Here is a 72089-nt window from a genome sequence, read left to right as displayed (position 1 = left end):
ATTCATAGTGTGTAGTTTCATAGTGTAGCTAGTCATTCACCATGGGAATGATTCAATAGTGTGTAGCTAGTCATTCACCTTGGGAATGATTCAATAGTGTGTGGTTTCATTGTGTAGCTAGTCATTCACCGTAGGAATGTTTCATAGTGTAGCTAGTCATTCACCGTAGGAATGTTTCATAGTGTAGCTAGTCATTCACCGTAGGAATGTTTCATAGTGTAGCTAGTCATTCACCGTAGGAATGTTTCATAGTGTGTAGTTTCATAGTGTAGCTAGTCATTCACCATGGGAATTATTCATAGTGTGTAGTTTCATAGTGTAGCAAGTCATTCACCATGGGAATGATTCAATAGTGTGTAGCTAGTCGTTCACCATGGGAATGATTCAATAGTGTGTGGTTTCATAGTGAAGCTAGTCATTCACCGTAGGAATGTTTCATAGTGTAGCTAGTCATTCACCATGGGAATGATTCATAGTGTGTAGTTTCATAGTGTAGCTAGTCATTCACCTTGGGAATGATTCAATAGTGTGTAGTTTCATAGTGTAGCTAGTCATTCACCTTGGGAATGATTCAATAGTGTGTAGCTAGTCATTCACCATGGGAATGTTTCAATAGTGTGTGGTTTCATAGTGTAGCTAGTCATTCACCATGGGAATGATTCAATAGTGTGTGGTTATATATTACACAGTATCTGGCCTGAGTTAACCTGTATATATTACACAGTATCTGGCCTGAGTTAACCTGTATATATTACACAGTATCTGGCCTGAGTTAACCTGTATATATTACACAGTATCTGGCCTGAGTTAACCTGTATATATTACACAGTATCTGGCCTGAGTTAACCTGTATATATTACACAGGGGAGTGAATGTGGTGCCTTTTCTGGAGTTCATTGGTTTACCAGAGAAGATCGTTGGTCTGCTGAATCACTCTTCTGGCGGCTATGCCCTTACTGCCTACGCCATGTACAAGGTAATACTACTCCCTGTCTACTCCATGTACAAGGTAATACTACTCCCTGTCTACTCCATGTACAAGGTAATACTACTCCCTGTCTACTCCATGTACAAGGTAATACTACTCCCTGTCAACTCCATGTACAAGGTAATACTCCCTGTCAACTCCATGTACAAGGTAATACTCCCTGTCTACTCCATGTACAAGGTAATACTCCCTGCCTACTCCATGTACAAGGTAAGAATACTCCCTGCCTACTCCATGTACAAGGTAATACTCCCTGTCTACTCCATGTACAAGGTTAGAATACTCCCTGCCATGTACAAGGTAAGAATACTCCCTGCCTACTCCATGTACAAGGTAAGAATACTCCCTGTCATGTACAAGGTTAGAATACTCCCTGTCATGTACAAGGTTAGAATACTCCCTGTCTACTCCATGTACAAGGTAAGAATACTCCCTGTCTACTCCATGTACAAGGTAATACTCCCTGTCTACTCCATGTACAAGGTAATACTCCCTGTCTACTCCATGTACAAGGTTAGAATACTCCCTGCCATGTACAAGGTAAGAATACTCCCTGCCTACTCCATGTACAAGGTAAGAATACTCCCTGTCATGTACAAGGTTAGAATACTCCCTGTCTACTCCATGTACAAGGTAAGAATACTCCCTGCCTACTCCATGTACAAGGTAATACTCCCCGTCTACTCCATGTACAAGGTAATACTCCCTGTCTACTCCATGTACAAGGTAATACTCCCTGCCTACTCCATGTACAAGGTAAGAATACTCCCTGTCTACTCCATGTACAAGGTAATACTCCCTGCCTACTCCATGTACAAGGTAATACTCCCTGCCTACTCCATGTACAAGGTAATACTCCCTGCCTACTCCATGTACAAGGTAAGAATACTCCCTGCCTACTCCATGTACAAGGTTAGAATACTCCCTGTCTACTCCATGTACAAGGTTAGAATACTCCCTGCCTACTCCATGTACAAGGTAATACTCCCTGTCTACTCCATGTACAAGGTTCGAATACTCCCTGCCTACTCCATGTACAAGGTTAGAATACTCCCTGTCTACTCCATGTACAAGGTTAGAATACTCCCTGTCTACTCCATGTACAAGGTTAGAATACTCCCTGTCTACTCCATGTACAAGGTAAGAATACTCCCTGTCTACTCCATGTACAAGGTAATACTCCCTGCCTACTCCATGTACAAGGTAATACTCCCTGCCTACTCCATGTACAAGGTAATACTCCCTGCCTACTCCATGTACAAGGTAAGAATACTCCCTGCCTACTCCATGTACAAGGTTAGAATACTCCCTGTCTACTCCATGTACAAGGTTAGAATACTCCCTGCCTACTCCATGTACAAGGTAATACTCCCTGTCTACTCCATGTACAAGGTTAGAATACTCCCTGCCTACTCCATGTACAAGGTTAGAATACTCCCTGTCTACTCCATGTACAAGGTTAGAATACTCCCTGTCTACTCCATGTACAAGGTTAGAATACTCCCTGTCTACTCCATGTACAAGGTTAGAATACTCCCTGTCTACTCCATGTACAAGGTAAGAATACTCCCTGCCTACTCCATGTACAAGGTTAGAATACTCCCTGCCTACTCCATGTACAAGGTTAGAATACTCCCTGTCTACTCCATGTACAAGGTTAGAATACTCCCTGCCTACTCCATGTACAAGGTTAGAATACTCCGTCTACTCCATGTACAAGGTAAGAATACTCCGTCTACTCCATGTACAAGGTAAGAATACTCCCTGCCTACTCCATGTACAAGGTTAGAATACTCCCTGCCTACTCCATGTACAAGGTAAGAATACTCCCTGCCTACTCCATGTACAAGGTAAGAATACTCCCTGCCTACTCCATGTACAAGGTTAGAATACTCCCTGCCTACTCCATGTACAAGGTTAGAATACTCCCTGCCTAATCCATGTACAAGGTTAGAATACTCCCTGCCTACTCCATGTACAAGGTTAGAATACTCCCTGTCTACTCCATGTACAAGGTTAGAATACTCCCTGTCTACTCCATGTACAAGGTAAGAATACTCCCTGTCTACTCCATGTACAAGGTTAGAATACTCCCTGTCTACTCAATGTACAAGGTTAGAATACTCCCTGTCTACTCCATGTACAAGGTTAGAATACTCCCTGTCTACTCCATGTACAAGGTTAGAATACTCCCTGTCTACTCCATGTACAAGGTAAGAATACTCCCTGTCTACTCCATGTACAAGGTAAGAATACTCCCTGCCTACTCCATGTACAAGGTAAGAATACTCCCTGCCTACTCCATATACAAGGTTAGAATACTCCCTGTCTACTCCATGTACAAGGTTAGAATACTCCGTCTACTCCATGTACAAGGTAAGAATACTCCCTGCCTACTCCATGTACAAGGTAAGAATACTCCCTGCCTACTCCATGTACAAGGTTAGAATACTCCGTCTACTCCATGTACAAGGTTAGAATACTCCGTCTACTCCATGTACAAGGTTAGAATACTCCCTGTCTACTCCATGTACAAGGTAAGAATACTCCCTGCCTACTCCATGTACAAGGTTAGAATACTCCCTGCCTACTCCATGTACAAGGTTAGAATACTCCCTGCCTACTCCATGTACAAGGTTAGAATACTCCCTGCCTACTCCATGTACAAGGTTAGAATACTCCCTGCCTACTCCATGTACAAGGTTAGAATACTCCCTGCCTACTCCATGTACAAGGTTAGAATACTCCCTGCCTACTCCATGTACAAGGTTAGAATACTCCCTGCCTACTCCATGTACAAGGTTAGAATACTCCCTGTCTACTCCATGTACAAGGTTAGAATACTCCCTGTCTACTCCATGTACAAGGTTAGAATACTCCCTGCCTACTCCATGTACAAGGTTAGAATACTCCCTGCCTACTCCATGTACAAGGTTAGAATACTCCCTGCCTACTCCATGTACAAGGTTAGAATACTCCCTGTCTACTCCATGTACAAGGTTAGAATACTCCCTGTCTACTCCATGTACAAGGTTAGAATACTCCCTGTCTACTCCATGTACAAGGTTAGAATACTCCCTGCCTACTCCATGTACAAGGTTAGAATACTCCCTGTCTACTCCATGTACAAGGTTAGAATACTCCCTGTCCCTGTCCATGTCAGGACTACCTGACATGATGACTCCTTGCTGTCCCCAGTCTACCTGGCCATGCTGCTGCTCCAGTTTCAACTTCCACCTGACTGTGCTGCTGCTCCAGTTTCAACTGTTCTGCCTTATTATTATTCGACCATGCTGGTCATTTATGAACATTGAACATCTTGACCATGTTCTGTTATAATCTCCACCCGGCACAGCCAGAAGAGGACTGGCCACCCCACATAGCCTGGTTCCTCTCTAGGTTTCTTCCTAGGTATTGGCCTTTCTAGGGAGTTTTTCCTAGCCACCGTGCTTCTCCACCTGCATTGCTTGCTGTTTGGGGTTTTAGGCTGGGTTTCTGTACAGCACTTTGAGATATCAGCTGATGTACGAAGGGCTATATAAATAAATTTGATTTGATTTGATTTGTCTACTCCATGTACAAGGTTAGAATACTCCCTGCCTACTCCATGTACAAGGTTAGAATAATATATAATTATATCATTGCATATAATTTGTGTACATTTTATATAATTTGTGTAAATTTGAAGACAAATGATAGGAAACCTGCCCTGTACACGTCACTTTAGGTCAAATCAAATTGATTTGTCAAGCCCTTCGTACATCAGCTGATATCTCAAAGTGCTGTACAGAAACCCAGCCTAAAACCCCAAACAGCAAGCAATGCAGGTGTAGAAGCACGGTGGCTAGGAAAAACTCCCTAGAAAGGCCAAAACCTAGGAAGAAACCTAGAGGAACCAGGCTATGTGGGGTGGCCAGTCCTCTTCTGGCTGTGCCGGGTGGAGATTATAAACCTAGAGAGGAACCAGGCTATGTGGGGTGGCCAGTCCTCTTCTGGCTGTGCCGGGTGGAGATTATAAACCTAGAGAGGAACCAGGCTATGAGGGGTGGCCAGTCCTCTTCTGGCTGTGCCGGGTGGAGATTATAAACCTAGAGAGGAACCAGGCTATGAGGGGTGGCCAGACCTCTTCTGGCTGTGCCGGGTGGAGATTATAACAGAACATGGCCATGTTGTTCAAATGTTCATAAATGACCAGCATGGTCAAATAAAAATGAGAGTGAGAATACTCACTGACTATGACTTGTACAGGGTAAGAATACTCACTGACTATGACTTGGACAGGGTAAGAATACTCACTATGACTTGTACAGGGTAAGAATACTCACTATGACTTGTACAAGGTAGGAATACTCACTATGACTTGTACAAGGTAAGAATACTCACTATGACTTGTACAGGGTAAGAATACTCACTATGACTTGTACAGGGTAAGAATACTCACTATGACTTGTACAGGGTAAGAATACTCACTATGACTTGTACAGGATAAGAATACTCACTGACTATGACTTGTACAGGGTAAGAATACTCACTGACTATGACTTGTACAGGGTAAGAATACTCACTGACTATGACTTGTACAGGGTAAGAATACTCACTATGACTTGTACAGGGTAAGAATACTCACTATGACTTGTACAGGGTAAGAATACTCACTATGACTTGTACAGGGTAAGAATACTCACTATGACTTGTACAAGGATATGTGCATACGACGCCCTGTTCAGGGTAAGCAGAAATACTCAGATTGCAACATCAGCTTCAATTCACTTGTTCTACTGAACTTAGTGGCTTTCTTTATCCTGATTTCCTTCAGATTGCAACACCCGCCAGATACACGGTGACTCTGGGTGGGACGTCCTTCTCAGTGCAGTACCTCCGTAAACACGGCTACTTCTCCACCCCTCCGCCCGTCAAAGACTACCTGCAGGACCGGATGGAAGAGACCAGGGAGAAACTCACAGAGAAAATGGAGGAAACTAAGGAACTGTTCTCTGAAAAAATGGAGGAAACCAAAGAACTACTCTCGGGGAAAATGGAAGATACGAAAGAACGATTGTCTGGTATTTCTGAAAAGATGGAGGAGACGAAAGAACGTTTCTCTGGAAAGATGGAGGAGACGAAAGAACGTTTCTCTGGAAAGATGGAGGAGACGAAAGAACGTTTCTCTGGAAAGATGGAGGAGACGAAAGAACGTTTCTCTGGAAAGATGGGGGAGACGAAAGAACGTTTCTCTGGGAAGATGGAGGAGACGAAAGAACGTTTCTCTGGAAAGATGGGGGAGACGAAAGACATGTTCTCTGATAAACTACAGGAAGCCAAAGACGAAGTGTCTTACCGAAAGAAGCTCGATTAGTCTTGTTTACAAGTGGTTGTGAATAAACACATGTTTGGTGTCTTCAATGTGGTTGGGGTCAAAGACAGAATTAAGGCACATATTATGAACCTATTGTTGAGAGACGAATGAGTCCAGACATTACTGTTCTTCTGCAATTTCTGACTGCCCCAGCTAGTACCATTATACCTGCTATAAGGAGGAGGCTGGTGGGATTTCTCAGTTGTATTAGAATACACTGAGGAGCATTATGAATTCTGGGTATGAAAAATACAATTCCTGTTTAATTCATCAAAGCCTCATGGAGACTGTAACTGCTCGTCTTTCAGCGTTTTAAATCACGTTTTCTAATGTCTTTTTATCCAATACCCAAAGTTTAATATATTGTATTATGTTTGTGTTCCTACTACCTAATGTCTGATCAACTGAAAGTTGTGCATTTAATAGGAAGTGTGATTACAGAAGTCGTTTGATTGATTCCTTAAAGGGATACTTCTGGATGTTGGCAATGCAGCCCTTTATCTACTTCCACAGTCTGATGAACTCATGGACAAAATCCAGAAGTATCCCTTTAAGTTGCTCTGTGGATATTACAGAATTATTCAGCTAAAATGCAATAAAATGAAAACCACAGTCTGAACAGAAGGGTGTTGGGTACTGTAGTACCAGTTATTGGACTGTACTGTTAATGTCATGTCTGGTATGATCACAATTTGCAATAAAGCAGAATATTGAGCTTCTAAACATCGTTCCGTTTCCTGTCTTCATTCCATGTTCTGAGTACTGTACTTAACTATGGAACGGTTCACTCCCAAAATCATGTAGGGAATTGAAAGCCCAACAACTGATTACCAGCAGCATTGATAAAGGCTGAAGCTGTCGCTTTCAAGGAGAGAGACACTAATTCGGACGCTTATTAGAAGTCCTGCTACGACCTCCCAACGAGCTGTCAAACAGTCGAGACGTCAATACCGGACAAAGATTGAATTATACCATGCTGGCTCTGACGCTCGTCGGATGTGGCAGGGCTTACAAACTATCACAGATTACAGAGGGAAACAGAGCCACGGGCCTACCAGAAGAGCTAAATTCGCATCGAGGAAAGCCATACTGAACCATACATGAGAGCACCAGCTGTTCCGGACGACTGTATGATCTTGCTCACCATAGGCAATGTGAGTAAGACTTTTGAACAGGTTAACATTCACAAGGCCACGCTAACATCTGGCAAGTGTCAATGCTGTTCATTTACTATAACTCAGCATTCAACACCATAGTGGCCAAGCTCATAACTAAGCTCAGGACCCTGGGACTGAACACAGGAATAGAACAGGGGGAAGCAGGAATAGAACAGGAGAAAGCAGGAATAGAACAGGGGGAAGCAGGAATAGAACAGGAGAAAGCAGGAATAGAACAGGAGAAAGCAGGAATAGAACAGGGGAAAGCAGGAATAGAACAGGAGAAAGCAGGAATAGAACAGGATAATGCAGGGATAGAACAGGAAAGGCAGGAATAGAACAGGAGAAAGCAGGAATAGAACAGGAAAAGCAGGAATAGAACAGGAGAAAGCAGGAATAGAACAGGAGAAAGCAGGAATAGAACAGAGGAATGCAGGAATAGAACAGGAGAAGGCAGGAATAGAACAGGAAAAGCAGGAATAGAACAGAGGAATGCAGGAATAGAACAGAGGAATGCAGGAATAGAACAGGAGAAGGCAGGAATAGAACAGGGGAAAGCAGGAATTAGAACAGGAGAAGAAGCAGGAATAGAACAGAGGAATGCAGGAATAGAACAGAGAAAGCAGGAATAGAACAGAGGAATGCAGGAATAGAACAGGAGAAGGCAGGAATAGAACAGGAGAAGGCAGGAATAGAACAGGGGGGAAGCAGAAATAGAACAGGAGAAAGCAGGAATAGAACAGGAGAAAGCAGGAATAGAACAGAGGAATGCAGGAATAGAACAGAGGAAAGCAGGAATAGAACAGAGGAAAGCAGGAATAGAACAGGAGAAAGCAGGAATAGAACAGGGGAAAGCAGGAATAGAACAGGGGAAAGCAGGAATAGAACAGGAGAAAGCAGGAATAGAACAGGGGAAAGCAGGAATAGAACAGGGGGAAGCAGGAATAGAACAGGAGAAAGCAGGAATAGAACAGGGGGAAGCAGGAATAGAACAGGAGAAAGCAGTAGGGTCCTGGGTACTAAAGCAGTAGGGTCCTGGTATTAAAGCAGTAGGGTCCTGTTATTAAAGCAGTAGGGGTCCTGGTACTAAAGCAGTAGGGTCCTGGTACTAAAGCAGTAGGGTCCTGGTATTAAAGCAGTAGGGTCCTGGTACTAAAGCAGTAGGGTCCTGGTATTAAAGCAGTAGGGTCTGGTATTAAAGCAGTAGGGTCCTGGTACTAAAAGCGTAGGGTCCTGGTATTAAATGCAGTAGGTCCTGGTACTAAGCAGTAGGGTCCTGGTATTAAAGCAGTAGGGTCCTGGGTACTAAAGCAGTAGGGTCCTGGTACTAAAGCAGTAGGGTCCTGGTATTAAAGCAGTAGGGTCCTGGGTACTAAAGCAGTAGGGTCCTGGTACTAAAGCAGTAGGGTCCTGGTATTAAAGCAGTAGGGTCCTGGTACTAAAGCAGTAGCAGTGGTAGGTAGTGGTAAATGAGGACTGTTATAGAGTAAACTAGTAAATTTGGAGGACTGCTATAGAGTAGACTAGTAAATTAGGAGGACTGCTATAGAGTAGACTAGTAAATTAGGAGGACTGCTATAGAGTAAACTAGTAAATTAGGAGGACTGCTATAGAGTAGACTAGTAAATGAGGACTGCTATAGAGTAGACTAGTAAATGAGGACTGCTATAGAGTAGACTAGTAAATGGGGAGGACTGCTATAGAGTAGACTAGTAAATGAGGACTGCTATAGAGTAGACTAGTAAATGAGGACTGCTATAGAGTAGACTAGTAAATGAGGACTGCTATAGAGTAGACTAGTAAATGAGGAGGACTGCTATAGAGTAGACTAGTAAATGAGGACTGCTATAGAGTAGACTAGTAAATGAGGAGGACTGCTATAGAGTAGACTAGTAAATGAGGACTGCTATAGAGTAGACTAGTAAATGAGGACTGCTATAGAGTAGACTAGTAAATGAGGACTGCTATAGAGTAGACTAGTAAATGAGGACTGCTATAGAGTAGACTAGTAAATGAGGACTGCTATAGAGTAGACTAGTAAATGGGGAGGACTGCTATAGAGTAAACTAGTAAATGAGGACTGCTATAGAGTAGACTAGTAAATGAGGACTGCTATAGAGTAGACTAGTAAATGAGGACTTGCTATAGAGTAGACTAGTAAATGAGGACTGCTATAGAGTAGACTAGTAAATGAGGACTGCTATAGAGTAAACTAGTAAATGAGGACTGCTATAGAGTAGACTAGTAAATGAGGACTTGCTATAGAGTAGACTAGTAAATGAGGACTTGCTATAGAGTAGACTAGTAAATGAGGACTTGCTATAGAGTAGACTAGTAAATGAGGACTTGCTATAGAGTAGACTAGTAAATGAGGACTGCTATAGAGTAGACTAGTAAATGAGGACTTGCTATAGAGTAGACTAGTAAATGAGGACTGCTATAGAGTAAACTAGTAAATGAGGACTTGCTATAGAGTAAACTAGTAAATGAGGACTTGCTATAGAGTAGACTAGTAAATGAGGACTTGCTATAGAGTAGACTAGTAAATGAGGACTTGCTATAGAGTAGACTAGTAAATGAGGACTTGCTATAGAGTAGACTAGTAAATGAGGACTTGCTATAGAGTAACTAGTAAATGAGGACTGCTATAGAGTAGACTAGTAAATGAGGACTTGCTATAGAGTAGACTAGTAAATGAGGACTGCTATAGAGTAAACTAGTAAATGAGGACTTGCTATAGAGTAGACTAGTAAATGAGGACTTGCTATAGAGTAGACTAGTAAATGAGGACTTGCTATAGAGTAGACTAGTAAATGAGGACTTGCTATAGAGTAGACTAGTAAATGAGGACTTGCTATAGAGTAGACTAGTAAATGAGGACTTGCTATAGAGTAGACTAGTAAATGAGGACTGCTATAGAGTAGACTAGTAAATGAGGACTTGCTATAGAGTAGACTAGTAAATGAGGACTTGCTATAGAGTAAACTAGTAAATGAGGACTTGCTATAGAGTAGACTAGTAAATGAGGACTGCTATAGAGTAAACTAGTAAATGAGGACTGCTATAGAGTAGACTAGTAAATGAGGACTTGCTATAGAGTAGACTAGTAAATGAGGACTGCTATAGAGTAGACTAGTAAATGAGGACTGCTATAGAGTAGACTAGTAAATGAGGACTGCTATAGAGTAGACTAGTAAATGAGGACTGCTATAGAGTAGACTAGTAAATGAGGACTGCTATAGAGTAGACTAGTAAATGAGGACTTGCTATAGAGTAGACTAGTAAATGAGGACTGCTATAGAGTAGACTAGTAAATGAGGACTGCTATAGAGTAGACTAGTAAATGAGGACTTGCTATAGAGTAGACTAGTAAATGAGGACTTGCTATAGAGTAGACTAGTAAATGAGGACTTGCTATAGAGTAGACTAGTAAATGAGGACTGCTATAGAGTAGACTAGTAAATGAGGACTTGCTATAGAGTAGACTAGTAAATGAGGACTTGCTATAGAGTAGACTAGTAAATGAGGACTGCTATAGAGTAGACTAGTAAATGAGGACTGCTATAGAGTAGACTAGTAAATGAGGACTGCTATAGAGTAGACTAGTAAATGAGGACTTGCTATAGAGTAGACTAGTAAATGAGGACTGCTATAGAGTAGACTAGTAAATGAGGACTGCTATAGAGTAGACTAGTAAATGAGGACTGCTATAGAGTAGACTAGTAAATGAGGACTGCTATAGAGTAGACTAGTAAATGAGGACTGCTATAGAGTAGACTAGTAAATGAGGACTGCTATAGAGTAGACTAGTAAATGAGGACTGCTATAGAGTAGACTAGTAAATGAGGACTTGCTATAGAGTAGACTAGTAAATGAGGACTGCTATAGAGTAGACTAGTAAATGAGGACTGCTATAGAGTAGACTAGTAAATGAGGACTGCTATAGAGTAGACTAGTAAATGAGGACTTGCTATAGAGTAGACTAGTAAATGAGGACTGCTATAGAGTAGACTAGTAAATGAGGACTGCTATAGAGTAGACTAGTAAATGAGGACTGCTATAGAGTAGACTAGTAAATGAGGACTGCTATAGAGTAGACTAGTAAATGAGGACTGCTATAGAGTAGACTAGTAAATGAGGACTGCTATAGAGTAGACTAGTAAATGAGGACTGCTATAGAGTAGACTAGTAAATGAGGACTGCTATAGAGTAGACTAGTAAATGAGGACTGCTATAGAGTAGACTAGTAAATGAGGACTGCTATAGAGTAGACTAGTAAATGAGGACTTGCTATAGAGTAGACTAGTAAATGAGGACTGCTATAGAGTAGACTAGTAAATGAGGACTGCTATAGAGTAGACTAGTAAATGAGGACTGCTATAGAGTAGACTAGTAAATGAGGACTGCTATAGAGTAGACTAGTAAATGAGGACTGCTATAGAGTAGACTAGTAAATGAGGACTGCTATAGAGTAGACTAGTAAATGAGGACTGCTATAGAGTAGACTAGTAAATGAGGACTGCTATAGAGTAGACTAGTAAATGAGGACTGCTATAGAGTAGACTAGTAAATGAGGACTGCTATAGAGTAGACTAGTAAATGAGGACTTGCTATAGAGTAGACTAGTAAATGAGGACTGCTATAGAGTAGACTAGTAAATGAGGACTGCTATAGAGTAGACTAGTAAATGAGGACTGCTATAGAGTAGACTAGTAAATGAGGACTGCTATAGAGTAGACTAGTAAATGAGGACTTGCTATAGAGTAGACTAGTAAATGAGGACTGCTATAGAGTAGACTAGTAAATGAGGACTGCTATAGAGTAGACTAGTAAATGAGGACTGCTATAGAGTAGACTAGTAAATGAGGACTGCTATAGAGTAGACTAGTAAATGAGGACTGCTATAGAGTAGACTAGTAAATGAGGACTGCTATAGAGTAGACTAGTAAATGAGGACTGCTATAGAGTAGACTAGTAAATGAGGACTGCTATAGAGTAGACTAGTAAATGAGGACTGCTATAGAGTAGACTAGTAAATGAGGACTGCTATAGAGTAGACTAGTAAATGAGGACTGCTATAGAGTAGACTAGTAAATGAGGACTGCTATAGAGTAGACTAGTAAATGAGGACTGCTATAGAGTAGACTAGTAAATGAGGACTGCTATAGAGTAGACTAGTAAATGAGGACTGCTATAGAGTAGACTAGTAAATGAGGACTGCTATAGAGTAGACTAGTAAATGAGGACTGCTATAGAGTAGACTAGTAAATGAGGACTGCTATAGAGTAGACTAGTAAATGAGGACTGCTATAGAGTAGACTAGTAAATGAGGACTGCTATAGAGTAGACTAGTAAATGAGGACTGCTATAGAGTAGACTAGTAAATGAGGACTGCTATAGAGTAGACTAGTAAATGAGGACTGCTATAGAGTAGACTAGTAAATGAGGACTGCTATAGAGTAGACTAGTAAATGAGGACTGCTATAGAGTAGACTAGTAAATGAGGACTGCTATAGAGTAGACTAGTAAATGAGGACTGCTATAGAGTAGACTAGTAAATGAGGACTGCTATAGAGTAGACTAGTAAATGAGGACTGCTATAGAGTAGACTAGTAAATGAGGACTGCTATAGAGTAGACTAGTAAATGAGGACTGCTATAGAGTAGACTAGTAAATGAGGACTGCTATAGAGTAGACTAGTAAATGAGGACTGCTATAGAGTAGACTAGTAAATGAGGACTGCTATAGAGTAGACTAGTAAATGAGGACTGCTATAGAGTAGACTAGTAAATGAGGACTGCTATAGAGTAGACTAGTAAATGAGGACTGCTATAGAGTAGACTAGTAAATGAGGACTGCTATAGAGTAGACTAGTAAATGAGGACTGCTATAGAGTAGACTAGTAAATGAGGACTGCTATAGAGTAGACTAGTAAATGAGGACTGCTATAGAGTAGACTAGTAAATGAGGACTGCTATAGAGTAGACTAGTAAATGAGGACTGCTATAGAGTAGACTAGTAAATGAGGACTGCTATAGAGTAGACTAGTAAATGAGGACTGCTATAGAGTAGACTAGTAAATGAGGACTGCTATAGAGTAGACTAGTAAATGAGGACTGCTATAGAGTAGACTAGTAAATGAGGACTGCTATAGAGTAGACTAGTAAATGAGGACTGCTATAGAGTAGACTAGTAAATGAGGACTGCTATAGAGTAGACTAGTAAATGAGGACTGCTATAGAGTAGACTAGTAAATGAGGACTGCTATAGAGTAGACTAGTAAATGAGGACTGCTATAGAGTAGACTAGTAAATGAGGACTGCTATAGAGTAGACTAGTAAATGAGGACTGCTATAGAGTAGACTAGTAAATGAGGACTGCTATAGAGTAGACTAGTAAATGAGGACTGCTATAGAGTAGACTAGTAAATGAGGACTGCTATAGAGTAGACTAGTAAATGAGGACTGCTATAGAGTAGACTAGTAAATGAGGACTGCTATAGAGTAGACTAGTAAATGAGGACTGCTATAGAGTAGACTAGTAAATGAGGACTGCTATAGAGTAGACTAGTAAATGAGGACTGCTATAGAGTAGACTAGTAAATGAGGACTGCTATAGAGTAGACTAGTAAATGAGGACTGCTATAGAGTAGACTAGTAAATGAGGACTGCTATAGAGTAGACTAGTAAATGAGGACTGCTATAGAGTAGACTAGTAAATGAGGACTGCTATAGAGTAGACTAGTAAATGAGGACTGCTATAGAGTAGACTAGTAAATGAGGACTGCTATAGAGTAGACTAGTAAATGAGGACTGCTATAGAGTAGACTAGTAAATGAGGACTGCTATAGAGTAGACTAGTAAATGAGGACTGCTATAGAGTAGACTAGTAAATGAGGACTGCTATAGAGTAGACTAGTAAATGAGGACTGCTATAGAGTAGACTAGTAAATGAGGACTGCTATAGAGTAGACTAGTAAATGAGGACTGCTATAGAGTAGACTAGTAAATGAGGACTGCTATAGAGTAGACTAGTAAATGAGGACTGCTATAGAGTAGACTAGTAAATGAGGACTGCTATAGAGTAGACTAGTAAATGAGGACTGCTATAGAGTAGACTAGTAAATGAGGACTGCTATAGAGTAGACTAGTAAATGAGGACTGCTATAGAGTAGACTAGTAAATGAGGACTGCTATAGAGTAGACTAGTAAATGAGGACTGCTATAGAGTAGACTAGTAAATGAGGACTGCTATAGAGTAGACTAGTAAATGAGGACTGCTATAGAGTAGACTAGTAAATGAGGACTGCTATAGAGTAGACTAGTAAATGAGGACTGCTATAGAGTAGACTAGTAAATGAGGACTGCTATAGAGTAGACTAGTAAATGAGGACTGCTATAGAGTAGACTAGTAAATGAGGACTGCTATAGAGTAGACTAGTAAATGAGGACTGCTATAGAGTAGACTAGTAAATGAGGACTGCTATAGAGTAGACTAGTAAATGAGGACTGCTATAGAGTAGACTAGTAAATGAGGACTGCTATAGAGTAGACTAGTAAATGAGGACTGCTATAGAGTAGACTAGTAAATGAGGACTGCTATAGAGTAGACTAGTAAATGAGGACTGCTATAGAGTAGACTAGTAAATGAGGACTGCTATAGAGTAGACTAGTAAATGAGGACTGCTATAGAGTAGACTAGTAAATGAGGACTGCTATAGAGTAGACTAGTAAATGAGGACTGCTATAGAGTAGACTAGTAAATGAGGACTGCTATAGAGTAGACTAGTAAATGAGGACTGCTATAGAGTAGACTAGTAAATGAGGACTGCTATAGAGTAGACTAGTAAATGAGGACTGCTATAGAGTAGACTAGTAAATGAGGACTGCTATAGAGTAGACTAGTAAATGAGGACTGCTATAGAGTAGACTAGTAAATGAGGACTGCTATAGAGTAGACTAGTAAATGAGGACTGCTATAGAGTAGACTAGTAAATGAGGACTGCTATAGAGTAACTAGTAAATGAGGACTGCTATAGAGTAGACTAGTAAATGAGGACTGCTATAGAGTAGACTAGTAAATGAGGACTGCTATAGAGTAGACTAGTAAATGAGGACTGCTATAGAGTAGACTAGTAAATGAGGACTGCTATAGAGTAGACTAGTAAATGAGGACTGCTATAGAGTAGACTAGTAAATGAGGACTGCTATAGAGTAGACTAGTAAATGAGGACTGCTATAGAGTAGACTAGTAAATGAGGACTGCTATAGAGTAGACTAGTAAATGAGGACTGCTATAGAGTAGACTAGTAAATGAGGACTGCTATAGAGTAGACTAGTAAATGAGGACTGCTATAGAGTAGACTAGTAAATGAGGACTGCTATAGAGTAGACTAGTAAATGAGGACTGCTATAGAGTAGACTAGTAAATGAGGACTGCTATAGAGTAGACTAGTAAATGAGGACTGCTATAGAGTAGACTAGTAAATGAGGACTGCTATAGAGTAGACTAGTAAATGAGGACTGCTATAGAGTAGACTAGTAAATGAGGACTGCTATAGAGTAGACTAGTAAATGAGGACTGCTATAGAGTAGACTAGTAAATGAGGACTGCTATAGAGTAGACTAGTAAATGAGGACTGCTATAGAGTAGACTAGTAAATGAGGACTGCTATAGAGTAGACTAGTAAATGAGGACTGCTATAGAGTAGACTAGTAAATGAGGACTGCTATAGAGTAGACTAGTAAATGAGGACTGCTATAGAGTAGACTAGTAAATGAGGACTGCTATAGAGTAGACTAGTAAATGAGGACTGCTATAGAGTAGACTAGTAAATGAGGACTGCTATAGAGTAGACTAGTAAATGAGGACTGCTATAGAGTAGACTAGTAAATGAGGACTGCTATAGAGTAGACTAGTAAATGAGGACTGCTATAGAGTAGACTAGTAAATGAGGACTGCTATAGAGTAGACTAGTAAATGAGGACTGCTATAGAGTAGACTAGTAAATGAGGACTGCTATAGAGTAGACTAGTAAATGAGGACTGCTATAGAGTAGACTAGTAAATGAGGACTGCTATAGAGTAGACTAGTAAATGAGGACTGCTATAGAGTAGACTAGTAAATGAGGACTGCTATAGAGTAGACTAGTAAATGAGGACTGCTATAGAGTAGACTAGTAAATGAGGACTGCTATAGAGTAGACTAGTAAATGAGGACTGCTATAGAGTAGACTAGTAAATGAGGACTGCTATAGAGTAGACTAGTAAATGAGGACTGCTATAGAGTAGACTAGTAAATGAGGACTGCTATAGAGTAGACTAGTAAATGAGGACTGCTATAGAGTAGACTAGTAAATGAGGACTGCTATAGAGTAAACTAGTAAATGAGGACTGCTATAGAGTAGACTAGTAAATGAGGACTGCTATAGAGTAGACTAGTAAATGAGGACTGCTATAGAGTAGACTAGTAAATGAGGACTGCTATAGAGTAGACTAGTAAATGAGGACTGCTATAGAGTAGACTAGTAAATGAGGACTGCTATAGAGTAGACTAGTAAATGAGGACTGCTATAGAGTAAACTAGTAAATGAGGACTGCTATAGAGTAGACTAGTAAATGAGGACTGCTATAGAGTAGACTAGTAAATGAGGACTGCTATAGAGTAGACTAGTAAATGAGGACTGCTATAGAGTAGACTAGTAAATGAGGACTGCTATAGAGTAGACTAGTAAATGAGGACTGCTATAGAGTAGACTAGTAAATGAGGACTGCTATAGAGTAACTAGTAAATGAGGACTGCTATAGAGTAGACTAGTAAATGAGGACTGCTATAGAGTAGACTAGTAAATGAGGACTGCTATAGAGTAGACTAGTAAATGAGGACTGCTATAGAGTAGACTAGTAAATGAGGACTGCTATAGAGTAGACTAGTAAATGAGGACTGCTATAGAGTAGACTAGTAAATGAGGACTGCTATAGAGTAGACTAGTAAATGAGGACTGCTATAGAGTAGACTAGTAAATGAGGACTGCTATAGAGTAAACTAGTAAATGAGGACTGCTATAGAGTAAACTAGTAAATGAGGACCTGCTATAGAGTAGACTAGTAAATGAGGACTGCTATAGAGTAGACTAGTAAATGAGGACTGCTATAGAGTAAACTAGTAAATGAGGACTGCTATAGAGTAGACTTAGTAAATGAGGACTGCTATAGAGTAGACTAGTAAATGAGGACTGCTATAGAGTAAACTAGTAAATGAGGACTGCTATAGAGTAACTAGTAAATGAGGACTGCTATAGAGTAGACTAGTAAATGAGGACTGCTATAGAGTAGACTAGTAAATGAGGGACTGCTATAGAGTAACTAGTAAATGAGGACTGCTATAGAGTAAACTAGTAAATGAGGACTGCTATAGAGTACGACTAGTAAGGATGCTATAGAGTAGACTAGTAAATGAGGACTGCTATAGAGTAGACTAGTAAATGAGGACTGCTATAGAGTAAACTAGTAATGAGGACTGCTATAGAGTCGACTAGTAAATGAGGACTGCTATAGAGTAGACTAGTAAATGAGGACTGCTATAGAGTAGACTAGTAAATGAGGACTGCTATAGGAGTAGACTAGTAAATGAGGACTGCTATAGAGTAAGACTAGTAAATGAGGACTGCTATAGAGTAGACTAGTAAATGAGGACTGCTATAGAGTAGACTAGTAATGAGACTTGCTATAGAGTAGACTAGTAAATGAGGACTGCCTATAGCGGTCGACTAGTAACTGGGACTGCTATAGAGGTATAATAGTAAATGAGGACTGCTATTATAAGTAGACTAGTAAATGAGGACTGCTATCAGTAGAACTAGTAATGAGGAGCTGGCTATAGAGTTAGACTAGTAAATGAGACTTGCTATAGAGTACGACTAGTAATGAGGACTTGCTATAGAGTAGATCTAGTTAAATGAGGCCTGCTATAGAGGTAAACTAGTAAATGAGGACTGCTATAGAGTCGACTAGTACAATGAGGACTGCTATAGAGTAACTAGTAAATGAGGACTGCTATAGAGTAAACTAGTAAATGGAGGAATTTGGCTATAGAGTAACTAGTAAATTGAAGGACTGCTATAGAGTAGACTAGTAAATGAGGACACCCCTGCTAAGAGTAGACTAGTTTAAATGAGACTGCTATAGAGTAACTAGTAAATGAGGACTGCTATAGAGTACACTAGTAAATGAGGACCTGCTCTCGAGTAAGAATAGTAAATGAGGACTGCTATAGAGTTAGACTAGTAAATGAGGACTGCTATAGAGTAGACTAGTAAATGAGGACTGCTATAGAGTAGACTAGTAAATGAGGACTGCTATAGAGTAAGACTAGTAAATGAGGACTGCTATAGACGTAAACTAGTAAATGAGGACTGCATATAGAGTAAACTAGTAAATGAGGACTTGCTATAGAGTAGACTAGAGTAAATGAGGACTGCTATAGAGTAGACTAGTAAATGAGGACTGCTATAGAGTAAACTAGTAAATGAGGACTTGCTATAGAGTAAACTAGTAAATGAGGACGGCTATAGAGTAGACTAGTAAATGAGGACTGCTATAGAGTAGACTAGTAAATGAGGACTGCTATAGAGTAAACTAGTAAATGAGGACTGCTATAGAGTAGACTAGTAAATGAGGACTGCTATAGAGTAGACTAGTAAATGAGGACTTGCTATAGAGTAGACTAGTAAATGAGGACTGCTATAGAGTAGACTAGTAAATGAGGACTGCTATAGAGTAGACTAGTAAATGAGGACTGCTATAGAGTAAACTAGTAAATGAGGACTGCTATAGAGTAAACTAGTAAATGAGGACTGCTATAGAGTAGACTAGTAAATGAGGACTGCTATAGAGTAGACTAGTAAATGAGGACTGCTATAGAGTAACTAGTAAATGAGGACTGCTATAGAGTAGACTAGTAAATGAGGACTGCTATAGAGTAGACTAGTAAATGAGGACTGCTATAGAGTAAACTTAGTAAATGAGGACTGCTATAGAGTAAACTAGTAATGAGGACTGCTATAGAGTAGACTAGTAAATGAGGACTGCTATAGAGTAGACTAGTAAATGAGGACTGCTATAGAGGTAAACTAGTAAATGAGGACTGCTATAGAGTAAACTAGTAAATGAGGACTGCTATAGAGTAGACTAGTAAATGAGGACTGCTATAGAGTAGACTAGTAAATGAGGACTGCTATAGAGTAGACTAGTAAATGAGGACTGCTATAGAGTAGACTAGTAAATGAGGACTGCTATAGAGTAGACTAGTCAATGAGGACTGCTATAGAGTAGACTAGTAAATGAGGGACTGCTATAGAGTACACTAGTAAATGAGGACTTGCTATAGAAGTAGACTAGTAAATGAGGCCTGCTATAGAGTAAACTAGTAAATGAGGACTGCTATAGAGTAGACTAGTAAATGAGGACTGCTATAGAGTAAACTAGTAAATGAGGACTGCTATAGAGTAGACTAGTAAATGAGGACTGCTATAGAGTAGACTAGTAAATGAGGACTGCTATAGAGTAAACTAGTAAATGAGGACTGCTATAGAGTAGACTAGTAAATGAGGACTGCTATAGAGTAGACTAGTAAATGAGGACTGCTATAGAGTAAACTAGTAAATGAGGACTGCTATAGAGTAAACTAGTAAATGAGGACTGCTATAGAGTAGACTAGTAAATGAGGACTGCTATAGAGTAGACTAGTAAATGAGGACTGCTATAGAGTAAACTAGTAAATGAGGACTGCTATAGAGTAAACTAGTAAATGAGGACTGCTATAGAGTAGACTAGTAAATGAGGACTGCTATAGAGTAGACTAGTAAATGAGACTGCTATAGAGTAGACTAGTAAATGAGGACTGCTATAGAGTAGACTAGTAAATGAGGACTGCTATAGAGTAGACTAGTAAATGAGGACTGCTATAGAGTAGACTAGTAAATGAGGACTGCTATAGAGTAGACTAGTAAATGAGGACTGCTATAGAGTAGACTAGTAAATGAGGACTGCTATAGAGTACACTAGTAAATGAGGACTGCTATAGAGTAGACTAGTAAATGAGGACTGCTATAGAGTAAACTAGTAAATGAGGACTGCTATAGAGTAACTAGTAAATGAGGACTGCTATAGAGTAGACTAGTAAATGAGGACTTGCTATAGAGTAGACTAGTAAATGAGGACTTGCTATAGAGTAGACTAGTAAATGAGGACTGCTATAGAGTAAACTAGTAAATGAGGACTGCTATAGAGTAAACTAGTAAATGAGGACTGCTATAGAGTAAACTAGTAAATGAGGACTGCTATAGAGTAGACTAGTAAATGAGGACTGCTATAGAGTAGACTAGTAAATGAGGACTGCTATAGAGTAGACTAGTAAATGAGGACTGCTATAGAGTAGACTAGTAAATGAGGACTGCTATAGAGTAGACTAGTAAATGAGGACTGCTATAGAGTAAACTAGTAAATGAGGACTGCTATAGAGTAGACTAGTAAATGAGGACTGCTATAGAGTAAACTAGTAAATGAGGACTTGCTATAGAGTAGACTAGTAAATGAGGACTGCTATAGAGTAAACTAGTAAATGGAGGACTGCTATAGAGTAAACTAGTAAAGGAGGACTGCTATAGAGTAAACTAGTAAAGGAGGACTGCTATAGAGTAAACTAGTAAAGGAGGACTGCTATAGAGTAACTAGTAAATGAGGACTGCTATAGAGTAGACTAGTAAATGAGGACTGCTATAGAGTAGACTAGTAAATGAGGACTTGCTATAGAGTAGACTAGTAAATGAGGACTGCTATAGAGTAAACTAGTAAATGAGGACTGCTATAGAGTAGACTAGTAAATGAGGACTGCTATAGAGTAAACTAGTAAATGAGGACTGCTATAGAGTAAACTAGTAAATGAGGACTGCTATAGAGTAGACTAGTAAATGAGGACTGCTATAGAGTAGACTAGTAAATGAGGACTGCTATAGAGTAGACTAGTAAATGAGGACTGCTATAGAGTAGACTAGTAAATGAGGACTGCTATAGAGTAGACTAGTAAATGAGGACTGCTATAGAGTACACTAGTAAATGAGGACTTGCTATAGAGTAGACTAGTAAATGAGGACTGCTATAGAGTAAACTAGTAAATGAGGACTGCTATAGAGTAGACTAGTAAATGAGGACTGCTATAGAGTAAACTAGTAAATGAGGACTGCTATAGAGTAGACTAGTAAATGAGGACTGCTATAGAGTAAACTATCCCATAATGACAAAGTTAAAACAGTCTTTTAGAAATGTTTGCACATTTTTCGGAGGAGAAGGGCCTTGGTCATGGAGGTGACCACGAACCCAATGGTTACTCTGACAGAGCTCCAGAGTTCCTCTGTTGTGATGGGAGAACTTTCCTACTGACAACCATCTCTGCAGCACTCCACCAATCAAGGCAGGCGGAAGCAACTCCTCAGTAAAAGGCACATGACAGCCCACTTGGAGTTTGCCAAAAGGCACCTAAAGGACTCTCACAGCATGAGAAACAAGATTCTCTGGTCTGATGAAACCAAGATTGACCTCTTTGGCCTGAATGCCAAGCGTCACGTCTGGAGGAAACCTGGCACCATCCCTACTGTGGCAGCATCATGCTGTTGGGATGTTTTTCAGTGGCAGGGACTGAGAAACTAGTGAGGATCGAGGCACAGATGAACGGAGCAAAGTACCTTGATGAAAACCTGCTCCAGATCGCTCAGGACCTCAGACTGGGGTGAAGGTCCACCTTCCAACAGGACAACAACCCTAAGCACACAGCCAAGACAACACAGGAGTGGCTTCAGGACAAGTTTCTGAATGTCCTTGAGTGGCCCAGCCAGAACCCGGAATTGAACCCAATCTAAACATCTCTGGAGAGACCTGGAAATAGCTGTGCAGTGACGCTCCCCATCCAACCTGACAGAGCTTGAGGATCTGCAGAGAAGAATGGGAGAAACTCCCCAAATACAGATGTGCCAAGCTTATAGCATCATACCCAAGAAGACTGGAGGCTGTTATCGCTGCCAAAGGTGCTTTAACAAAGTACTGAGTAAAGGGTCTGAATACTTATGTAAATGTGATATTACATTTTTTGGGCAACATTTTCTAAAAACTTGTTTTTGTTTATGGGGTATTGTGCTGTAATTATGGGGTATTGGGATGTCATTATGGGGTATTGTGATGTCATTATGGAGTATTGTGATGTCATTATGGAGTATTGTGATGTCATTATGGAGTATTGTGATGTCATTATGGAGTATTGTGATGTCATTATGGGGTATTGTGATGTCATTATGGGGTATTGTGACGTCATTATGGAGTATTGTGATGGCATTATGGAGTATTGCGATGTCATTATGGAGTATTGTGATGTCATTATGGAGTATTGTGATGTCATTATGGAGTATTGTGATGTCATTATGGAGTATTGTGATGCCATTATGGGGTATTGTGATGTCATTATGGGGTATTGTGTGTTGATTGATGAGGGTGTACTCTATATAGAGGAGACTGATGGAGGGCTATGTGTTGAGCTACAGAGACACCTCTATATAGAGGAGACTGATGGAGGGCTATGTGTTGAGCTACAGAGACACCTCTATATAGAGGAGACTGATGGAGGGCTATGTGTTGAGCTACAGAGACACCTCTATATAGAGGAGACTGATGGAGGGCTATGTGTTGAGCTACAGAGACACCTCTATATAGAGGAGACTGATGGAGGGCTATGTGTTGAGCTACAGAGACACCTCTATATAGAGGAGACTGATGGAGGGCTATGTGTTGAGCTACAGAGACACCTCTATATAGAGGAGACTGATGGAGGGCTATGTGTTGAGCTACAGAGACACCTCTATATAGAGGAGACTGATGGAGGGCTATGTGTTGAGCTACAGAGACACCTCTATATAGAGGAGACTGATGGAGGGCTATGTGTTGAGCTACAGAGACACCTCTATATAGAGGAGACTGATGGAGGGCTATGTGTTGAGCTACAGAGACACCTCTATACAGAGGAGACTGATGGAGGGCTATGTGTTGAGCTACAGAGAAACTAGCTAGTTGTTCGGTGTGTCTCCCAGGTGGCTTGTGGCCAACAACACTTTTTATGGATATCTTTAAGAAATGGCTTTCTTCTTGCCACTCTTCCATAAAGGCCAGATTTGCGCTATATGACTGATTGTTGTCCTATGGACAGAGTCTCCCACCTCAGCTGTAGATCTCTGCAGTTCACCCAGAGTGATCATGGGCCTCTTGGCTGCATCTCTGATCAGTCTTCTCCTTGTATGAGCTGAAAGTTTAGAGGGACGGCCAGGTCTTGGTAGATTTGCAGTGGTCTGATACTCCTTCCTATTTCAATTTTATCGCTTGCACAGTGCTCCTTGGGATGTTTAAAGCTTGGGAAATCTTTTTGTATCCAAATCCGGCTTTAAACTTCTTCACAACAGTATCTCGGACCTGCCTGGTGTGTTCCTTGTTCTTCATGATGCTCTCTGCGCTTTTAACGGACCTCTGAGACTATCACAGTGCAGGTGCATTTATACGGAGACTTGATTACACACAGGTGGATTGTATTTATCATCATTAGTCATTTAGGTCAACATTGGATCATTCAGAGATCCTCACTGAACTTCTGGAGAGAGTTTGCTGCACTGAAAGTAAAGGGGCTGAATAATTTTGCGCACCCAATTTTTCAGTTTTTGATTTGTTAAAAAAGTTTGAAATATCCAAAAAAATGTCGTTCCACTTCATGATTGTGTCCCACTTGTTGTTGATTCTTCACAAAAAAATACAGTTTTATATCTTTATGTTTGAAGCCTGAAATGTGGCAAAAGGTCGCAAAGTTCAAGGGGGCCGAATAGTTTCGCAAGGCACTGTACATATGGGATGAGTATGTAAACAAAGTGGCATAGTTAAAGTGGCTAGTGATACATGTATTACATAAAGATGCAGTAGATGATATAGAGTACAATATATACGTATACATATGAGATGAATAATGTAGCGTATGTAAACATTATATTAGGTAGCATTGTTTAAAGTGGCTAGTGATATATTTTACATCATTTCCCAACAATTCCCATTATTAAAGTGGCTGGAGTTGAGTCAGTGTGTTGGCAGCAGCCACTCAATGTTAGTGGTGGCTGTTTAACAGTCTGATGGCCTTGAGATAGAAGCTGTTTTTCAGTCTCTCGGTCCCAGCTTTGATGCACCTGTACTGACCTCGCCTTCTGGATGATAGCGGGGTGAACAGGCAGTGGCTCGGGTGGTTGTTGTCCTTGATGATCTTTATGGCCTTCCTGTAACATCGGGTGGTGTAGGTGTCCTGGAGTGCAGGTAGTTTGCCCCCGGTGATGCGTTGTGCAGACCTCACTACCCTCTGGAGAGCCTTACGGTTGTGGGCGGAGCAGTTGCCGTACCAGGTGGTGATACAGCCCGCCAGGATGCTCTCGATTGTGCATCTGTAGAAGTTTGTGAGTGCTTTTGGTGACAAGCCGAATTTCTTCAGCCTCCTGAGGTTGAAGAGGCACTGCTGCGCCTTCTTCATGATGCTGTCTGTGTGGGTGGACCAATTCAGTTTGTCTGTGATGTGTATGCCGAGGAACTTAAATCTTACTACCCTCTCCACTACTGTTCCATCGATGTGGATAGGGGGGTGTTCCCTCTGCTGTTTCCTGAAGTCCACAAACATCTCCTTAGTTTTGTTGACGTTGAGTGTGAGGTTATTTTCCTGACACCACACTCTGAGGGCCCTCACCTCCTCCCTGTAGGCCGTCTCGTCGTTGTTGGTAATCAAGCCTACCACTACCACTGTGTCGTCCGCAAACTTGATGATTGAGTTGGAGGCGTGCGTAGCCACGCAGTCGTGGGTGAACAGGGAGAGGGCTCAGAACGCACCCTTGTGTGGCTCCAGTGTTGAGGATCAGCGGGGTGGAGATGTTGTTGCCTACCCTCACCACCTGGGGGCGGCCCGTCAGGAAGTCCAGTACCCAGTTGCACAGGGCGGGGTCGAGACCCAGGGTCTCGAGCTTGATGACGAGCTTGGAGGGTACTATGGTGTTAAATGCCGAGCTGTAGTCGATGAACAGCATTCTCACATAGGTATTCCTCTTGTCCAGGTGGGTTAGGGCAGTGTGCAGTGTGGTTGAGATTGCATCGTCTGTGGACCTATTTGGGCGGTAAGCAAATTGGAGTGGGTCTAGGGTGTCAGGTAGGGTGGAGGTGATATGGTCCTTGACTAGTCTCTCAAAGCACTTGATGACGGAAGTGAGTGCTACGGGGCGGTAGTCGTTTAGCTCAGTTACCTTAGCTTTCTTGGGAACAGGAACAATGGCCCTCTTGAAGCATGTGGGAACAGCAGACTGGGATAGGGATTGATTGAATATGTCCGTAAACACACCAGCCAGCTGGTCTGCGCATGCTCTGAGGGCGCGGCTGGGGATGCCGTCTGGGCCTGCAGCCTTGCGAGGGTTAACACGTTTAAATGTTTTACTCACCTCGGCTGCAGTGAAGGAGAGGCCGCATGTTTTGGTTGCAGGCCGTGTCAGTGGCACTGTATTGTCCTCAAAGTGGGCAAAAAAGTTATTTAGTCTGCCTGGGAGCGAGACATCCTGGTCCGTGACGGGGCTGGTTTTCTTTTTGTAATCCGTGATTGACTGTAGACCCTGGCACATACCTCTTGTGTCTGAGCCGTTGAATTGAGATTCTACTTTGTCTCTATACTGACGCTTAGCTTGTTTGATTGCCTTGCGGAGGGAATAGTTACACTGTTTGTATTCGGTCATGTTTCCGGTCACCTTGCCCTGATTAAAAGCAGTGGTTCGCACTTTCAGTTCCACGCGAATGCTGCCATCAATCCACGGTTTCTGGTTTGGGAATGTTTTAATCGTTGCTATGGGAACGACATCTTCAACGCACGTTCTAATGAACTCGCACACCGAATCAGCGTATTCATCAATGTTGTTGTCTGACGCAATACGAAACATATCCCAGTCCACGTGATGGAAGCAGTCTTGGAGTGTGGAATCAGATTGGTCGGACCAGCGTTGGACAGACCTCAGCGTGGGAGCTTCTTGTTTTAGTTTCTGTCTGTAGGCAGGGATCAACAAAATGGAGTCGTGGTCAGCTTTTCCGAAAGGAGGGCGGGGCAGGGCCTTATATGCGTCGCGGAAGTTAGAATAGCAATGATCCAAGGTTTTGCCAGCCCTGGTTGCGCAATCGATATGCTGATACAATTTAGGGAGTCTTGTTTTCAGATTAGCCTTGTTAAAATCCCCAGCTACAATGAATGCAGCCTCAGGATGTATGGATTCCAGTTTGCAAAGAGTCAAATAAAGTTAGTTCAGAGCCATCGATGTGTCTGCTTGGGGGGGAATATATACGACTGTGATTATAATCGAAGAGAATTCCCTTGGTAGATAATGCGGTCGACATTTGATTGTGAGGAATTCTAAATCAGGTGAACAGAAGGACTTGAGTTCCTGTATGTTGTTGTGACCACACCACGTCTCGTTAGCCATAAGGCATACGCCCCCGCCCCTCTTCTTACCAGAAAGATGTTTGTTTCTGTCGGCGCGATATGTGATCTACTGCACAAGGCTGACTGTAGGTCTGTCTTCTCTCTAATGGGCGTCCAGACCAGTGGGCTAGCTAGTTGTTCTAGTCATCCAGTCTCAAGCAGCTAAACTGATGATGTCAGAGAAAAGAAAAGTACTACTGAAGTAGACTATGACACGTCCCAAATGGCACCTTATTCCCATAGAGCTCTGGTCAAATGGCACCTTATTCCCATAGGGCTCTGATCAAATGGCACCTTATTCCCATAGAGCTCTGGTCAAATGGCACCTTATTCCCATAGAAATCTGATCAAATGGCACCTTATTCCCATAGAGCTCTGATCAAAGGGCACCTTATTCCCATAGGGCTCTGGTCAAATGGCACCTTATTCCCATAGAAATCTGATCAAATGGCACCTTATTCCCATAGAGCTCTGTTCAAATGGCACCTTATTCCCATAGAAATCTGATCAAATGGCACCTTATTCCCATAGGGCTCTGGTCAAATGGCACCTTATTCCCATAGAAATCTGATCAAATGGCACCTTATTCCCATAGAAATCGGATCAAATGGCACCTTATTCCCATAGAGCTCTGGTCAAATGGCACCTTATTCCCATAGAAATCTGATTAAATGGCACCTTATTCCCATAGAGCTCTGGTCAAATGGCACCTTATTCCCATAGAGCTCTGATCAAAGGGCACCTTATTCCCATAGAGCTCTACTCAAAGGGCACCTTATTCCCATAGAGCTCTGATCAAATGGTACCTTATTCCCATAGAGCTCTGGTCAAATGGCACCTTATTCCCATAGAGCTCTGGTCAAATGGCACCTTATTCCCATAGAAATCTGGTCAAATGGCACCTTATTCCCACAGGGCTCTGGTCAAATGGCACCTTATTCCCATAGGGCTCTGGTCAAATGGCACCTTATTCCCATAGGGCTCTGGTCAAAAAGCACCTTATTCCCATAGAGCTCTGGTCAAATGGCACCTTATTCCCATAGGGCTCTGGTCAAATGGCACCTTATTCCCACAGGGCTCTGGTCAAATGGCACCTTATTCCCATAGGGCTCTGGTCAAATGGCACCTTATTCCCATAGGGCTCTGGTCAAATGGCACCTTATTCCCATAGGGCTCTGGTCAAATGGCACCTTATTCCCATAGGGCTCTGGTCAAATGGCACCTTATTCCCATAGAGCTCTGGTCAAATGGCACCTTATTCCCATAGGGCTCTGGTCAAATGGCACCTTATTCCCATAGAAATCTGATCAAATGGCACCTTATTCCCATAGGGCTCTGGTCAAATGGCACCTTATTCCCATAGAAATCTGATCAAATGGCACCTTATTCCCATAGAAATCTGATCAAATGGCACCTTATTCCCATAGAGCTCTGATCAAAGGGCACCTTATTCCCATAGGGCTCTGGTCAAATGGCACCTTATTCCCATAGAAATCTGATCAAATGGCACCTTATTCCCATAGAGCTCTGTTCAAATGGCACCTTATTCCCATAGAAATCTGATCAAATGGCACCTTATTCCCATAGGGCTCTGGTCAAATGGCACCTTATTCCCATAGGGCTCTGGTCAAATGGCACCTTATTCCCATAGAAATCTGATCAAATGGCACCTTATTCCCATAGAAATCGGATCAAATGGCACCTTATTCCCATAGAGCTCTGGTCAAATGGCACCTTATTCCCATAGAAATCTGATCAAATGGCACCTTATTCCCATAGAGCTCTGATCAAAGGGCACCTTATTCCCATAGGGCTCTGGTCAAATGGCACCTTATTCCCATAGAAATCTGATCAAATGGCACCTTATTCCCATAGAGCTCTGTTCAAATGGCACCTTATTCCCATAGAAATCTGATCAAATGGCACCTTATTCCCATAGGGCTCTGGTCAAATGGCACCTTATTCCCATAGGGCTCTGGTCAAATGGCACCTTATTCCCATAGAAATCTGATCAAATGGCACCTTATTCCCATAGAAATCGGATCAAATGGCACCTTATTCCCATAGAGCTCTGGTCAAATGGCACCTTATTCCCATAGAAATCTGATTAAATGGCACCTTATTCCCATAGAGCTCTGGTCAAATGGCACCTTATTCCCATAGAGCTCTGATCAAAGGGCACCTTATTCCCATAGAGCTCTGGTCAAATGGCACCTTATTCCCATAGGGCTCTGGTCAAATGGCACCTTATTCCCACAGGGCTCTGGTCAAATGGCACCTTATTCCCATAGGGCTCTGGTCAAATGGCACCTTATTCCCATAGGGCTCTGGTCAAATGGCACCTTATTCCCATAGGGCTCTGGTCAAATGGCACCTTATTCCCATAGAGCTCTGGTCAAATGGCACCTTATTCCCATAGGGCTCTGGTCAAATGGCACCTTATTCCCATAGAAATCTGATCAAATGGCACCTTATTCCCATAGGGCTCTGGTCAAATGGCACCTTATTCCCATAGGGCTCTGGTCAAATGGCACCTGGTCAGTGTTGTGGATTAGTTACTAAATCTTTCAGGGGCCTGGTCAGTGTTGTGGATTAGTGAGAAGGTTTTAGGGTCTTACTCGGCTGGGTTCTACAGGGTAGCTGGTGTACTGTGTGTTAGTGGGACTGATAGATACTAGGCTGGGTTCTACAGGGTAGCTGGTGTACTGTGTGGTAGTAGGACTGATAGATACTAGGCTGGGTTCTACAGGGTAGTCGGTGTACTGTGTGGTAGTGGGACTGATAGATACTAGGCTGTTGGTCCTCCAATAGAAAGAGGCCTGGCCCTACCATTTGCTCCTACCTTACCTTTGGAGCCAGAGTTCAATCAATCAATCCACTCCTGACAGGACAACAACACACATCATCACATCACGTGTTTCTCTCTTTACGCTTCAACAAGTAGACAATGCAACTTTATAGAACGCTTATTATTTTTATTGTTAGTTACATAGACACGTCAGTTCCTCTCCTCTGTTTCCACGGTAACCTTGGCACTAAGATTTGGATGTTTGAGTCGTTCCTTCTCCAGCTTGGTTGTGTTCAGACCCTGGTCGGTATAAAACCACCCAGTCCAGCTTGGTTGTGTACAGACCCTGGTCGGTATAAAACCACCCAGTCCAGCTTGGTTGTGTACAGACCCTGGTCGGTATAAAACCACCCAGTCCAGCTCGGGGTCAGTACAGACCCTGGTCTGTATAAAACCACCCAGTCCAGCTTGGTTGTGTACAGACCCTGGTCGGTATAAAACCACCCAGTCCATCTCGGGGTCAGTACAGACCCTAGTCTATATAAAACCACCCAGTCCAGCTCGGGGTCAGTACAGACCCTGGTCTGTATAAAACCACCCAGTCCAGCTCGGGGTCAGTACAGACCCTGGTCTGTATAAAACCACCCAGTCCAGCTCGGGGTCAGTACAGACCCTGGTCTGTATAAAACCACCCAGTCCAGCTCGGGGTCAGTACAGACCCTGGTCTGTATAAAACCACCCAGTCCAGCTCGGGGTCAGTACAGACCCTGGTCTGTATAAAACCACCCAGTCCAGCTCGGGGTCAGTACAGACCCTGGTCTATATAAAACCACCCAGTCCAGCTCGGGGTCAGTACAGACCCTGGTCTGTATAAAACCACCCAGTCCAGCTCGGGGTCAGTACAGACCCTGGTCTGTATAAAACCACCCAGTCCAGCTCGGGGTCAGTACAGACCCTGGTCTGTATAAAACCACCCAGTCCAGCTCGGGGTCAGTACAGACCCTGGTCTGTATAAAACCACCCAGTCCAGCTCGGGGTCAGTACAGACCCTGGTCTGTATAAAACCACCCAGTCCAGCTCGGGGTCAGTACAGACCCTGGTCTTAATAAAACCACACAGTCCATCTCGGGGTCAGTACAGACCCTAGTCTGTATAAAACCACCCAGTCCAGCTCGGGGTCAGTACAGACCCTGGTCTGTATAAAACCACCCAGTCCAGCTCGGGGTCAGTACAGACCCTGGTCTGTATAAAACCACCCAGTCCAGCTCGGGGTCAGTACAGACCCTGGTCTGTATAAAACCACCCAGTCCAGCTCGGGGTCAGTACAGACCCTGGTCTGTATAAAACCACCCAGTCCAGCTCGGGGTCAGTACAGACCCTGGTCTATATAAAACCACCCAGTCCAGCTCGGGGTCAGTACAGACCCTGGTCTGTATAAAACCACCCAGTCCAGCTCGGGGTCAGTACAGACCCTGGTCTGTATAAAACCACCCAGTCCAGCTCGGGGTCAGTACAGACCCTGGTCTGTATAAAACCACCCAGTCCAGCTCGGGGTCGGTACGGACTTTCAATTAATGAAAAAAGAAATGTATTTATGCTTGGTTCCTCTCTGTGTTGTGTTTATTTGTAGCAGGTTGATAATGTTGTGTGTATTTGTAGCAGGACGATAATGTTGTGTTTAGTTGTAGCAGGACGATAATGTTGTGTGTATTTGTAGCAGGACGATAATGTTGTGTTTAGTTGTAGCAGGACGATAATGTTGTGTTTATTTGTAGCAGGTCGATAATGTTGTGTTTAGTTGTAGCAGGTCGATAATGTTGTGTGTATTTGTAGCAGGTTGATAATGTTGTGTTTAGTTGTAGCAGGGCGATAATGTTGTGTTTAGCAGTAGCAGGTCGACAATGTTGTGTTTAGTTGTAGCAGGTCGATAATGTTGTGTGTATTTGTAGCAGGTTGATAATGTTGTGTTTAGTTGTAGCAGGGCGATAATGTTGTGTTTAGCAGTAGCAGGTCGACAATGTTGTGTTTAGTTGTAGCAGGTCGATAATGTTGTGTGTATTTGTAGCAGGTTGATAATGTTGTGTTTAGTTGTAGCAGGTCGACAATGTTGTGTTTAGTTGTAGCAGGTCGATAATGTTGTGTGTATTTGTAGCAGGTTGATAATGTTGTGTTTAGCAGTAGCAGGTCGACAATGTTGTGTTTAGTTGTAGCAGGTCGACAATGTTGTGTTTAGCAGTAGCAGGTCGACAATGTTGTGTTTAGCAGTAGCAGGTCGATAATGTTGTGTTTAGTTCTAGCAGGTCGATAATGTTGTGTTTAGTTGTAGCAGGTCGATAATGTTGTGTTTAGCAGTAGCATGTCGATAATGTTGTGTTTATTTGTAGCAGGCCGATAATGTTGTGTTTAGCAGTAGCAGGTTGATAATGTTGTGTGTATTTGTAGCAGGCCGATAATGTTGTGTTTAGCAGTAGCAGGTTGATAATGTTGTGTTTAGTTGTAGCAGGCCGATAATGTTGTGTTTAGTTGTAGCAGGTTGATAATGTTGTGTTTAGTTGTAGCAGGTTGATAATGTTGTGTGTATTTGTAGCAGGGCGATAATGTTGTGTTTAGTTCTAGCAGGTCGATAATGTTGTGTTTAGTTGTAGCAGGTTGATAATGTTGTGTTTAGTTCTAGCAGGTCGATAATGTTGTGTTTAGTTGTAGCAGGGCGATAATGTTGTGTTTAGTTCTAGCAGGTCGATAATGTTGTGTTTAGTTGTAGCAGGTCGATAATGTTGTGTTTAGTTCTAGCAGGTCGATAATGTTGTGTTTAGTTCTAGCAGGTCGATAATGTTGTGTTTAGTTCTAGCAGGTCGATAATGTTGTGTGTATTTGTAGCAGGGCGATAATGTTGTGTTTAGTTGTGCATCCTGGGAGTGTCGGTCCATATAGAGATTGGCCACACCTCTTTACAGGGGGGAGGAGTCTAAGACAGCTTAGTCCCTCATCCATCTCACCTCAGCTCCTCCCCTTTCCTGGCCTTGGCAGGTATTGTGCTTTCTGATTGGCCCTGCTGGCTGGTCCCACCCCCGGTCCAGGTCCCGAGTGGGTTACTGCTGTGCGGGTGGTGAAAAAAGTGACCAATCACCTCGCAATATGCCGGAGGCGAGCGTTCCATGCGTCCGTGGCTGCTGCTATTGGCTATGCTGATACCAGAGTTACTGCTGGGTGGTCTCGGCCCTCCCCCCCCTCCACTGTGCATGTCTATCACTTCACTGTGGAAGATGGTTCTATTGGGGGGGGCCCTGACCGACTCCCTGTTTAACTCCAACTGCTGCTCTGGGTCCCTCAGCTGTAAGGTGCAGGGGCCCTGGTAGGGCGGGGGCTCCTCTCCGTCAGACAGGGAGATGGTGGGGGGAAGGTGGATGTCGTGGGTCAGGTAGGGGTAGGTGGGCTGGAAGCGACTGAAATGATCCCGGGACATAAAGGAGGGGGCTGTGAACCTCTCCCTGGCCTGGGGCACATACACCACCTAGACACAGAGATAGATAGAGGGTTAGATAGTTACACCACCTAGACACAGAGATAGATAGAGGGTTAGATAGTTACACCACCTAGACACAGAGATAGATAGAGGGTTAGATAGTTACACCACCTAGACACAGACAGATACACCACCTAGTCCTAGACACAGACAGACAGATACACCACCTAGTCCTAGACACAGACAGATACACCACCTAGTCCTAGACACAGACAGACAGACCACCTAGTCCTAGACACAGACAGACAGACCACCTAGTCCTAGACACAGACAGATACACCACCTAGTCCTAGACCCATTACTAAACAGATTGGATCCATTACTAAACAGATTGGATCTATTACTAAACAGATTGGATCTAGTGGGATCCATTACTAAACAGATTGGATCCAGTTGGGTCCATTACTAAACAGATTGGATCCAGTTGGGTCCATTACTAAACAGATTGGATCTATTACTAAACAGATTGGATCTAGTGGGATCCATTACTAAACAGATTGGATCCAGTTGGGTCCATTACTAAACAGATTGGATCCAGTTGGGTCCATTACTAAACAGATTGGATCCAGTGGGGTCCATTACTAAACAGATTGGATCCAGTGGGGTCCATTACTAAACAGATTGGATCCATTACTAAACAGATTGGATCCATTACTAAACAGATTGGATCCATTACTAAACAGATTGGATCCAATACTAAACAGATTGGATCCAGTGGGATCCATTACTAAACAGATTGGATCTAGTGGGATCCATTACTAAACAGATTGGATCTAGTGGGGTCCTTTACTAAATAGATTGTATCTAGTGGGGTCCATTAATAAACAGATTGGATCTTGTAGGGTCCATTACTAAACAGATTGTATCTAGTGGGGTCCATTAATAAACAGATTGGATCTAGTGGGGTCCATTAATAAACAGATTGGATCTAGTGGGGTCCATTACTAAACAGATTGGATCTAGTGGGGTCCATTACTAAACAGATTGGATCTAGTGGGGTCCATTACTAAACAGATTGGATCCATTACTAAACAGATTGGATCCAGTGGTCTCCCCATCACATCAGACAGACTGATGTCAGTGACTGCCAAGTAGACCTGTCTCTCTCCTCCGCTGCGCGCACACGCGCACACGCACACACACACACACGCACACACCCTTGGTTTTTACCTCGGAGGCACCTTGTCGAGAGCCGCTGTCCGGCGGCCAGAGACACACATCCTGATGACAGAAAGAGACAGTCTGAACATTTGACCTGTGGAGGAAACCGATAACCTAACGGCCATATTGGTCTGCTTCACTCAGCAATATATGGTATAACAAGAACCAGCTCCAATCTGGTGAACTGGGTCTGCTTCACTCAGCAATATATGGTATAACAAGAACCAGCTCCAATCTGGTGAACTGGGTCTGCTTCACTCAGCAATATATGGTATAACAAGAACCAGCTCCAATCTGGTGAACTGGGTCAGCTGTCTAGACAGGTGTCTGGTACAGGGTCAGCTGTCTAGACAGGTGTCTGGTGAACAGGGTCAGCTGTCTAGACAGGTGTCTGGTACAGGGCCAGCTGTCTAGACAGGTGTCTGGTACAGGGCCAGCTGTCTAGACAGGTGTCTGGTACAGGGCCAGCTGTCTAGACAGGTGTCTGGTACAGGGCCAGCTGTCTAGACAGGTGTCTGGTGAACAGGGCCAGCTGTCTAGACAGGTGTCTGGTACAGGGCCAGCTGTCTAGACAGGTGTCAGGTGAGTACACATGAAGAGGAAAGAGGTGTCTGGAGGACTGGGTATATACACATGCAAACACAGGCATACACACACACGCACGCACGTACGTACACACACAAATCACAGGAGGTTGGTGGCACCTTAATTGGGGAGGACAGGCTGGTTGTAATGACTGGAGCAGAATGGGTGGGATGGTATCAGGCACATCACTGTTTCCATGGTTTCCAGGGGTTTGATGCCATTCCATTTCCTCTGTTCCGTTATTAAGAGCCGTCCTCCCCTCAGCAACCTCCACTGACACACACACACTGTACTGACCTGCTGTAGTTGTTGTGCTTGCCTCCGGGCCTGGCTCTGTCTGGTCGTAAAGGAGCAGACACACACACACACGGTACTGACCTGCTGTAGTTGTTGTGCTTGCCTCCGGGCCTGGCTCTGTCTGGTCGTAAAGGAGCAGACAGACACACACACTGTACTGACCTGCTGTAGGTGTTGTGCTTGCCTCCGGGCCTGGCTCTGTCTGGTCGTAAAGGAGCAGACAGACACACACACTGTACTGACCTGCTGTAGGTGTTGTGCTTGCCTCCGGGCTTGGCTCTGTCTGGTCGTAAAGGAGCAGGCAGACAGCTTGTAGTGGTTCAACAGACAGCCAATCACCAGCAGCATTACAGTCATCAGGACCAGGATGATGAGGATCTGAGCAGACTCCAGGACAGCTGGAGGACAGAGAGGAGAGACACGGAGAGAAAGACAACAGGTTGGAGGATCTGAGCAGACTCCAGGACAGCTGGAGGACAGAGAGGAGAGACACGGAGAGAAAGACAACAGGTTGGAGGATCTGAGCAGACTCCAGGACAGCTGGAGGACAGAGAGGAGAGACACGGAGAGAAAGACAACAGGTTGGAGGATCTGAGCAGACTCCAGGACAGCTGGAGGACAGAGAGGAGAGACACGGAGAGAAAGACAACAGGTTGGAGGATCTGAGCAGACTCCAGGACAGCTGGAGGACAGAGAGGAGAGACACGGAGAGAAAGACAACAGGTTGGAGGATCTGAGCAGACTCCAGGACAGCTGGAGGACAGAGAGGAGAGACACGGAGAGAAAGAGGGGGAGGCAGGTAGTCTAGTGGTTAGAGGGGGGAGGCAGGTAGTCTAGTGGTTAGAGGGGGGAGGCAGGTAGTCTAGTGGTTAGAGGGGGGAGGCAGGTAGTCTAGTGGTTAGAGGGGGGAGGCAGGTAGTCTAGTGGTTAGAGGGGGGAGGCAGGTAGTCTAGTGGTTAGAGGGGGGAGGCAGGTAGTCTAGTGGTTAGAGGGGGAAGCAGGTAGCCTAGTGGTTAGAGGGGGAGACAGGTAGCCTAGTGGTTAGAGGGGGAGACAGGTAGCCTAGTGGTTAGAGGGGGAGGCAGGTAGTCTAGTGGTTAGAGGGGGGAGGCAGGTAGTCTAGTGGTTAGAGGAGGGGTGGCAGGTAGTCTAGTGGTTAGAGGAGGGGGTGGCAGGTAGCCTAGTGGTTAGAGGGGGAGGCAGGTAGTCTAGTGGTTAGAGGGGGAGGCAGGTACAGTGCCTTGCGAAAGTATTCGGCCCCCTTGAACTTTGCGACCTTTTGCCACATTTCAGGCATCAAACATAAAGATATAAAACTGTATTTTTTTTGTGAAGAATCAACAACAAGTGGGACACAATCATGAAGTGGAACGACATTTATTGGATATTTCAAACTTTTTTAACAAATCAAAAACTGAAAAATTGGGCGTGCAAAATTATTCAGCCCCTTTACTTTCAGTGCAGCAAACTCTCTCCAGAAGTTCAGTGAGGATCTCTGAATGATCCAATGTTGACCTAAATGACTAATGATGATAAATACAATCCACCTGTGTGTAATCAAGTCTCCGTATAAATGCACCTGCACTGTGATAGTCTCAGAGGTCCGTTAAAAGCGCAGAGAGCATCATGAAGAACAAGGAACACACCAGGCAGGTCCGAGATACTGTTGTGAAGAAGTTTAAAGCCGGATTTGGATACAAAAAGATTTCCCAAGCTTTAAAACATCCCAAGGAGCACTGTGCAAGCGATAATATTGAAATGGAAGGAGTATCAGACCACTGCAAATATACCAAGACCTGGCCGTCCCTCTAAACTTTCAGCTCATACAAGGAGAAGACTGATCAGAGATGCAGCCAAGAGGCCCATAATCACTCTGGATGAACTGCAGAGATCTACAGCTGAGGTGGGAGACTCTGTCCATAGGACAACAATCAGTCGTATATTGCACAAATCTGGCCTTTATGGAAGAGTGGCAAGAAGAAAGCCATTTCTTAAAGATATCCATAAAAAGTGTTGTTTAAAGTTTGCCACAAGCCACCTGGGAGACACACCAAACATGTGGAAGAAGGTGCTCTGGTCAGATGAAACCAAAATTGAACTTTTTGGCAACAATGCAAAACGTTATGTTTGGCGTAAAAGCAACACAGCTCATCACCCTGAACACACCATCCCCACTATCAAACATGGTGGTGGCAGCATCATGGTTTGGGCCTGCTTTTCTTCAGCAGGGACAGGGAAGATGGTTAAAATTGATGGGAAGATGGATGGAGCCAAATACAGGACCATTCTGGAAGAAAACCTGATGGAGTCTGCAAAAGACCTGAGACTGGGACGGAGATTTGTCTTCCAACAAGACAATGATCCAAAACATAAAGCAAAATCTACAATGGAATGGTTAAAAAATAAACATATCCAGGTGTTAGAATGGCCAAGTCAAAGTCCAGACCTGAATCCAATCGAGAATCTGTGGAAAGAACTGAAAACTGCTGTTCACAAATGCTCTCCATCCAACCTCACTGAGCTCGAGCTGTTTAGCAAGGAGGAATGGGAAAAAATGTCAGTCTCTTGATGTGCAAAACTGTTAGAGACATACCCCAAGCGACTTACAGCTGTAATCGCAGCAAAAGGTGGCGCTACAAAGTATTAACTTAAGGGGGCTGAATAATTTTGCACGCCCAATTTTTCTGTTTTTGATTTGTTAAAAAAGTTTGAAATATCCAATAAATGTCGTTCCACTTCATGATTGTGTCCCACTTGTTGTTGATTCTTCACAAAAAAATACAGTTTTATATCTTTATGTTTGAAGCCTGAAATGTGGCAAAAGGTCGCAAAGTTCAAGGGGGCTGAATACTTTCGCAAGGCACTGTAGTCTAGTGGTTAGAGCGTTGGACGAGTAACCGAAAGGTTGCAAGATTGATGTTGGATGACGGCATTAAGAAAGCATATATTTGGGATGATGTGTTGTTTTTCCATTCCCCCACCAGGTGGAAGCAGAAGTCAACATGTGAAGCTCATCCAGAGACTCAGAGACAATCAGTCTTCAGGCCACACAGACAGGACCGCTACAGACAGGACCACTACAGACAGGACCGCTACAGACAGGACCACTACAGACAGGACCACTATAGACAACTACAGACAGGACCACCATAGACCACTACAGACCTCTAAAGACAGGACCACTACAGACCTCTACAGACAGGACCACTACAGAGAGGACCACTACAGACCTCTACAGACAGGACCACTACAGACCTCTACAGAGAGGACCACTACAGACCTCTACAGACAGGACCACTATAGACCCCTACAGACAGGACCACTACAGACAGGACCAAAATAGACCACTACAGACAGGACCACCATAGACCACTACAGACAGGACCACTATAGACCACTAGAGACAGGACCACTACAGACAGGACCACTATAGACCACTACAGACAGGACCACTATAGACAGGACCACTACAGAAAGGACCACTATAGACAGGACCACTATGGACAGGACCACTATAGACAGGACCACTATAGACAGGACCACTACAGACAGGACCACTATAGACATGACCACTATAGACAGGACAACTATAGACAGCACCATTATAGACAGGACCACTATAGACAAGACCACTATAGACAGGACCACTACAAGACATGACCATTATAGACAGGACCACTACAGACACAGGACCACTATAGACAGGACCAATACAAGACAGGACCACTACAGACAGGACCACTACAAAACAGGACCACTATAGACAGATCCATTACAAGACAGGACCACTACAAGACATGACCACTATAGACAGGACCACTACAAGACATGACCACTATAGACAGGACCAATACAAGACAAGACCACTACAAAACAGGACCACTATAGACAGGACAACTATAGACAGGACAACTATAGACAGGACAACTATAGACAGGACAACTATAGACCACTATAGACAGGACCACTATAGACAGGACCACTATAGACAGGACCACTATAGACAGGACCACTACAAGACATGACCACTATAGACAGGACCACTATAGACAGGACCACTATAGACAGGACCACTATAGACAGGACCACTATAGAGAGGACAACTATAGACCACTATAGACAGGAACACTATAGACAGGACCACTATAGACAGGACCACTACAAGACATGACCACTATAGACAGGACCACTAAAGACCACTACAAGACATGACCATTATAGACAGGACCACTATAGACAGGACCACTATAGACAGGACCATTATAGACAGGACCACTACAAGACATGACCACTATAGACAGGACCACTACAAGACATGACCACTATAGACAGGACCACTATAGACAGGACCACTATAGACCATTATAGACAGGACCACTATAGACAGGACAACTATAGACCATTATAGACAGGACAATTATAGACAGGACAACTATAGACAGGACCACTATAGACAGGACCACTATAGACAAGACCACTAAAGACAGGACCACTAAAGACCACTATAGACAGGACTACTATAGACAGGACTACTATAGACAGGACCACTATAGACAGGACCACTATAGACAGGACCACTATAGACAGGACAACTATAGACCATTATAGACAGGACCATTATAGAGAGGACCACTATAGACAGGACCACTATAGACCTCTATAGACAGGACCACTATAGACAGGACCACTATAGACAGGACCACTACAAGACATGACCACTATAGACAGGACCACTATAGACCATTATAGACAGGACCACTATAGACAAGATCACCATAGACAGGACCACTATAGACCATTATAGAGAGGACCCTCTTCTCTTCATGAACTAAGACTGACCCTCTTCTCTTCATGAACTAAGACTGACCCTCTTCTCTTCATGAACTAAGACCGACCCTCTTCATGAACTAAGACCGCCCCTCTTCATGAACTAAGACTGACCCTCTTCTCTCCATGAACTAAGACTGACCCTCTTCTCTTCATGAACTAAGACCGACCCTCTTCATGAACTAAGACTGACCCTCTTCTCTCCATGAACTAAGACTGACCCTCTTCATGAACTAAGACTGACCCTCTTCTCTTCATTAACTAAGACCGACCCTCTTCATGAACTAAGACCGACCCTCTTCATGAACTAAGACTGACCCTCTTCTCTTCATTAACTAAGACTGATCTCTGTCTCTGTATCTAATAGACAGCTACAGAGGAGATACCCTACAACGAGAGTAGCAACACCTGCAGACAGACTCACTGGTAAATACCTGCAGACAGACTCACTGGTAAAGAGAGTATAACACCTGTAGACAGACTCACTGGTAAAGAGAGTAGCAACACCTGTAGACAGACTCACTGGTAAAGAGAGTAGCAACACCTGTAGACAGACTCACTGGTAAAGAGAGTAGCAACACCTGTAGACAGACTCACTGGTAAAGAGAGTAGCAACACCTGTAGACAGACTCACTGGTAAAGAGAGTAGCAACACCTGTAGACAGACTCACTGGTAAAGAGAGTAGCAACACCTGTAGACAGACTCACTGGTAAAGAGAGTATAACACCTGTAGACAGACTCACTGGTAAAGAGAGTAGCAACACCTGTAGACAGACTCACTGGTAAAGTTAGTAGCAACACCTGTAGACAGACTCACTGGTAAAGAGAGTAGCAACACCTGTAGACAGACTCACTGGTAAAGAGAGTATAACACCTGTAGACAGACTCACTGGTAAAGAGAGTATAACACCTGTAGACAGACTCACTGGTAAAGAGAGTAGCAACACCTGTAGACAGACTCACTGGTAAAGAGAGTAGCAACACCTGTAGACAGACTCACTGGTAAAGAGAGTATAACACCTGTAGACAGACTCACTGGTAAAGAGAGTAGCAACACCTGTAGACAGACTCACTGGTAAAGAGAGTAGCAACACCTGTAGACAGACTCACTGGTAAAGAGAGTATAACACCTGTAGACAGACTCACTGGTAAAGAGAGTAGCAACACCTGTAGACAGACTCACTGGTAAAGAGAGTAGCAACACCTGTAGACAGACTCACTGGTAAAGAGAGTATAACACCTGTAGACAGACTCACTGGTAAAGAGAGTATAACACCTGTAGACAGACTCACTGGTAAAGAGAGTAGCAACACCTGTAGACAGACTCACTGGTAAAGAGAGTAGCAACACCTGTAGACAGACTCACTGGTAAAGAGAGTATAACACCTGTAGACAGACTCACTGGTAAAGAGAGTAGCAACACCTGTAGACAGACTCACTGGTAAAGAGAGTAGCAACACCTGTAGACAGACTCACTGGTAAAGAGAGTATAACACCTGTAGACAGACTCACTGGTAAAGAGAGTAGCAACACCTGTAGACAGACTCACTGGTAAAGAGAGTAGCAACACCTGTAGACAGACTCACTGGTAAAGAGAGTATAACACCTGTAGACAGACTCACTGGTAAAGAGAGTAGTAACACCTGTAGACAGACTCACTGGTAAAGAGAGTAGCAACACCTGTAGACACCTGTAGACAGACTCACTGGTAAAGAGAGTATAACACCTGTAGACAGACTCACTGGTAAAGAGAGTATAACACCTGTAGACAGACTCACTACTACTACCTCTCTCTCCTGAAACACATTGTGTTGCATTACATATCTGAAATATGCTGTATAAATAAAGCTTGATTTGAAGAAGCCATTTCAGGCTAGCTTGTCTAACTATATTATCTTGTCTAACTATATTATCTTGTGGAAGTATTTTATCTTGTCTAACTATATTATCTTGTCTAACTATATTATCTTGTCGAAGTACTTTATCTTGTCTAACTATATTATCTTGTCGAAGTACTTTATCTTGTCTAACTATATTATCTTGTGGAAGTATTTTATCTTGTCTAACTATATTATCTTGTCTAACTATATTATCTTGTGGAAGTATTTTATCTTGTGGAAGTATTTTATCCGGCACGCCTGCTGGCCCAGTTGGTGGACTTCAGAAAAACAAGCAACAGGTGAATGTAGTGAACAAGACTCACATTCCATTCAGTGTTTTTTACCCAGATTGGAGCAGAGATGCAGAGGAGCGTGTTGCTTGAAAACCAGAACCACACGCCAGGTGGATACAGACAGCTCTGAGGTTTGCTGAGACATGCAGAAGAATACACGGATTTAAAAACATAGAATGAAGCATAATGTTGAAGACTCTAGATTGTTTCAGGTGTTTTGACTGATCCAACTTAAGGACAGGGTGACCGTCCCCCCAGCCATCCTCACATACTTTGTGCCCCATCAGATTTTTGGAGTGCCCGACTCCCCTGAGCACTGCTCTCAATTCAATTTCAATTCAAGGGGCTTTATTGTCATGGGGAAACATATGTTAACATCGCCAAAGCAAGTTTAGTAGATAATAAACAAAAGTGAAATAAACAACAAAAATGACCAGTAAACATTACACTCACAGAAGTTCCAAAAGAATAAAGACATCACAAATGTCATATTATGTCTTTATACAGTGTTATAACGATGTGCAAATAGTTCAAGTACAAAAGGGAAAATAAATCAACATAAATATGGGTTGTATTTACAATGGTGTTTGTTCTTCACTGGTTGCCCTTTTCTTGTGGCAACAGGTCACACATCTTGCTGCTGTGATGGAACACTGTGGTATTCCACCTGATCTCTCTGATGTCACACTGTGGTATTCCACCTGATCTCTCTGTGATGTCACACTGTGGTATTCCACCTGATCTCTCTGTGATGTCACACTGTGGTATTCCACCTGATCTCTCTGTGATGTCACACTGTGGTATTCCACCTGATCTCTCTGTGATGGCACACTGGTATTCCACCTGATCTCTCTGTGATGTCACACTGTGGTATTCCACCTGATCTCTCTGATGTCACACTGTGGTATTCCACCTGATCTCTCTGATGTCACACTGGGATTCCACCTGATCTCTCTGTGATGTCACAGTGTGGTATTCCACCTGATCTCTCTGTGATGGCACACTGGTATTCCACCTGATCTCTCTGTGATGTCACACTGTGGTATTCCACCTGATCTCTCTGTGATGTCACACTGTGGTATTCCACCTGATCTCTCTGTGATGGCACACTGGTATTCCACCTGATCTCTCTGTGATGTCACACTGTGGTATTCCACCTGATCTCTGTGATGTCACACTGTGGTATTCCACCTGATCTCTCTGTGATGTCACACTGTGGTATTCCACCTGATCTCTGTGATGTCACACTGTGGTATTCCACCTGATCTCTCTGTGATGTCACACTGTGGTATTCCACCTGATCTCTCTGTGATGTCACACTGTGGTATTCCACCTGATCTCTCTGTGATGGCACACTGGTATTCCACCTGATCTCTCTGTGATGTCACACTGTGGTATTCCACCTGATCTCTCTGTGATGTCACACTGTGGTATTCCACCTGATCTCTCTGTGATGTCACACTGTGGTATTCCACCTGATCTCTCTGTGATGTCACACTGTGGTATTCCACCTGATCTCTCTGTGATGTCACACTGTGGTATTCCACCTGATCTCTCTGTGATGTCACACTGTGGTATTCCACCTGATCTCTCTGTGATGTCACACTGTGGTATTCCACCTGATCTCTCTGTGATGTCACACTGTGGTATTCCACCTGATCTCTCTGTGATGTCACACTGTGGTATTCCACCTGATCTCTCTGTGATGTCACACTGTGGTATTCCACCTGATCTCTCTGTGATGTCACACTGTGGTATTCCACCTGATCTCTCTGTGATGTCACACTGTGGTATTCCACCTGATCTCTCTGTGATGTCACACTGTGGTATTCCACCTGATCTCTCTGTGATGTCACACTGTGGTATTCCACCTGATCTCTCTGTGATGTCACACTGTGGTATTCCACCTGATCTCTCTGTGATGTCACACTGTGGTATTCCACCTGATCTCTCTGTGATGTCACACTGTGGTATTCCACCTGATCTCTCTGTGATGTCACACTGTGGTATTCCACCTGATCTCTCTGTGATGTCACACTGTGGTATTCCACCTGATCTCTCTGTGATGTCACACTGGTATTCCATCTGTGTGATCTGAGGGAAATATATGTCTCTAATATGGTCATACATCTGGCAGGAGGTGAGGAAGTGCAGCTCAGTTTCCACCTCATTTTGTTGGCAGTGTTGCACATAGTCTGTCTTCTCTTGAGAGCCAGGTCTGTCTGTCTGTCTGTCTGTCTGTCTGTCTGTCTGTCTGTCTGTCTGTCTGTCTGTCTGTCTGTCTGTCTGTCTGTCTGTCTGTCTGTCTGTCTGTCTGTCTGTCTGTCTGTCTGTCTGTCTGTCTGTCTGTCTGTCTGTCTGTCTGTCTGTCTGTCTGTCTGTCTGTCTGTCTGTCTGTCTGTCTGTCTGTCTGTCTGTCTGTCTGTCTGTCTGTCTGTCTGTCTGTCTGTCTGTCTGTCTGTCTGTCTGTCTGTCTGTCTGCCTCTCTCTCCCTCCAGACAGTAGACCAGCCAGTCTCTCTCTCCAGACAGTAGACCAGCCAGCCCCTCTCCTTCACTCTCTCTCTCCAGATAGTAGACCAGCCAGCCCCTCTCCTTCACTCTCTCTCTCCAGACAGTAGACCAGCCAGCCCCTCTCTTTCACTCTCTCTCTCCAGACAGTAGACCAGCCAGCCCCTCTCCTTCTCACTCTCCCTCCAGACAGTAGACCAGCCAGCCCCTATCCTTCTCTCTCTCCCTCCAGACAATAGACCAGCCAGCCCCTCTCCTTTTCTCTCTCCCTCCAGACAGTAGACCAGCCAGCCCCTCTCCTTCTCTCTCTCCCTCCAGACAGTAGACCAGCCAGCCCCTCTCCTTCTCTCTCTCCCTCCAGACAGTAGACCAGCCAGCCCCTCTGCTTCTCTCTGTCCCTCCAGACAGTAGACCAGCCAGCCCCTCTCCCTCCAGACAGTAGACCAGCCAGCCCCTCTCCTTCTCTCTCTCCCTCCAGACAGTAGACCAGCCAGCCCCTCTCCCTCCAGATAGTAGACCAGCCAGCCCCTCTCCTTCTCTCTCTCCCTCCAGATAGTAGACCAGCCAGCCCCTCTCCCTCCAGACAGTAGACCAGCCAGCCCCTCTCCTCTCTCTCCCTCCAGACAGTAGACCAGCCAGCCCCTCTCCTCTCTCTCCAGATAGTAGACCAGCCAGCCCCTCTCCTCTCTCTCTCCCTCCCTCCAGATAGTAGACCAGCCAGCCCCTCTCCTCTCTCTCCCTCCAGACAGTAGACCAGCCAGCCCCTCTCCTCTCTCTCCCTCCAGATAGTAGACCAGCCAGCCCCTCTCCTCTCTCTCCCTCCAGACAGTAGACCAGCCAGCCCCTCTCCTCTCTCTCCCTCCAGACAGTAGACCAGCCAGCCCCTCTCCTCTCTCTCCCTCCAGATAGTAGACCAGCCAGCCCCTCTCCTCTCTCTCCCTCCAGACAGTAGACCAGCCAGCCCCTCCGCTCTCTCTCTCCCTCCAGATAGTAGACCAGCCAGCCCCTCTCCTCTCTCTCCCTCCAGACAGTAGACCAGCCAGCCCCTCTCCTCTCTCTCTCCCTCCAGACAGTAGACCAGCCAGCCCCTCTCCTCTCTCTCTCCCTCCAGACAGTAGACCAGCCAGCCCCTCTCCTCTCTCTCTCCATCCAGACAGTAGACCAGCCAGCCCCTCTCCTCTCTCTCCCTCCAGACAGTAGACCAGCCAGCCCCTCTCCTCTCTCTCCCTCCAGATAGTAGACCAGCCAGCCCCTCTCCTCTCTCTCCCTCCAGACAGTAGACCAGCCAGCCCCTCCGCTCTCTCTCTCCCTCCAGACAGTAGACCAGCCAGCCCCTCTCCTCTCTCTCTCCCTCCAGACAGTAGACCAGCCAGCCCCTCTCCTCTCTCTCTCCCTCCAGACAGTAGACCAGCCAGCCCCTCTCCTCTCTCTCTCCCTCCAGACAGTAGACCAGCCAGCCCCTCTCCTCTCTCTCTCCCTCCAGACAGTAGACCAGCCAGCCCCTCTCCTCTCTCTCCCTCCAGACAGTAGACCAGCCAGCCCCTCTCTCTCCCTCCAGATAGTAGACCAGCCAGCCCCTCTCCTCTCTCTCCCTCCAGACAGTAGACCAGCCTTTCTCTCTCCTTCTCCTCAGGTCAGCAGTCAGCTGGAAGGAGGGGGGGGGGGGGGCTTCACCAGACCAGACATTTCAATTTGAGTCATTTAGCAGAAGCTTTTATCCAGAGAGATATAAAGTTGTGAGTGCATGCATTTTTGTACAGACACACTACTCTCCCTCCAGACAATAGACCAGTCAGCCCCTCTTCCTCTCACTCTCCCTCCAGACAACAGACCAGCCAACCCCTCTTCCTCTGTGTCTCTCCCTCTGCCCCAGGGGCCTGGGGTCAGCAGTCAGCTGGTGGGGGAAGGGGGGGGGGTAGTCTAGAGCTGCCAGACAGCGGGGGAGGAGGCTGTAGTCTGGGGGAGAGGTGGTTGAGATTCAGACACCCTCTGAATCACTGATGAAGACAGAGGACGACTCCAGACACCACAAATATCCCAGATCAGCCAATTGGTAAACTAGTACCAAGTCGTACCCTACACTATAGGGAAGAGAGTGCCGTTTGGGATGCACCCAGGGCATTATAGAGTTACAACAGTACTAAGACAACCCAGTGTGTGTTATCTGTCACGTACAGGGCCCAGTGAGAGGATCTCCTATCTGTCACGTCCAGGGCCCAGTGAGAGGATCTCCTATCTGTCATGTCCAGGGCCCAGTGAGAGGATCTCCTATCTGTCACGTCCAGGGCCCAGTGAGAGGATCTCCTATCTGACACGTACAGGACCCAGTGAGAGGATCTCCTATCTGTCACGTACAGGGCCCAGTGAGAGGATCTCCTATTTGTCACGTACAGGACCCAGTGAGAGGATCTCCTATCTGTCACGTACAGGGCCCAGTGAGAGGATCTCCTATTTGTCACGTACAGGGCCCAGTGAGAGGATCTCCTATCTGTTAGGTACAGGGCCCAGTGAGAGGATCTCCTATCTGACACGTACAGGGCCCAGTGAGAGGATCTCCTATTTGTCACGTACAGGGCCCAGTGAGAGGATCTCCTATCTGTTAGGTACAGGGCCCAGTGAGAGGATCTCCTATCTGACACGTACAGGACCCAGTGAGAGGATCTCCTATCTGTCACGTACAGGGCCCAGTGAGAGGATCTCCTATTTGTCACGTACAGGGCCCAGTGAGAGGATCTCCTATTTGTCACGTACAGGGCCCAGTGAGAGGATCTCCTATTTGTCACGTACAGGGCCCAGTGAGAGGATCTCCTATTTGTCACGTCCAGGGCCCAGTGAGAGGATCTCCTATTTGTCACGTACAGGGCCCAGTGAGAGGATCTCCTATTTGTCACGTACAGGGCCCAGTGAGAGGATCTCCTATTTGTCACGTACAGGGCCCAGTGAGAGGATCTCCTATTTGTCACGTACAGGGCCCAGTGAGAGGATCTCCTATTTGTCACGTACAGGGCCCAGTGAGAGGATCTCCTATTTGTCACGTACAGGGCCCAGTGAGAGGATCTCCTATCTGACACGTACAGGGCCCAGTGAGAGGATCTCCTATCTGTCACGTCCAGGGCCCAGTGAGAGGATCTCCTATCTGACACGTACAGGGCCCAGTGAGAGGATCTCCTATCTGTAATGTTAGTAAGAAGGAGAGAGGAGCGACCCAGAGACCAGGTTGTAATGTCCTGTAAGGAGAGAGGAGAGACCAGGTTGTAATGTCCTGTAAGGAGAGAGGAGATACCCAGAGACCAGGTTGTAATGTCCTGTAAGGAGAGAGGAGAGACCAGGTTGTAATGTCCTGTAAGGAGAGAGGAGATACCCAGAGACCAGGTTGTAATGTCCTGTAAGGAGAGAGGAAAGAGGAGAGACCAGGTTGTAATGTCCTGTAAGGAGAGAGGAGAGAGGAGAGACCAGGTTGTAATGTCCTGTAAGGAGAGAGGAGAGACCAGGTTGTAATGTCCTGTAAGGAGAGAGGAGAGACCAGGTTGTAATGTCCTGTAAGGAGAGAGGAGAGACCAGGTTGTAATGTCCTGTAAGGAGAGAGGAGAGACCAGGTTGTAATGCCCTGTAAGGAGAGAGGAGAGAGGAGAGACCAGGTTGTAATGTCCTGTAAGGAGAGAGGAGATACCCAGAGACCAGGTTGTAATGTCCTGTAAGGAGAGAGGAGAGACCAGGTTGTAATGTCCTGTAAAAGGAGAGAGGAGAGACCCAGAGACCAGGTTGTAATGTCCTGTAAGGAGAGAGGAGAGACCCAGAGACCAGGTTGTAATGTCCTGTAAGGAGAGAGGAGAGACCCAGAGACCAGGTTGTAATGTCCTGTAAGGAGAGAGGAGAGACCAGGTTGTAATGTCATGTAAGGAGAGAGGAGAGAGGAGATACCCAGAGACCAGGTTGTAATGTCCTGTAAGGAGAGAGGAGAGACCCAGAGACCAGGTTGTAATGTCCTGTAAGAAGGAGAGAGGAGAGAGGAAATGCACTACGTTTGACCACTACTTTTGACCAGGCCAGCAACCAAGAAATCACAAAATGGAACAAACACCAAATTGAGACTGCATGCAGAATTCTGCTAAAATATCCTCTGTGTACAACGTAGAACACCAAATAATGCATGCAGAGCAGAATTAGGCCGATACCCACCATTTATAAATATCCAGACAAGACACGTTCCCAAACCTTCCATAACAAAGCCATCACCTACAGAGAGATGAACCTGGAGAAGTGTCCCCTAAGCAAGCTGGTCCTGGGGCTCTGGTCACAAACAGACCCCACAGAGCCCCAGGACAGCAGCACAAACAGACTCCACAGAGCCCCAGGACAGCAGCACAATTAGACTCCACAGAGCCCCAGGACAGCAGCACAATTAGACCCCACAGAGCCCCAGGACAGCAGCACAAACAGACTCCACAGAGCCCCAGGACAGCAGCACAATTAGACTCCACAGAGCCCCAGGACAGCAGCACAATTAGACCCCACAGAGCCCCAGGACAGCAGCACAATTAGACCCCACAGAGCCCCAGGACAGCATCACAAACAGACCCCACAGAGCCCCAGGACAGCAGCACAAACAGACCCCACAGAGCCCCAGGACAGCAGCACAAACAGACCCCACAGAGCCCCAGGACAGCAGCACAAACAGACCCCACAGAGCCCCAGGACAGCAGCACAATTAGATCCAACCAAATCATGAGAAGATTCATTGACACATTGGAAAGAATTGGCAAAAAACTGAACTAGAATGCTATTTGGGCCTAAACAGAGAGTACACAGTGGCAGAATAGACAGTGTTATTATTTCAGACAGTCTGTATATTTCAGACAGCGTTATCATCCCAGACAGCGTTATCATCTCAGGCAGCGTTATCATCCCAGACAGCGTTATCATCTCAGACAGCGTTATCATCCCAGACAGTGTTATCATCCCAGACAGCGTTATCATCTCGGACCGCGTTATCGCATCGTTATCACATCGTTATCACCTCAGACAGTGTTATCATCCCAGACAGTGTTATCATCCCAGACAGCGTTATCATCTCAGACCGCATTATCATCTCAGACAGCGTTATCGTCTCGGGCCGCGTTATCATCTCAGACCGCGTTATCGTCCCAGACCGCATTATCATCTCAGACAGCGTTGTCATCTCAGACAGCGTTATCATCTCGGACCGCGTTATCATCTCGGACAGCGTTATCATCCCAGACCGCATTATCATCTCAGACAGCGTTGTCATCTCAGACCGCATTATCATCTCGGACAGCGTTATCATCTCAGACAGCGTTATCATCTCAGACAGCGTTATCACAGCGTTATCATCTCGGACAGCGTTCTCATCTCAGGTCGCGTTATCACAGCGTTGTCATCTCAGACAGCGTTATCATCCCAGACATCGTTATCATCTCAGACCGCGTTATCATCTCAGACCGCGGTATCATCCCAGACAGCGTTATCACAGCGTTATCATCTCAGACAGCATTATCACAGCGTTATCGCCTCAGACACCGTTGTCGTCTCAGACAGCGTTATCATCTCAGACCGCGTTATTATCTCAGACCGCGTTATCATCTCAGACGGCATTATCATCTCGGGCAGCGTTATCATCTCGGGCAGCGTTATCGTCCCAGACCGTGTTGTCATCCCAGATAGCGTTATCACAGCATTATCGTCTCAGACAGCGTTATCATATCGTTATCGTCTCGGGCAGCGTTATCATCTCAGACCGCGTTGTCATCTCGGCCAGCGTTATCATCTCAGACAGCGTTATCATCCCAGACAGCGTTATCATCTCAGACCGCGTTGTCATCTCGGACAGCGTTATCATCTCAGACAGCGTTATCATCTCAGACGGCGTTATCATCCCAGACGGCGTTATCGTCCCAGACAGCGTTATCATCCCAGACAGCGTTATCATCTCAGACCGCGTTGTCGTCTCAGACAGCGTTATCATCTCAGACAGCGTTATCATCTCGGACGGCGTTATCATCCCAGACAGCGTTATCATCTCAGACCGTGTTGTCATCTCAGACAGCATTATCATCTCAGACAGCGTTATCATCTCAGACGGCGTTATCGTCCCAGACAGCATTATCATCTCAGACCGCGTTGTCATCTCAGACAGCATTATCATCTCAGACAGCGTTATCATCTCAGACAGCGTTATCATCTCAGACCATCTAGAGAGTAAATAGCTGTTGACCCTCCGAGACATCAGACACACACACCCCTCTCTAGTCTGACTAATGGCCTGTCACACACCACAGACACACAGGGGAGGGTTGGGAACAAGTAGAGGGAGTGGGTGGTGAGGAACCCAGACACAAAAGGAGGGAGCCCAGTCACTGGCTGGCTGGCTGCCTGTGGCATGTCTCAGCAAGCAGGAACCAGTCTGAGGTCTGAGACAAGAGGACGTGACGTGAGGGCGGACCTCTCCTCTTCTCTGCCTAGTGCCTCAGCCTGCTCCTTGACCCCCATAGACAAGCAGCTCTTTCTAATTGTCATACCGTATCCCCTGGCTGTAGTCCTCTGTAACAACCGTACACTCTGAAGGGCTCCAAAAGGGTAATTCGTCTGTCCCCGTAGGAAAACCCTTTTGGGTTCCGAGGAGAACTATTTTGGGTTCCATGTAGAACCCTCTGTGTAAAGGACAACACTGCAGACCATAAAACACAGACACAGAGACAGACACAGAGAAAGAGCCAGACCCCACAATAGCCCACAGAGCCAGACCCCACTATAGCCCACAGAGCCAGACCCCACTATAGCCCACAGAGCCAGACCCCACTATAGCCCACAGAGCCAGACCCCACTATAGCCCACAGAGCCAGACCCCACTATAGCCCACAGAGCCAGACCACACTATAGCCCACAGAGCCAGAACACACTATAGCCCACAGAGCCAGAACACACTATAGCCCACAGAGCCAGACCCCACTATAGCCCACAGAGCCAGACCACACTATAGCCCACAGAGCCAGACCACACTATAGCCCACAGAGCCAGACACCACTATAGCCCACAGAGCCAGACACCACTATAGCCCACAGAGCCAGACCCCACTATAGCTCACAGAGCCAGACCCCACTATAGCCCACAGAGCCAGACCCCACTATAGCCCACAGAGCCAGACCACACTATAGCCCACAGAGCCAGACCACACTATAGCCCACAGAGCCAGACCACACTATAGCCCACAGAGTTAGACACAGAGCCAGACCCCACTATAGCCCACAGAGCCAGACCCCACTATAGCCCACAGAGCCAGACCACACTATAGCCCACAGAGCCAGACCCCACTATAGCCCACAGAGCCAGACCCCACTATAGCCCACAGAGCCAGACCCCACTATAGCTCACAGAGCCAGACCCCACTATAGCCCACAGAGCCAGACCCCACTATAGCTCACAGAGCCAGACCCCACTATAGCCCACAGAGCCAGACCCCACTATAGCCCACAGAGCCAGACCCCACTATAGCCCACAGAGCCAGACCCCACTATAGCCCACAGAGCCAGACCCCACTATAGCCCACAGAGCCAGACCCCACTATAGCCCACAGAGCCAGACCCCACTATAGCCCACAGAGCCAGACCCCACTATAGCCCACAGAGCCAGACCCCACTATAGCCCACAGAGCCAGACCCCACTATAGCCCACAGAGCCAGACCCCACTATAGCCCACAGAGCCAGACCACACTATAGCCCACAGAGCCAGACACCACTATAGCCCACAGAGCCAGACCCCACTATAGCCCACAGAGCCAGACCCCACTATAGCCCACAGAGCCTAAAAGGAGCCAGGCTGAAAGTACTGAACAAAACAAAGCTCCATTGAGAGTCAAACCAAAGAAGTGAAACTAATGTCAGTTAGTAACACAGAGCTGGGTTTGACTTCAGCTCTCTCGTTTAGAATGAATGTACAAGAGACTCATTATGGAACATTACTAACAGAAACACACTGTCTAACCCCATAAACACACCACAACCAGCACTGGGCAGGGGAGTGAGGGATCCTAACTAGTATTGGACAGGGGAGTGAGGGATCCTAACGAGTATTGGACAGGGGAGTGAGGGATCCTAACTAATATTGGACAGGGGAGTGAGGGAACCTAACTAGTATTGGACAGGGGAGTGAGGGATCCTAACTAATATTGGACAGGGGAGTGAGGGATCCTAACTAATATTGGACAGGGGAGTGAGGGATCCTAACTAGTATTGGACAGGGGAGTGAGGGATCCTAACTAGTATTGGACAGGGGAGTGAGGGATCCTAACTCATATTGGACAGGGGAGTGAGGGATCCTAACTAGTATTGGACAGGGGAGTGAGGGATCCTAACTAGTATTGGACAGGGGAGTGAGGGATCCTAACGAGTATTGGACAGGGGAGTGAGGGATCCTAACGAGTATTGGACAGGGGAGTGAGGGATCCTAACTAGTATTGGACAGGGGAGTGAGGGATCCTAACTAGTATTGGACAGGGGAGTGAGGGATCCTAACTAATATTGGACAGGGGAGTGAGGGATCCTAACTAGTATTGGACAAGGGAGTGAGGGATCCTAACTAATATTGGACAGGGGAGTGAGGGATCCTAACTAGTGTTGGACAGGGGAGTGAGGGATCCTAACTAATATTGGACAGGGGAGTGAGGGATCCTAACTAGTATTGGACAGGGGAGTGAGGGATCCTAACTAATATTGGACAGGGGAGTGAGGGATCCTAACTAGTATTGGACAGGGGAGTGAGGGATCCTGACGAGTATTGGACAGGGGAGTGAGGGATCCTAACTAATATTGGTATGGGAGTGAGGGATCCTAACGAGTATTGGTATGGGAGTGAGGGATCCTAACTAGTATTTGTATGGGGAGTGAGGGATCCTAACTAGTGTTGGTATGTTCGTGAGCGATCCTAACTAGTGTTGGTATGTTCGTGAGCGATCCTAACTAGTATTGGACAGGGGAGTGAGGGATCCTAACTAATATTGGACAGGGGAGTGAGGGATCCTAACTAATATTGGACAGGGGAGTGAGGGATCCTAACTAATATTGGACAGGGGAGTGAGGGATCCTAACTAATATTGGACAGGGGAGTGAGGGATCCTAACTAGTATTGGACAGGGGAGTGAGGGATCCTAACTAGTATTGGACAGGGGAGTGAGGGATCCTAACTAGTATTGGACAGGGGAGTGAGGGATCCTAACTAGTATTGGTATGGGAGTGGGGGATCCTAACTAATATTGGACAGGGGAGTGAGGGATCCTGACTAATATTGGTATGGGAGTGAGGGATCCTAACTAGTATTGGTATGGGAGTGATGTTAGACTTCATTGTGTCCTTTCCTGGCAAGATGACATGGAGCATCAGACCAGACAGACCATAGCAGACAGCACCAGACCAGACCTGGCCAAACAGACAATAGCAGACAGCATCAGACCAGACAGACCATAGCAGACAGCACCAGACCAGACAGCACCTGGCCAAACAGACAAAAGCAGACAGCACCAGACCAGACAGACCATAGCAGACTGACCCAGAGGAGATAGACCATAGCAGACAGCACCAGACCAGACAGGCCATTGCAGACAGCACCAGACCAGACAGACCATAGCAGACAGCATCAGGGCAGACAGAACATAGCAGACAGCACCAGACCAGACAGACAATAGCAGACAGACCCAGACCATAGCAGACAGCACCAGACCAGACAGACCATAGCAGACAGCACCAGACCAGACAGACCATAGCAGACAGCACCAGACTAGACAGACCATAGCAGACAGCACCAGACTAGACAGACCATAGCAGACAGCACCAGACCAGACAGACCATAGCAGACAGAACATAGCAGACAGCACCTTACCAGACAGACCATAGCAGACAGACAATAGCAGACAGCACCTGGCCAGACACACCATAGCAGACAGCACCAGACCAGACAGACCATAGCAGACAGCACCAGACCAGACAGACCATAGCAGACAGCACCAGACCAGACAGACCATAGCAGACAGACCATAGCAGACAGCACCTGGCCAGACAGACCATAGCAGACAGACCATAGCAGACAGCACCTGGCCAGACAGACCATAGCAGACAGCACCAGCCCAGACAGACCATAGCAGACAGCACCAGACCAGACAGACCATAGCAGACAGCACCAGACCAGACAGACCATAGCAGACAGCACCAGACAAGACAGCACCTGGCCAGACAGACCATAGCAGACAGCACCTGACCAGACAGACCATAGCAGACAGCACCAGACCAGACAGACCATAGCAGATAGCACCAGACAAGACAACACCTGGCCAGACAGACAATAGCAGACTGCACCTGACCAGACAGCACCAGACAAGACAACACCTGGCCAGACAGACCATGGCAGACAGCACCTGACCAGACAGACCATAGCAGACAGCACCAGACCAGACAGACCATAGCAGACAGCACCAGACTAGACAGACCATAGCAGACAGCACCAGACCAGACAGACCATAGCAGACAGCACCTGGCCAGACAGACCATAGCAGACAGCACCAGGCAAGACAGCACCTGGCCAGACAGACCATAGCAGACAGCACCTGACCAGAGAGACCATAGCAGACAGCACCAGAATAGACAGACCATAGCAGACAGACCACAGCAGACAGCAGACCGACCATAGCAGACAGACAAAAGCAGACAGACAATAGCAGACAGACAATAGCAGACAGCTACAGTGGTCTTTTGGTTACATGATGGCGTCAGTTCATCCCAGCCTAACTGCCAAATCACCATCTAATATATCCTGCTGCCTTCCTTTTCTCGTGGTGTTGCTGTCTGGCCCTGGTCCCAGGGGAAATGACTGTCTGTCTGTCTGGCCCTGGTCCCAGGGGAAATGTCTGTCTGTCTGTCTGTCTGGCCCTGGTCCCAGGGGAAATGACACATCCCACTGTAACACAACCCGTCTGTCTGTCTGTCTGCAATGAAATCAGTAGATCTGTCTACATTCCATTCAAACAACATCTCAACACAACAACATAACCCAGCAAGTCCCATGAAACTGTCTGTCTGTCTGTCTGTCTGTCACACAACACACTGTCTGTCTGTCTGTCTGTCTGTCTGTAACACCATCTCAACACAACAACATAACCCAGCAAGTCCCATGAAACTGTCTGTCTGTCTGTCACACAACACACTGTCTGTCTGTCTGTCTGTCTGTCTGTAACACCATCTCAACACAACAACAAAACCCAGCAAGTCCCATGAAACTGTCTGTCTGTCTGTCTGTCTGTCACACAACACACTGTCTGTCTGTCTGTCTGTAACACCATCTCAACACAACAACATAACCCAGCAAGTCCCATGAAACTGTCTGTCTGTCTGTCTGTCACACAACACACTGTCTGTCTGTCTGTCACACAACACACTGTCTGTCTGTCTGTAACACCATCTCAACACAACCCAGCAAGTCCCATGAAACGAACACCATCTCAACACAACCCAGCAAGTCCAGCAAGTCCCATGAAACTAACACCATCTCAACACAACCTAGCAAGTCCCATGAAACTGTCTGTCTGTCTGTCACACAACACACTGTCTGTCTGTCTGTCTGTCTGTCTGTCTGTCTGTCTGTCACACAACACACTGTCTGTCTGTCTGTAACACCATCTCAACACAACAACATAACCCAGCAAGTCCCATGAAAATGTCTGTCTGTCTGTCTGTCACACAACACACTGTCTGTCTGTCTGTCTGTCTGTCTGTCTGTCTGTCTGTCTGTCTGTCTGTCTGTCTGTCACACAACACACTGTCTGTCTGTCTGTAACACCATCTCAACACAACCCAGCAAGTCCCATGAAACGAACACCATCTCAACACAACCCAGCAAGTCCAGCAAGTCCCATGAAACTAACACCATCTCAACACAACCTAGCAAGTCCCATGAAACTGTCTGTCTGTCTGTCACACAACACACTGTCTGTCTGTCTGTCTGTCTGTCTGTCTGTCTGTCACACAACACACTGTCTGTCTGTCTGTCTGTCTGTCTGTAACACCATCTCAACACAACAAGGTAACCCAGCAAGTCCCATGAAACTGTCTGTCTGTCTGTCACACAACACACTGTCTGTCTGTCTGTCACACAACACACTGTCTGTCTGTCTGTCTGTCTGTCTGTAACAACATCTCAACACAACAACATAACCCAGCAAGTCCCATGAAACTGTCTGTCTGTCTGTCTGTCACACAACACACTGTCTGTCTGTCTGTAACACAACAACATAACCCAGCAAGTCCCATGAAACTGTCAACAGGGTAATATATCTTCCTTCATAGCGTATTTCGTCTAAATGTTTTACAGTGTTGGAGTATGTAGCAGAAACTACTGCCAGTCTATGGCAATTACCGAACGACGACAGCAAGACGGTAACGTAACCATAAACGACTGACAGCGAACATACCAGAACACCAACCAAACACGGATATTTGACTGATAAAAAGTTCCCAAACCATAACCAAATTGTATTTAAATAATCCCCTACAATGTGTACCTCTCGTTTATAACACATCGTCGTTTACATGCGCGTAATCGATGCGTAAAAGGTAACATAGTGATAAATCACAGTAGAACAACAGACATCATTTCCAAAGCGGCATACGCGGTTTCCGCTACAATTCTACTTACATATCTCCATTCCCTCCGGCTGGGGACCGGTGCAGTTACAGGAGCAAATGACATCAGAGTTGTTGTTGTGGCTGCCGGGTGCCGTTATGTTTTGCATGGGGCTACCCGGGAAAATGGGACCCCGGTAATAACACCGGACCGGGGAAGAGGCGCCGTGATCGGCCCTTCAAAACTTCCAGCCTGAGTCTGTCTCCGGTGCCCGTTCACATTCCCTTGAGTACGACATAATCCATATTGCTACCAAGTTAAAGTAATTTGTTTTAAAGTGTATCCGCATGCCATTTCTTCAGACTAGTACATTCTCAGACAGAGTGAGTAACGTTATCCGCCTGGCCGTGTAGTTCCTCTCTCCGCTGTACAGGGGAAAACACCTCTCCGATCGACTGAAGGCTGGATGCACGGACTATGGCCCACCCCCAAACAAGGAAGCCACTCTCTTAAACCAGACGTGCAGGAGGGGAGAGGAGGAGGAGAGGAGATTAGGGGCGACTCGGAACAGACTGGTGAGGTAGTGACAATAAGGGGTTTCGTTTATCTGGCCCGGGTTACCCCACTGGGAGGAGTTTACATCGGGTGAAATTGGATTGCATTGAGGCCCTTCGCTAGGGGGCCCGTGTAGGCGTGTTTTGCACTCTGTCTGTCTGTCTGTCTGTCTGTCTCTGTCTGTTACACATCACAGTGGGCAAAGGGGGATACCTAGTCAGCTGTACACCTAATGCCTACAACTGAAATGTGTCTTCTGCATTTAACCCAACCCCTCTGAATCAGAGAGGTGCGGGGAGCTGCCATAATCGACATCCACGTCAACGGCGCCTAAGACTATCGGTCTGTCTAGTATCTATAATAATATCACACTGTAACGGTCTGTCTAGTCTTCTATAATAACATCACACTGTAATGGTCTGTCTAGTCTTCTATAATAACATCACACTGTAACGGTCTGTCTAGTCTTCTATAATAACATCACACTGTAATGGTCTGTCTAGTCTTCTATAATAACATCAGACTATCGGTCTGTCTAGTCTTCTATAATAACATCAGACTATCGGTCTGTCTAGTCTTCTATAATAACATCACACTGTAACGGTCTGTCTAGTCTCTATAATAACATCAGACTATCGGTCTGTCTAGTCTCTATAATAACATCACACTGTAATGGTCTGTCTAGTCTTCTATAATAACATCACACTGTAACGGTCTGTCTAGTCTTCTATAATAACATCACACTGTAACGGTCTGTCTAGTCTTCTATAATAACATCACACTGTAATGGTCTGTCTAGTCTTCTATAATAACATCACACTGTAACGGCCTGTCTAGTCTTCTATAATAACATCACACTGTAATGGTCTGTCTAGTCTTCTATAATAACATCACACTGTAATGGTCTGTCTAGTCTTCTATAATAACATCACACTGTAATGGTCTGTCTAGTCTTCTATAATAACATCACACTAACGGTCTGTCTAGTCTTCTATAATAACATCACACTGTAATGGTCTGTCTAGTCTTCTATAATAACATCACACTGTAATGGTCTGTCTAGTCTTCTATAATAACATCACACTGTAATGGTCTGTCTAGTCTTCTATAATAACATCACACTGTAATGGTCTGTCTGTTACACATCACACTGTAATGGTCTGTCTAGTCTTCTATAATAACATCACACTGTAATGGTCTGTCTAGTCTTCTATAATAACATCACACTGTAACGGTCTGTCTAGTCTTCTATAATAACATCACACTGTAATGGTCTGTCTAGTCTTCTATAATAACATCACACTGTAATGGTCTGTCTGTTACACATCACACTGTAATGGTCTGTCTAGTCTTCTATAATAACATCACACTGTAATGGTCTGTCTAGTCTTCTATAATAACATCACACTGTAATGGTCTGTCTAGTCTTCTATAATAACATCACACTGTAATGGTCTGTCTAGTCTTCTATAATAACATCACACTGTAATGGTCTGTCTGTTACACATCACACTGTAATGGTCTGTCTAGTCTTCTATAATAACATCACACTGTAATGGTCTGTCTAGTCTTCTATAATAACATCACACTGTAACGGTCTGTCTAGTCTTCTATAATAACATCACACTGTAATGGTCTGTCTAGTCTTCTATAATAACATCACACTGTAATGGTCTGTCTGTTACACATCACACTGTAATGGTCTGTCTAGTCTTCTATAATAACATCACACTGTAATGGTCTGTCTAGTCTTCTATAATAACATCACACTAACGGTCTGTCTTCTATAATAACATCACACTGTAATGGTCTGTCTAGTCTTCTATAACAACATCACACTGTAACGGTCTGTCTAGTCTTCTATAATAACATCACACTGTAATGGTCCGTCTAGTCTTCTATAATAACATCACACTGTAATGGTCTGTCTAGTCTTCTATAATAACATCACACTGTAATGGTCTGTCTAGTCTTCTATAATAACATCACACTGTAATGGTCTGTCTAGTCTTCTATAATAACATCACACTGTAACGGTCTGTCTAGTCTTCTATAATAACATCACACTGTAATGGTCTGTCTGTTACACATCACACTGTAATGGTCTGTCTAGTCTTCTATAATAACATCACACTGTAATGGTCTGTCTAGTCTTCTATAATAACACCACACTGTAACGGTCTGTCTAGTCTTCTATAATAACATCACACTGTAATGGTCTGTCTAGTCTTCTATAATAACATCACACTGTAATGGTCTGTCTGTTACACATCACACTGTAATGGTCTGTCTAGTCTTCTATAATAACATCACACTGTAATGGTCTGTCTAGTCTTCTATAATAACATCACACTAACGGTCTGTCTAGACTTCTATAATAACATCACACTGTAATGGTCTGTCTAGTCTTCTATAATAACATCACACTGTAACGGTCTGTCTAGTCTTCTATAATAACATCACACTGTAATGGTCCGTCTAGTCTTCTATAATAACATCACACTGTAATGGTCTGTCTAGTCTTCTATAATAACATCACACTGTAATGGTCTGTCTAGTCTTCTATAATAACATCACACTGTAATGGTCTGTCTAGTCTTCTATAATAACATCACACTGTAACGGTCTGTCTAGTCTTCTATAATAACATCACACTGTAATGGTCTGTCTGTTACACATCACACTGTAATGGTCTGTCTAGTCTTCTATAATAACATCACACTGTAATGGTCTGTCTAGTCTTCTATAATAACATCACACTGTAATGGTCTGTCTAGTCTTCTATAATAACATCACACTGTAATGGTCTGTCTAGTCTTCTATAATAACATCACACTGTAATGGTCTGTCTAGTCTTCTATAATAACATCACACTGTAACGGTCTGTCTAGTCTTCTATAATAACATCACACTGTAATGGTCTGTCTAGTCTTCTATAATAACATCACACTGTAACGGTCAAGAACTCGGAAATCTCAGACTACCGACAGCAGTGCGTTCACGACAACTGGGAACTCTGGAGAGAAAACAAAACTAGCTCCGACAGAGAGAAATCTTTTGAACGGTCATCCAACTCGGAATTTCAACTCGGGAACTCGGACCTCTTTCCAGAGCTCCAACTTTCTGACCTGAAGATCACTGAAGTCATTTATTTTTTATTTTTTTATTTTTTTTTATTTCACCTTTATTTAACCAGGTAGGCTAGTTGAGAACACCTTTATTTAACCAGGTAGGCTAGTTGAGAACACCTTTATTTAACCAGGTAGGCTAGTTGAGAACACCTTTATTTAACCAGGTAGGCTAGTTGAGAACACCTTTATTTAACCAGGTAGGCTAGTTGAGAACAAGTTCTCATTTGCAACTGCGACCTGGCCAAGATAAAGCATAGCAGTGTGAGCAGACAACAAAGAGTTACACATGGAGTAAACAATTAACAAGTCAATAACACAGTAGAAAACAAAGGGGGGGTCTATATACAATGTGTGCAAAAGGCATGAGGAGGTAGGCAAATAATTACAATTTTGCAGATTAACACTGGAGTGATAAATGATCAGATGGTCATGTACAGGTAGAGATATTGGTGTGCAGAAGAGCAGAAAAGTAAATAAATAAAAACAGTATGGGGATGAGGTAGGTGAAAATGGTGGGCTATTTACCAATAGCCTATGTACAGCTGCAGCGATCGGTTAGCTGCTCAGATAGCTGATGTTTGAAGTTGGTGAGGGAGATAAAAGTCTCCAACTTCAGCGATTTTTGCAATTCGTTCCAGTCACAGGCAGCAGAGTACTGGAACGAAAGGCGGCCAAATGAGGTGTTGGCTTTAGGGATGATCAGTGAGATACACCTGCTGGAGCGGCGTGCTACGGATGGGTGTTGCCATCGTGACCAGTGAGCTGAGATAAGGCGGAGCTTTACCTAGCATAGACTTGTAGATGACCTGGAGCCAGTGGGTCTGGCGACGAATATGTAGCGAGGGCCAGCCGACTAGAGCATACAAGTCGCAGTGGTGGGTGGTATAAGGTGCTTTAGTGACAAAACGGATGGCACTGTGATAGACTGCATCCAGTTTGCTGAGTAGAGTGTTGGAAGCCATTTTGTAGATGACATCGCCGAAGTCGAGGATCGGTAGGATAGTCAGTTTTACTAGGGTAAGCTTGGCGGCGTGAGTGAAGGAGGCTTTGTTGCGGAATAAAAAGCCGACTCTTGATTTGATTTTCGATTGGAGATGTTTGATATGAGTCTGGAAGGAGAGTTTAATTGACCTTATATTTTTCCAAGATCCAAGTTGTCTTGAAAGCACCAAAAGCCCACGGCAAAGGCAGCGCAAAACAAAGTTAAAGTGATGTAGGAGCAAGTGGAGTAATGAGTAGGATTCTGTGTTTCCAAATGCAAGTGGAGTAATGAGTTGGATTCTGTGTTTCCAAATGCAAGTGGAGTAATGAGTTGGATTCTGTGTTTCCAAATGCAAGTGGAGTAATGAGTTGGATTCTGTGTTTCCAAATGCAAGTGGAGTAATGAGTTGGATTCTGTGTTTCCAAATGCAAGTGGAGTAATGAGTTGGATTCTGTGTTTCCAAATGCAAGTGGAGTAATGAGTAGGATTCTGTGTTTCCAAATGCAAGTGGAGTAATGAGTAGGATTCTGTGTTTCCAAATGCAAGAGGAGTAATGAGTAGGATTCTGTGTTTCCAAATGCAAGTGGAGTAATGAGTTGGATTCTGTGTTTCCAAATGCAAGTGGAGTAATGAGTTGGATTCTGTGTTTCCAAATGCAAGTGGAGTAATGAGTTGGATTCTGTGTTTCCAAATGCAAGTGGAGTAATGAGTTGGATTCTGTGTTTCCAAATGCAAGTGGAGTAATGAGTTGGATTCTGTGTTTCCAAATGCAAGTGGAGTAATGAGTAGGATTCTGTGTTTCCAAATGCAAGTGGAGTAATGAGTAGGATTCTGTGTTTCCAAATGCAAGTGGAGTAATGAGTAGGATTCTGTGTTTCCAAATGCAAGTGGAGTAATGAGTTGGATTCTGTGTTTCCAAATGCAAGTGGAGTAATGAGTTGGATTCTGTGTTTCCAAATGCAAGTGGAGTAATGAGTTGGATTCTGTGTTTCCAAATGCAAGTGGAGTAATGAGTTGGATTCTGTGTTTCCAAATGCAAGTGGAGTAATGAGTTGGATTCTGTGTTTCCAAATGCAAGTGGAGTAATGAGTAGGATTCTGTGTTTCCAAATGCAAGTGGAGTAATGAGTAGGATTCTGTGTTTCCAAATGCAAGTGGAGTAATGAGTAGGATTCTGTGTTTCCAAATGCAAGTGGAGTAATGAGTTGGATTCTGTGTTTCCAAATGCAAGTGGAGTAATGAGTTGGATTCTGTGTTTCCAAATGCAAGTGGAGTAATGAGTTGGATTCTGTGTTTCCAAATGCAAGTGGAGTAATGAGTTGGATTCTGTGTTTCCAAATGCAAGTGGAGTAATGAGTTGGATTCTGTGTTTCCAAATGCAAGTGGAGTAATGAGTTGGATTCTGTGTTTCCAAATGCAAGTGGAGTAATGAGTAGGATTCTGTGTTTCCAAATGCAAGTGGAGTAATGAGTAGGATTCTGTGTTTCCAAATGCAAGTGGAGTAATGAGTAGGATTCTGTGTTTCCAAATGCAAGTGGAGTAATGAGTTGGATTCTGTGTTTCCAAATGCAAGTGGAGTAATGAGTAGGATTCTGTGTTTCCAAATGCAGTGGAGTAATGAGTTGGATTCTGTGTTTCCAAATGCAAGTGGAGTAATGAGTTGGATTCTGTGTTTCCAAATGCAAGTGGAGTAATGAGTTGGATTCTGTGTTTCCAAATGCAAGTGGAGTAATGAGTAGGATTCTGTGTTTCCAAATGCAAGTGGAGTAATGAGTAGGATTCTGTGTTTCCAAATGCAAGTGGAGTAATGAGTAGGATTCTGTGTTTCCAAATGCAAGTGGAGTAATGAGTTGGATTCTGTGTTTCCAAATGCAAGTGGAGTAATGAGTTGGATTCTGTGTTCCAATGCAGTGGAGTAATGAGTTGGATTCTGTGTTTCCAAATGCAAGTGGAGTAATGAGTTGGATTCTGTGTTTCCAAATGCAAGTGGAGTAATGAGTAGGATTCTGTGTTTCCAAATGCAAGTGGAGTAATGAGTAGGATTCTGTGTTTCCAAATGCAAGTGGAGTAATGAGTAGGATTCTGTGTTTCCAAATGCAAGTGGAGTAATGAGTTGGATTCTGTGTTTCCAAATGCAAGTGGAGTAATGAGTTGGATTCTGTGTTCCAAATGCAAGTGGAGTAATGAGTTGGATTCTGTGTTTCCAAATGCAAGTGGAGTAATGAGTTGGATTCTGTGTTTCCAAATGCAAGTGGAGTAATGAGTTGGATTCTGTGTTTCCAAATGCAAGTGGAGTAATGAGTAGGATTCTGTGTTTCCAAATGCAAGTGGAGTAATGAGTAGGATTCTGTGTTTCCAAATGCAAGTGGAGTAATGAGTAGGATTCTGTGTTTCCAAATGCAAGTGGAGTAATGAGTTGGATTCTGTGTTTCCAAATGCAAGTGGAGTAATGAGTTGGATTCTGTGTTTCCAAATGCAAGTGGAGTAATGAGTTGGATTCTGTGTTTCCAAATGCAAGTGGAGTAATGAGTTGGATTCTGTGTTTCCAAATGCAAGTGGAGTAATGAGTTGGATTCTGTGTTTCCAAATGCAAGTGGAGTAATGAGTAGGATTCTGTGTTTCCAAATGCAAGTGGAGTAATGAGTAGGATTCTGTGTTTCCAAATGCAAGTGGAGTAATGAGTAGGATTCTGTGTTTCCAAATGCAAGTGGAGTAATGAGTTGGATTCTGTGTTTCCAAATGCAAGTGGAGTAATGAGTTGGATTCTGTGTTTCCAAATGCAAGTGGAGTAATGAGTTGGATCTGTGTTTCCAAATGCAAGTGGAGTAATGAATAGGATTCTGTGTTTCCAAATGCAAGTGGAGTAATGAGTAGGATTCTGTGTTTCCAAATGCAAGTGGAGTAATGAGTAGGATTCTGTGTTTCCAAATGCAAGTGGAGTAATGAGTTGGATTCTGTGTTTCCAAATGCAAGTGGAGTAATGAGTTGGATTCTGTGTTTCCAAATGCAAGTGGAGTAATGAGTTGGATTCTGTGTTTCCAAATGCAAGTGGAGTAATGAGTTGGATTCTGTGTTTCCAAATGCAAGTGGAGTAATGAGTTGGATTCTGTGTTTCCAAATGCAAGTGGAGTAATGAGTAGGATTCTGTGTTTCCAAATGCAAGTGGAGTAATGAGTAGGATTCTGTGTTTCCAAATGCAAGTGGAGTAATGAGTAGGATTCTGTGGTTTCCCAAATGCAAGTGGAGTAATGAGTTGGATTCTGTGTTTCCAAATGCAAGTGGAGTAATGAGTTGGATTCTGTGTTTCCAAATGCAAGTGGAGTAATGAGTTGGATTCTGTGTTTCCAAATGCAAGTGGAGTAATGAGTAGGATTCTGTGTTTCCAAATGCAAGTGGAGTAATGAGTAGGATTCTGTGTTTCCAAATGCAAGTGGAGTAATGAGTAGGATTCTGTGTTTCCAAATGCAAGTGGAGTAATGAGTAGGATTCTGTGTTTCCAAATGCAAGTGGAGTAATGAGTTGGATTCTGTGTTTCCAAATGCAAGTGGAGTAATGAGTTGGATTCTGTGTTTCCAAATGCAAGTGGAGTAATGAGTTGGATTCTGTGTTTCCAAATGCAAGTGGAGTAATGAGTTGGATTCTGTGTTTCCAAATGCAAGTGGAGTAATGAGTTGGATTCTGTGTTTCCAAATGCAAGTGGAGTAATGAGTTGGATTCTGTGTTTCCAAATGCAAGTGGAGTAATGAGTAGGATTCTGTGTTTCCAAATGCAAGTGGAGTAATGAGTAGGATTCTGTGTTTCCAAATGCAAGTGGAGTAATGAGTAGGATTCTGTGTTTCCAAATGCAAGTGGAGTAATGAGTTGGATTCTGTGTTTCCAATGCAAGTGGAGTAATGAGTTGGATTCTGTGTTCCAAATGCAAGTGGAGTAATGAGTTGGATTCTGTGTTTCCAAATGCAAGTGGAGTAATGAGTTGGATTCTGTGTTTCCAAATGCAAGTGGAGTATGAGTTGGATTCTGTGTTTCCAAATGCAAGTGGAGTAATGAGTAGGATTCTGTGTTTCCAAATGCAAGTGGAGTAATGAGTAGGATTCTGTGTTTCCAAATGCAAGTGGAGTAATGAGTAGGATTCTGTGTTTCCAAATGCAAGTGGAGTAATGAGTTGGATTCTGTGTTTCCAAATGCAAGTGGAGTAATGAGTTGGATTCTGTGTTTCCAAATGCAAGTGGAGTAATGAGTTGGATTCTGTGTTTCCAAATGCAAGTGGAGTAATGAGTTGGATTCTGTGTTTCCAAATGCAAGTGGAGTAATGAGTTGGATTCTGTGTTTCCAAATGCAAGTGGAGTAATGAGTAGGATTCTGTGTTTCCAAATGCAAGTGGAGTAATGAGTAGGATTCTGTGTTTCCAAATGCAAGTGGAGTAATGAGTAGGATTCTGTGTTTCCAAATGCAAGTGGAGTAATGAGTTGGATTCTGTGTTTCCAAATGCAAGTGGAGTAATGAGTTGGATTCTGTGTTTCCAAATGCAAGTGGAGTAATGAGTTGGATTCTGTGTTTCCAAATGCAAGTGGAGTAATGAGTTGGATTCTGTGTTTCCAAATGCAAGTGGAGTAATGAGTAGGATTCTGTGTTTCCAAATGCAAGTGGAGTAATGAGTAGGATTCTGTGTTTCCAAATGCAAGTGGAGTAATGAGTAGGATTCTGTGTTTCCAAATGCAAGTGGAGTAATGAGTGGATTCTGTGTTTCCAAATGCAAGTGGAGTAATGAGTTGGATTCTGTGTTTCCAAATGCAAGTGGAGTAATGAGTTGGATTCTGTGTTTCCAAATGCAAGTGGAGTAATGAGTTGGATTCTGTGTTTCCAAATGCAAGTGGAGTAATGAGTTGGATTCTGTGTTTCCAAATGCAAGTGGAGTAATGAGTTGGATTCTGTGTTTCCAAATGCAAGTGGAGTAATGAGTAGGATTCTGTGTTTCCAAATGCAAGTGGAGTAATGAGTAGGATTCTGTGTTTCCAAATGCAAGTGGAGTAATGAGTAGGATTCTGTGTTTCCAAATGCAAGTGGAGTAATGAGTTGGATTCTGTGTTTCCAAATGCAAGTGGAGTAATGAGTAGGATTCTGTGTTTCCAAATGCAAGTGGAGTAATGAGTTGGATTCTGTGTTTCCAAATGCAAGTGGAGTAATGAGTTGGATTCTGTGTTTCCAAATGCAAGTGGAGTAATGAGTTGGATTCTGTGTTTCCAAATGCAAGTGGAGTAATGAGTAGGATTCTGTGTTTCCAAATGCAAGTGGAGTAATGAGTAGGATTCTGTGTTTCCAAATGCAAGTGGAGTAATGAGTAGGATTCTGTGTTTCCAAATGCAAGTGGAGTAATGAGTTGGATTCTGTGTTTCCAAATGCAAGTGGAGTAATGAGTTGGATTCTGTGTTTCCAAATGCAAGTGGAGTAATGAGTTGGATTCTGTGTTTCCAAATGCAAGTGGAGTAATGAGTTGGATTCTGTGTTTCCAAATGCAAGTGGAGTAATGAGTTGGATTCTGTGTTTCCAAATGCAAGTGGAGTAATGAGTAGGATTCTGTGTTTCCAAATGCAAGTGGAGTAATGAGTAGGATTCTGTGTTTCCAAATGCAAGTGGAGTAATGAGTAGGATTCTGTGTTTCCAAATGCAAGTGGAGTAATGAGTTGGATTCTGTGTTTCCAAATGCAAGTGGAGTATGAGTTGGATTCTGTGTTTCCAAATGCAAGTGGAGTAATGAGTTGGATTCTGTGTTTCCAATGCAAGTGGAGTAATGCAGTGAGTAATGAGTAGGATTCTGTGTTTCCAAATGCAAGTGGAGTAATGAGTAGGATTCTGTGTTTCCAAATGCAAGTGGAGTAATGAGTAGGATTCTGTGTTTCCAAATGCAAGTGGAGTAATGAGTAGGATTCTGTGTTTCCAAATGCAAGTGGAGTAATGAGTTGGATTCTGTGTTTCCAAATGCAAGTGGAGTAATGAGTTGGATTCTGTGTTTCCAAATGCAAGTGGAGTAATGAGTTGGATTCTGTGTTTCCAAATGCAAGTGGAGTAATGAGTTGGATTCTGTGTTTCCAAATGCAAGTGGAGTAATGAGTTGGATTCTGTGTTTCCAAATGCAAGTGGAGTAATGAGTTGGATTCTGTGTTTCCAAATGCAAGTGGAGTAATGAGTAGGATTCTGTGTTTCCAAATGCAAGTGGAGTAATGAGTAGGATTCTGTGTTTCCAAATGCAAGTGGAGTAATGAGTAGGATTCTGTGTTTCCAAATGCAAGTGGAGTAATGAGTTGGATTCTGTGTTTCCAAATGCAAGTGGAGTAATGAGTTGGATTCTGTGTTTCCAAATGCAAGTGGAGTAATGAGTTGGATTCTGTGTTTCCCAAATGCAAGTGGAGTAATGAGTTGGATTCTGTGTTTCCAAATGCAAGTGGAGTAATGAGTTGGATTCTGTGTTTCCAAATGCAAGTGGAGTAATGAGTAGGATTCTGTGTTTCCAAATGCAAGTGGAGTAATGAGTAGGATTCTGTGTTTCCAAATGCAAGTGGAGTAATGAGTAGGATTCTGTGTTTCCAAATGCAAGTGGAGTAATGAGTTGGATTCTGTGTTTCCAAATGCAAGTGGAGTAATGAGTTGGATTCTGTGTTTCCAAATGCAAGTGGAGTAATGAGTTGGATTCTGTGTTTCCAAATGCAAGTGGAGTAATGAGTTGGATTCTGTGTTTCCAAATGCAAGTGGAGTAATGAGTTGGATTCTGTGTTTCCAAATGCAAGTGGAGTAATGAGTAGGATTCTGTGTTTCCAAATGCAGTGGAGTAATGAGTAGATGGTTTCCAAATGCAAGTGGAGTAATGAGGATTCTGTGTTTCCAATGCAAGTGGAGTAATGAGTTGGATTCTGTGTTTCCAAATGCAAGTGGAGTAATGAGTTGGATTCTGTGTTTCCAAATGCAAGTGGAGTAATGAGTTGGATTCTGTTGTTCCAAATGCAAGTGGAGTAATGAGTTGGATTCTGTGTTTCCAAATGCAAGTGGAGTAATGAGTTGGATTCTGTGTTTCCAAATGCAAGTGGAGTAATGAGTTGGATTCTGTGTTTCCAAATGCAAGTGGAGTAATGAGTAGGATTCTGTGTTTCCAAATGCAAGTGGAGTAATGAGTAGGATTCTGTGTTTCCAAAATGCAAGTGGAGTATGAGTAGGATTCTGTGTTTCCAAATGCAAGGGAGTAATGAGTAGGATTCTGTGTTTCCAATGCCAAGTGGAGTAATGAGTTGGATTCTGTGTTTCCAAATGCAAGTGGAGTAATGAGTTGGATTCTGTGTTTCCAAATGCAAGTGGAGTAATGAGTTGGATCTGTGTTTCCAATGCAAGTGGAGTAATGAGTTGGATTCTGTGTTTCCAAATGCAAGTGGAGTAATGAGTTGGATTCTGTGTTTCCAAATGCAAGTGGAGTAATGAGTTAGGATTCTGTGTTTCCAAATGCAAGTGGAGTAATGAGTAGGATTCTGTGTTTCCAAATGCAAGTGGAGTAATGAGTAGGATTCTGTGTTTCCAAATGCAAGTGGAGTAATGAGTTGGATTCTGTGTTTTCCAAATGCAAGTGGAGTAATGAGTTGGATTCTGTGTTTCCAAATGCAAGTGGAGTAATGAGTTGGATTCTGTGTTTCCAAATGCAAGTGGAGTAATGAGTTGGATTCTGTGTTTCCAAATGCAAGTGGAGTAATGAGTTGGATTCTGTGTTTCCAAATGCAAGTGGAGTAATGAGTTGGATTCTGTGTTTCCAAATGCAAGTGGAGTAATGAGTTGGATTCTGTGTTTCAAATGCAAGTGGAGTATGAGTTGATTCTGTGTTTCCAAATGCAAGTGGAGTAATGAGTAGGATTCTGTGTTTCCAAATGCAAGTGGAGTAATGAGTAGGATTCTGTGTTTCCAAATGCAAGTGGAGTAATGAGTTGGATTCTGTGTTTCCAAATGCAAGTGGAGTAATGAGTTGGATTCTGTGTTTCCAAATGCAAGTGGAGTAATGAGTTGGATTCTGTGTTTCCAAATGCAAGTGGAGTAATGAGTTGGATTCTGTGTTTCCAAATGCAAGTGGAGTAATGAGTTGGATTCTGTGTTTCCAAATGCAAGTGGAGTAATGAGTTGGATTCTGTGTTTCCAAATGCAAGTGGAGTAATGAGTAGGATTCTGTGTTTCCAAATGCAAGTGGAGTAATGAGTAGGATTCTGTGTTTCCAAATGCAAGTGGAGTAATGAGTTGGATTCTGTGTTTCCAAATGCAAGTGGAGTAATGAGTTGGATTCTGTGTTTCCAAATGCAAGTGGAGTAATGAGTTGGATTCTGTGTTTCCAAATGCAAGTGGAGTAATGAGTTGGATTCTGTGTTTCCAAATGCAAGTGGAGTAATGAGTAGGGATTCTGTGTTTCCAAATGCAAGTGGAGTAATGAGTAGGATTCTGTGTTTCCAAATGCAAGTGGAGTAATGAGTAGGATTCTGTGTTTCCAAATGCAAGTGGAGTAATGAGTAGGATTCTGTGTTTCCAAATGCAAGTGGAAGTAATGAGTTGGATTCTGTGTTTCCAATGCAAGTGGAGTAATGAGTTGGATTCTGTGTTTCCAAATGCAAGTGGAGTAATGAGTAGGATTCTGTGTTTCCAAATGCAAGTGGAGTAATGAGTAGGATTCTGTGTTTCCAAATGCAAGTGGAGTAATGAGTAGGATCTGTGTTTCCAAATGCAAGTGGAGTAATGAGTTGGATTCTGTGTTTCCAAATGCAAGTGGAGTAATGAGTTGGATTCTGTGTTTCCAAATGCAAGTGGAGTAATGAGTTGGATTCTGTGTTTCCAAATGCAAGTGGAGTAATGAGTTGGATTCTGTGTTTCCAAATGCAAGTGGGAGTAATGAGTTGGATTCTGTGTTTCCAAATGCAAGTGGAGTAATGAGTAGGATTCTGTGTTTCCAAATGCAAGTGGAGTAATGAGTAGGATTCTGTGTTTCCAAATGCAAGTGGAGTAATGAGTAGGATTCTGTGTTTCCAAATGCAAGTGGAGTAATGAGTTGGATTCTGTGTTTCCAAATGCAAGTGGAGTAATGAGTTGGATTCTGTGTTTCCAAATGCAAGTGGAGTAATGAGTTGGATTCTGTGTTTCCAAATGCAAGTGGAGTAATGAGTTGGATTCTGTGTTTCCAAATGCAAGTGGAGTAATGAGTAGGATTCTGTGTTTCCAAATGCAAGTGGAGTAATGAGTAGGATTCTGTGTTTCCAAATGCAAGTGGAGTAATGAGTAGGATTCTGTGTTTCCAAATGCAAGTGGAGTAATGAGTTGGATTCTGTGTTTCCAAATGCAAGTGGAGTAATGAGTTGGATTCTGTGTTTCCAAATGCAAGTGGAGTAATGAGTTGGATTCTGTGTTTTCCCAAATGCAAGTGGAGTAATGAGTTGGATTCTGTGTTTCCAAATGCAAGTGGAGTAATGAGTTGGATTCTGTGTTTCCAATGCAAGTGGAGTAATGAGTTGGATTCTGTGTTTCCAATGCAAGTGGAGTAATGAGTAGGATTCTGTGTTTCAAATGCAAGTGGAGTAATGAGTAGGATTCTGTGTTTCCAAATGCAAGTGGAGTAATGAGTAGGATTCTGTGTTTCCAAATGCAAGTGGGAGTAATGAGTTGGATTCTGTGTTTCCAAATGCAAGTGGAGTAATGAGTAGGATTCTGTGTTTCCAAATGCAAGTGGAGTAATGAGTTGGATTCTGTGTTTCCAAATGCAAGTGGAGTAATGAGTTGGATTCTGTGTTTCCAAATGCAAGTGGAGTAATGAGTTGGATTCTGTGTTTCCAAATGCAAGTGGAGTAATGAGTAGGAT

At 44.1% G+C, this 72089-nt stretch overlaps 2 protein-coding genes across 6 annotated transcripts in view; one reads left to right on the top strand and one right to left on the bottom strand.

Moving 5' to 3' along the window:
• Nucleotides 1–7071, top strand: part of LOC109877128 (uncharacterized protein C18orf19 homolog B-like) — a 13798-nt gene extending 6727 nt beyond the window's left edge. For 3 of the 4 annotated variants that reach the window (XM_031817155.1, XM_031817157.1, XM_031817158.1), the window contains exons 4-5: nt 865–976; nt 5805–7071. In XM_031817155.1, coding sequence (XP_031673015.1) covers nt 865–976; nt 5805–6344 — 652 coding nt within the window. In that variant the 3' untranslated portion in view covers nt 6345–7071. The remainder of the gene's footprint in view (nt 1–864; nt 977–5804) is intronic. The other variant, XM_031817156.1, reaches the window with a different exon arrangement.
• A 22959-nt stretch (nt 7072–30030) lies between these two features.
• LOC116363559 (low-density lipoprotein receptor class A domain-containing protein 4-like) lies at nt 30031–58141 on the bottom strand. Of its 2 annotated transcripts, none has more exons than XM_031817160.1 (4): nt 57630–58141; nt 35668–36177; nt 34552–34602; nt 30031–33369 (listed from the first exon to the last, which is right to left on the bottom strand). In XM_031817160.1, exons 1-4 carry the CDS (start codon nt 57681–57683, stop codon nt 32851–32853), a joined length of 1134 nt encoding a protein of 377 aa, XP_031673020.1. In that variant the 5' UTR covers nt 57684–58141; the 3' UTR covers nt 30031–32850. The 2 variants fall into 2 exon arrangements, with proteins under 2 accessions (XP_031673020.1, XP_031673021.1); XM_031817161.1 differs by having other exon boundaries at nt 35668–35822; nt 57630–58140.
• Nucleotides 58142–72089: the final 13948 nt, after the last annotated feature.

This window comes from Oncorhynchus kisutch, unplaced genomic scaffold, assembly GCF_002021735.2.
Source record: "Oncorhynchus kisutch isolate 150728-3 unplaced genomic scaffold, Okis_V2 scaffold947, whole genome shotgun sequence".
NCBI lineage: Eukaryota > Metazoa > Chordata > Actinopteri > Salmoniformes > Salmonidae > Oncorhynchus > Oncorhynchus kisutch.
The sequence above is the reverse complement of the archived record's forward strand: the minus strand, read 5'-3'. Positions and strand labels throughout refer to the sequence as shown.

What these genes read in the sequence shown, in the direction of transcription:
- LOC116363559 (XM_031817160.1), bottom strand. Translation starts at nt 57,683, where the DNA reads ATGTCATTTGCTCCTGTAACTGCACCGGTCCCCAGCCGGAGGGAATGG. An exon ending in GCCGGAGGGAATGGAGATAT is followed by an intron (nt 36,178 to 57,629) that starts GTAAGTAGAATT and finishes TCTGTCCTCCAG; the next exon opens with CTGTCCTGGAGTCTGCTCAG. An exon ending in AAGCACAACACCTACAGCAG is followed by an intron (nt 34,603 to 35,667) that starts GTCAGTACAGTG and finishes TTCTGTCATCAG; the next exon opens with GATGTGTGTCTCTGGCCGCC.